Raw genomic sequence first — 72089 nt, 5'->3', positions numbered from 1 at the left:
CCCTTAACTTTATTACGAATGGAGTTTTCCTTGTATAGCCACATTGGTCATACTGTGTAAATAATTGGTTTGTGTTGAAAAATTGTTGTTTGGTTCATCAAACCATTATGCTGGGTCCAAAGATCTGTTGACCTCATTGAGCATTGATTCTCGCAAAGGACAAAAATGCTCCATCAGTGGCAAAGCATCGTCTTTAATCCCTCCACATTTACATACTACAGCTAGCAATAAAGGAGCTAGTTACAACTCCAAACAATGCTTCACTCCACCACAGCCTAATATTAGTCCTGAAAAATGTCAGTGTTGAAACCAGTAGCGAAACAGAAAAGAAAAGCAGCCAGTTCTTCCAGAGTTCAATAGACGGGGGGATGAATACTTGTGTGAACCTTATCAGTTCTTCTCTCTCCAAGTCCTGGTTGGTGGGCAATTTATGCACTAGGATTTGCCTATTACTAAAAGAACTACTGCTTCTGTTGACTGCCAGGCTGGAGAGAATTGATACTAAGCTGGCTGATCTCAGTGTGAGTGGGGTTGTTATTAAAAATAGGGGACCCATTGTAACTGGGCCACAGAGCAATGTAAATCGAGGGATGCAGACGGAATGTAGCGCATCTGCTGTTTGTGCAGTTTCACCTAATGCAGCGTTTCACTCTGGTCAGCCTACCTCTGACGTGAGAGTCCCTGTCTTGCCAAGTTCTATGGCAAGGCCGTCTGCTAATGGCGGCTTCCCACATAATGTCCCCCAGCTTGGTCATTCATCTCTACCGCACGATACCCAGCCTTTGAAAGTTGCCTAATCTCTGTCTTCCCCGTGAAGCCAGACCATATGTGTTGATGTTTGTGAAGGTCCCACATTTCTTTTCCAACTCTGTTGAGTCTGGGAAACAATGAAAGCAAAAAGCTATTCAGTGGCTCGCTAAGAATTTGAATTTCAATGTATATGACTCCAGTCAAATACTGCTCACCAGAAGAGTACACTGTGTGGGTCTTTCTAAAATTTTGGAAGGCGATTGTGTTGTGCTAAATTGACAGAAACTTAGCTTTGTGCGTAAATTGCTGACTCCATTCAAAGGTTGCCCTCTGAAGAATTCATCAATATTTGTGTTAACACTGGGATACTTTTACAGCTTTCTGCAATGCGGGTATGAAGCTTGTTTTCCAGGAGAGCTGGCCCGTCAAAATGTTTCCGTTCATGATCTTCAAAATTGATTTTCTCTTTTGATGAATCTTGAAAGCCTAGACTGAAAAACCAAGGACTAACCTCAAACTTTGTTACACACCCTGTAAGGCATTCTATCTTTGTTCCCTTTGAAGCTTCTCTACTCTTCACTATGCTCAATACTACCACAAAGCTTGAAAGTGGACCATCACGTACTTTCGATAATGTGTCGAACCTGACCTCCAAGTATCATGTGTTGGAATATATTGGGTTGAAAGGTAAATTGAATGTAGCGGACTGGTTGGCATTTATTGGGTAATTTGACTTTAATTTGTTTCAAGAAACTTGGGACGCCTCAAACGTGCTGTGCAGTGGTTTTGATTGTCATTCTCTTTTGGCTACCTCCTCCTCCTCGGGAAGGGCAATGGGTGGCATGGCTACATGGTTCAAGTTATTGCTTCAAGCATTGATTACTCTCTTAAATATGAATTGTAAGTTCAGTCAAGGGTTCTGTAAGATTTGTAATTATCAATCTTTTTTAAAATTTTATAGATGAATTTTGTAACTATAATTGCTCATATGCATTTGGCCCTTTGTCGGGACTTTAGCGCAAAGCTCCAGGCAGGGATTTGTATTTCCCATCATTCTGGTCCCACATTGTATTGATAACCTGATTTTGGATAACTATGATGAAAGAGGGTGGGAGCTCCACAATTTGGTGGGCTAGAGGCACTTTGTGAATTTTCATGACCTTAGCAGCAGCTGTACCATACCTATTGGAATATGGCTGTCACTCTGTAATCATTGACATCTTTTCTCACAGAACTTTCTTCTCGCTTTGTATCCTGTGAGACTATCGCCAAATCCCATAGGGATCACAATACTCTTGCAGCTAAGGTCCTCCCCTTGCACCCAACTCTTGGCATCTTTCGAAAGACAATTTTTCTCTCACTAGAACCCCTGACAGACAGGTTGATGTAGAACTTGAATGATCCCTGGGGATTTGCACAACCCCTCATTCGCGATCATTATTTAACATATGTTTGTCTGAACAAACTAATGTAGATCACGGACACCGGATTAGATCATTGGTAGATAGTTGCTTGAAAATGTAATTATCTTTGCTTCAGCCAGTCCATAACCGTCCCCATTCTGCAGCCAAGTGGTTTGACACTTCATCTTCTGTGGCCCGGACAGACAATTGGGGAAAGCCCAGAAATATAGACTAAGGGATACTGCAACAATAACATAATGTCACACATGTTAAAACTGCAGCTATTAAAGACAGGTAAAATGCCTTATGCAAACATAAATGGGAATCCATAATGCTTGCATGTGAGTCGAAGAATGCAAAATCATTCTGGAGCACTATAGGAGCCATCAGAGATAGCCCAGCTAATACACCTAGGATTGCACATTACTGCTGAACGGTGGGTCGCTCACTTTTCTTAGACTTAGGCGGTCATTCCAACCCTGGCGGTCCGAGACCGCCAGGGTTGGGGACCGCGGGAGCACCGCCAACAGGCTGGCGGTGCTCCCATGGGCATTCTGACCGCGGCGGTACAGCCGCGGTCAGAAACGGAAAACCGGCGGTGTACCGCCGGTTTTCCGCTGCCCTGGGGAATCCTCCAAGGCGGCGCAGCTTGCTGCGCCGCCATGGGGATTCCGACCCCCATACCGCCATCCTGTTCCTGGCGGTTTTGGCCACCAGGAACAGGATGGCGGTATGGGGTGTCGTGGGGCCCCTGGGGGCCCCTGCAGTGCCCATGCCAATGGCATGGGCACTGCAGGGGCCCCCGTAACAGGGCCCCACAAAGATTTTCAGTGTCTGCCATGCAGACACTGAAAATCACGACGGGTGCAACTGCACCCGTCGCACCCCTTCCACTCCGCCAGCTCCATTTGGAGCCGGCATCCTCATGGAAGGGTGTTTCCCGCTGGGCTGGCGGGTGGCCTTCTGGCGGTCGCCCGCCAGCCCAGCGGGAAACCCAGAATAACCGCAGCGGTCTTCTGACCGCGCAGCGGTATTCTGGCGGCTCCCGCCGGCCCTGCGGTTACCACGGCCGGCGGGAGTCAGAATGACCCCCTTATTCTGTAGAGTCCTGTCTTGGGGATATTTCATCTGTTCACGAATCCTGCTACTATTCGAAAACTGGACAAACATAGCTTAAAGACATTGCTCCTGATCAAAAGACACAAAGAAAGGGAAGATGTAGAACTGTTCAAACCCTCAGTAAGGTCTTTTATTACGATTCAGACATGCCTGGGATCTAAACCCTATCTAATGAAGGTGGCTGAGTGTTGGAATAGGACACTCCTTACACTTTTTCAAGGTGGATCATTCCTTCTCAAATGTGTTTCTCACTGGGTCCATATGATCATTCCAAAATATATGTTTTTCCCTGCGATGGGTCCTCTGTCCAGACATGTTTACACTTTGTATTCTTTTGCAAATTTTATTGTATTTATTCAAAACATTTCCTAATTTCTTAGTAGAAAACATATAATTTTTTTCAGTGTAGACCACCAATGCGCTTTTTACAGTATTAAAGGGGGATGAAGTCTGGAAATGCCGCAAGACAATGCCTTTTTAAATGTTTAGTCTTATCATGCTTTGGTCATTTTTATTTTTCGGTATTGGGCCAGAAAAGTCTCCTGCATGGGGAAAGACAAATCGCAATACCCTCATAGTGGTAGAAAGATACCTCTTTCATCAAGAGTTAAGCAGCGCGAGTGCTTTGGTGGCAGCATTCTGTGTAGTGTTCAGTAGGAATGAACAGGTCTATTTTACCCTGTGTCACTGGAGTGAGGCCTACAGACTCACTCACCTTTTTTCAAAGTTCGATGTTCTTGACCTTTTTTAAAAGCTCTGCTGCTGTGTGCTTAACTCATCCTTAGCCTACTTCAGGTAGAGTATTGCGTAGAGTAGGGTGTGACTGTAATGCATGTGTGCCTAGGAAGGGTACAGTGGAGTGATAGTGCTGTGCATGTGAAGCATGGTCAGGGTGTTTACTGAGTGTATGTATCCCTGCAAAGAATACATTATATGAGTGATGTAGTGCTATGCAGTGGCAGTGTGTGCGCAATGAAAGCGTGTGCTGGATGTATACTTGCTTGTGAGAAGTACAACACATCGAGGGTAAAATGCTGTGCAGGGCCAATAGTGAGTGTGCGTACTGGCACTGTGTATACTTGCAAATAGCATACCATGGCACAACACAGAAAGGGTACAGTACTGAGCAGGGAGCAACAGTGATTGTGTGTGCTGGATGTATGTGCGTCTGGGGTGGCACAATACATGGTGGCGACAGTATTGGACAGAAGGTGTGCTGTGTATGTACACTGACTGCAAGTGTGCCTGCAATGATACATTACATGGAGGACCCTGAGTTCCATTTTGGGAAGCCCAGGCCTACCTGATGAAGGACATGAGGAGTAGAGTAATTCCCCCAAACAGATTTGTGGATTGCTACATTCCTGTGAGCTGGGTCAGATGCACTGGATGAAAGGAGAGAGAGAATCCCCAGTACACTTCAAAAGGGTTCTCTTTTATTCAGTGACAGATCACGAGGAAAGGCCTGGACACATATCAGGAAGGAGATGGGCTAAAAAAGGAATCACAAACAGTAGTGATGGGAGACCGGAATTAACCTTTTGATGAAAATATCACTGTAGCTAATATCCAGGTGTAAACTTTAGTCACTCCTGGGGCCTTTATTGTGGGAGTATCAGCTTTGGAGTTTCTCCTGCTGTGACAGACAACATTTCAAGAGGGAGAAGAGAGAGAGAAAAGAAGCCAAACCCCAACAGAAAACTTTAAAGACCAAAACCCCAAATCATATTTGATGTCTGCAAATGCACTAGAAGAAGGGGAAATTGAGACCCCAAAATATGTCATCTTCCAGGCAGCCAGATAAGCTGTGTGAGGAGGGGAAGTTCTGTAAGACTTTTGCCTGTGACTAGGACTGGGGGTTATGGCCTGCTAGCCTCCCTGCTGGGTATGGGGATGTCATTGAAGAAAAACAAGACCACCTGCCCTGGAGCCCGAAGCACCGGAGTCTGCCTGCTTGCCAAGACCAATGTGCCCTGTGACTAAGAGGAACACACTGGAAGGAGCAAGGTCCAGTGGGAAGCCCTATCAAGATGACTCCCTGTGTGTGGTGCGTGGAGACAGCTCTGCACTGATTTGGTTGCTGCCCATGTGCAGGAGTGATTCGTTGACCCCTGTATGCCAGGAGAGGGCCGCTTTGGACTGAGCCATGCATTGAGTATCATGCAGGGAGTACCAAGCTTGTACCGCTTTGTTACGGTGACCCTGTATGCCACAGGAGGCCACAGCTGAAGTGATTGTGTTGACAAGTGCACCAAGGCTTGTGTATGCCTTAGTAGGTACCCCATATGCCAAGAGGGGTCAACGTGGTGTTGACAATTGCACAGGAAGAGTCTGCGCTTTGGCTGCAAGTACTGTGGCAACCACATATATCAGAAGGGGCTGCTGGTATTAAGTTTGGCCAAACGTTGGGGGAGTTGCCTGAGAAAGTAGATGCTGCGACCTGCGGATCGAGCTGTGCATCAAGATCTGGCCATGACTGACCCGGAGAGCTTCAGAGGACATCAAGGAGGATGTTCACCATCGCTGGGATCCAGTCGGGAACCAGAAGATCAATCCTCCCTTCCAGTGCAGGAAAAAAGGACTTACCACACCCAAAGAAGCTGGGAGCATCTCTGATCACTGAGGAAGCCGCCAGCGCCGCTCAGGGTAGAGCCTGTGACTGCTGGGTGCTGCTGCTTGTACTACAACCAGCCTGACTTTCGAACAGGACCAGAGCTTGCAAATGCCTGAAGATGGGGCACCCACTAAAACACTGAACGCTTCCGTGCTGCAAGAGTTGGAAAGCCTTGAATCAGGCCTGTTGGACCCCAGGGGACTCGCTGCTTAAGGTGCTGAAGGACCATAGACACTTTTGACCAACTTTTAAATGTTAAAGAGGCACTCTTGAGTAAGGCCTTCTAGTAAGCATTCCCTGGATACGGCCATCAATATTTGACTGGGGATTGATTTACTAACATTACTGAGTGCACTTTGAGTTATGAAGTTGTGTTCAGTAACCTGTATCTACAATCCCCCCACCACCCTGAGGGAGCCTTTGTTTACTCGCAAACAACTACCACAGAGTCAAGCACACAAAGGGTATTTGGCCCAGTTGCTCAGGGTATATAGTAGGTCGGGCCCTAGGACATCAGGAGTAAAAAGGTTTCAACCACCACGGGTGGGTCTAGAAAGCTCCTGCATGCCCCGTGGCCCACTGAAATGGGTTCTGATTTTCAGTTTAATACATATGCGTATGTATGTTTTGCCTTTATGACTATTTTTAATCAAAGTATTGTTGAATGACTGACTTCTCTACTAGATAAGGTCTATTTTAGGAAAGGTGCTTGAGAGCATCAGAGCTCACTCTTCCCTACTTCCTCTGGGTACAGACCCCATGTTGGGTCTAGGCACAGACCTATTTGAACTTCGTCTGAATATCTTAACTCTTTCCACAGGTGACCAGCAAAGAGGTGGATAATTGTTTGTCCTCTGATGAAAAACTGGCCTTGTTTAGCCCTAGGTCAAGTGTAGCATCCATCTCCGTCTCTGCCTCCACAGTTTAAAGTCTGGATGGTGAACCCATTTTTGATCCAGTCGAACTCCAGCACCAAAGTCCTGGAAGTAATTAGGTATCAAGTATGTGGCCTGGTTCACAAACTTCTGGGTAGCCCGCCTACAAGACTAGGTCCCAACAGCTACTCTTGGGGCAGAACTCTTATTGATACAGCCTCATTAATACAGAGGTGGACTAAAAACTGCTGCTTTAGGCTGGAAATGTAGCAGCATTTGTTAGCATTTCTAAAGTACTTACAGGGCACAATAGAACAAAACACGGTAACAGAACACAAAGAAAAACAACAACATAAGAAAAATATACTGCCACAACAGTCAAAACTAAACACAACATTAACACAGGTGAACATAACAGAATGCAATACTGCAGCGTGAACACACAAAACCACAAGAAAATGACAGCATGCTACACCACAATATGCAAACATAACAAACATACACAAATATTCTTGTCACACATTAACACCTTTGCAAATGTATTTTCATAATAGAAGGGTAAATGATGTTGGCACCAAGCACTATCTTTCTTAACACCTAATAGCAATAGTAAAAAGGTTTTATGATCCAATCTTTGAAGTCTGCTTCTGGTGCTCCCACACCAACTAAGTACATCATATAGGTGGTCATTACAACCCTGGCGGACAGTGTTAAAGTGGCGGTAAGACCGCCAACAGGCCGGCGGTAAAAAAAATGGAATTATGACCGTGGCGGAAACCGCCAACAAAGACAGCCACTTTAACACTCCGACTGTCATGGCGGTATAAACAAACAGCACGGCGGTCACCGCCAACAGACAGGCGGAAGACAATGTACCGCCCATAGTATCACAACCTACCAATCCGCCACCTTTTCCGGGGTGGATTCACCGCGGATAAAAACACGGCGGAAACAGCCATTTCAAAGGGAAAACGCTCACCTCTACACACTCCACGAGGAAGGAGGGCACCATGGAGCCGGAACTCCATATTCTGCCAGCGCCAGTCTTCCTGCTCCTCTACGAGGATCATCAACGCCGGCGGCAAAGACCACGGTGAGTACTGCACCTACAACATAGGGGAGGTGGGTGGCAAAAACACAGGGACACACACAACCAACATCCCAACCCCCACCCCGACCCTCACCCACTACAACACACACACTAATGCATATCTATACATTACAGTAACACCCCCCAAGCCCCCTGGAAGAATGCAAAGACAAAAGGAAATGAGTGGAACCATTGTAATATATCAAATTACAGTAAGCAAATATATACATATATATATATACACAAGAAACAAAATATACACCACGATTAGTAGTGCAGGTATTGCACCATTCATAGTCCGTGGACCACTGGGCCCAACATGCATGGGCGAGGCCCACACAAGATACCCAATCCAAACGGAGAGAACACTGCAGGGGCATCAGATCGAATTACAACAGGCACCTCAGGGGAAAGGGAAGGGGGGGCACCTCAGCTGGATGAGTGCACCACGCCAGATCCACAAGGGGGCTCCATGCCCATTGATGTATCCTGGGGAGTGCAAAGCCACAGTCTCTCAAGTCTCTACAGTGGGTGGGTTGCCCACTGCCATACCCTGGGGAGTGCAAAGACACAGTGGCCCTCATTTTGACCCTGGCGGATTGAATCCGCCAGGGCCGAGGGCAGCGAATGCACCGCCAACAGGCTGGCGGTGCATTCATGGGCATTCTGACTGCGGCGGTAACGCCGCGGTCAGAAACGGGAAACCAGCGGTCTCCCGCCGGTTTCCCGCTGCCCATGGGAATCCTCCATGGCGGCGCAGCAAGCTGCGCCGCCATGGGGATTCCGACCCCCTTCCCGCCAGCCTGGTTCTGGCGGTTTACACCGCCAGAACCTGGCTGGCGGGAACGGGTGTCGTGGGGCCCCTGGGGGCCCCTGCAGTGCCCATGCCAATGGCATGGGCACTGCAGGGGCCCCCTAACAGGGCCCCACATTGCTTTTCAGTGTCTGCTTAGCAGACACTGAAAAGCGCGACGGGTGCCACAGCACCCGTCGCACACCTTCCACTCCGCCGGCTCCATTCGGAGCCGGCATCCTCGTGGAAGGCGCTTTCCCGCTGGGCCGGCGGGCGATCTTTTGCAGATCGCCCGCCGGCCCAGCGGGAAAGTTGAAATGCCCCCCGCGGTCTTCTGACCGCGGGGCGGTGTTTGGGCGGTTTCCGCCCGGCGGGCGGCGTCCGCCGCCCGTCCGGGTCGGAATGAGGCCCAGTATCTCAAGTCTCTACAGTGGGTGGCTTGCCCACTGTGCAATCCTGGGGAGTGCAAAGCCACAGTCTCTCAAGTCTCTACAGTGGGTGGCTTGCCCACTGTGCAATCCTGGGGAGTGCAAAGCCATAGTCTCTCAAGTCTCTACAGTGGGTGGCTTGCCCACTTATCAATCCTGGGGAGTGCAAAGCCACAGTCCCTCAAGTGGATGCAGGTCTCCACTGGTTCCGGAGGGGGACTGGTGCCCAGAGTGCTTCATCCTGCCAAGGACAGACGGAGTGGATGCTGTTCTCCACTGGTTCTGGAGGGGGACTGGTGCCCAGAGTGCTTCATCCTGCCAAGGACAGACGGAGTGGATGCTGTTCTTCACTGGTTCTGGAGGGGGACTGGTGCCCAGAGTGCTTCATCCTGACAAGGACAGACGGAGTGAATGCTGTTCTCCACTGGTTCTGGAGGGGGACTGGTGCCCAGAGTGCTTCATCCTGCCAAGGACAGACGGAGTGAATGCTGTTCTCCACTGGTTCTGGAGGGGGACTGGAGCCCAAAGTGCAGCACACACCCCGTGACGGTCCCAGTTGCATCACTGCCCCTGCCGCGAATGGGCTAGCGGTGCATTCCATGGCGGTCTTTGCCCTGTTCAGCGGTCCTTGGCCTGTTCAGCGGTGCTTGAGTTGCCAGTGTCAGACCTGTTCAGCGGTGCAGTCCATGGCACTCTTTGCCCTGTTCAGCGGTCCTTGGCCTGTTCAGCGGTGCTTGAGTTGCCAGTGTCAGACCTGTTCAGCGGTGCATTCCATGGCGGTCTTTGCCCTGTTCAGCGGTCCTTGGCCTGTTCAGCGGTGCTTGAGTTGTCAGTGTCAGACCTGTTCAGTGGTGCATTCCATGGCGGTCTTTGCCCTGTTCAACGGTGCTTGAGTTGCCAGTGTCAGACCTGTTCAGCGGTGCATTGCATGGCGGTCTTTGCCCTGTTCAGCGGTCCTTAGCCTGTTCAGCGGTGCTTGAGTTGTCAGTGTCAGACCTGTTCAGCGGTGCATTCCATGGCGGTCTTTGCCCTGTTCAGCGGTGCTTGAGTTGCCAGTGTCAGACCTGTTCAGCGGTGCATTCCATGGCGGTCTTTGCCCTGTTCAGCGGTTCTTGTCCTGTTTAGCTGTGCTTGAGTTGCCAGTGTCAGACCTGTTCAGCGGTGCATTCCATGGCGGTCTTTGCCCTGTTCAGCGGTCCTTGGCCTGTTCAGCGGTGCTTGAGTTGCCAGTGTCAGACCTGTTCAGCGGTGCATTCCATGGCAGTCTTTGCCCTGTTCAGCAGTCCTTGCCAAGGCGGTCCTTCATTGCCCAGCAGGGCTGTGGCTGGCGGTCCCTCATGGGTCAGCTGGGCTGTGGCTGGCGGTGGCTTCATGGGCAGTGACTCTGGCGGTGGCCTCATGGGCAGTGACTTTGGCGGTGGCCTCCTGGCCAGTGACGATGGGGCTGACGGTGGCCTCCTGGGCAGTGACAATGGGGCTGACGGTGGCCTCCTGGCCAGTGACACTGGGGCTGGCGGTGGCCTCCTGGGCAGTGACAATGGGGCTGACGGTGGCCTCCTGGGCAGTGACTCTAGCGGTGGCCTCCTGGCCAGTGACTTTGGGGCTGGCGGTGGCCTCCTGGGCAGTGACAATGGGGCTGACGGTGGCCTCCTGGGCAGTGACTCTGGCGGTGGCCTCCTGGCCAGTGACTCTGGGGCTAGCGGTGGCCTCCTGGGTAGTGACGATGGGGCTGACGGTGGCCTCCTGGGCAGGGACGATGGGGCTGACGGTGGCCTCCTGGCCAGTGACACTGGGGCTGGCGGTGGCCTCCTGGGCAGTGACAATGGGGCTGACGGTGGCCTCCTGGGCAGTGACTCTGGCGGTGGCCTCCTGGCCAGTGACTCTGGGGCTGGCGGTGGCCTCCTGGGTAGTGACGATGGGGCTGACGGTGGCCTCCTGGGCAGTGACTCTGACGGTGGCCTCCTGGGCAGTGACGATGGGGCTGATGGTGGCCTCCTGGCCAGTGACTCTGGGGCTGGCGGTGGCCTCCTGGGGAGTGACGATGGGGCTGACGGTGGCCTCCTGGGCAGTGACTCTGGCGGTGGCCTCCTGGCCAGTGACTCTGGGGCTGGCGGTGGCCTCCTGGGCAGTGACGATGGGGCTGACGGTAGCCTCCTGGGCAGTGACTCTGGCGGTGGCCTCCTGGCCAGTGACGATGGGGCTGGCGGTGGCCTCCTGGGCAGCGGGGATGATGGCGGTCTTCTCCGCCGTGCTGCTCCTCCCAGACTTTGGAGATTTCTTCTCCCCTTCCCCACCTTGGGAGGAGTCACAGCTGAGTCGACACTCCCCCCCGGACCCCTGTGAGCGGCTTTGCTGGCTGGAGTCTTCCCCCTCCCCGCCGGGCACTGTCCAACTTCTGGTGCTTCACAGGGGGGGAACTGGCTGTGCTGTGGCTCCGTGCCACACTGGCTGGCCTGGTGGCCGGTGCACTCCACATACCTGTAACAACAGGCACCACTGGTCCAGGAGATTTTTTGGCTGAGGTGCTAGTACGGGACCTATGAGTTGGACGGGGGGTGGGGGAAGTAGGTTAAGGGTGGAGAGGAAAAGATTTTGGGAGACACTGGGATGGGTAGCTGGAGGGGGTTTGGGAGTGGAGGAAGAGGTGGTGGTTGTAGGAGGTGTAACTTTTGTGGATTTGGGTGCAGGTGCATGGGCTGGAGGCTGTCGTGAGGTGGATGGCTGTTGGGTGGGTGTGTGCCTGCGTTTGTGTATCTTCGGAGGGGGCGTCACAGACACACTGGGAGAGGACACAGGGGACGTGGAAATGGTAGTGGGGGTGGTGACTGCAAGTGAGCGGGGTGTGCTGGTGGGTGTGCTGGTGCGGGACGTAGTGGCTGTAGTGGTAGTGCATGCAGGTGTGAGTGTAGACGAGACTGGGAGGGAGGAGGGAGACGAGGAGGAGGGGGACACAGTGGAGGCAGTGGATGTTGGTGTGTCTGTATGTGTGTGATGCTTGCGTGAGTGCCTGTGGGATGTGTGGTGCTTATGTTTGCCTGAGCTTCCCTTGTGTGGTGAGGTGTGTGCAGGCTCGTCTGATGGTGTGCTTGGGATAGGCTGGGGTACAGGGGATTGGGTCTGGGTGGAGGAAGTTGGAGGGGGGAGGCTAGACACAGGGACAATGGCTGCCATCAGTGCTGAGGCCAGAGTTTGCAGGGTTCGATGAAGGGCAGCCTGACCAGAATGAATGCCCTCCAGGAATGCATTTGTGTGTTGCAACTTCCTTTGTACGCCCTGGATGACATTCAAAATGGTAGACTGCCCAACAGTGAGGGACCTGAGGAGGTCAATGGCCTCCTCACTGAGGGCAGCAGAGGTGACAGGGGCAGGGCCTGAGGTGCCTGGGGCGAAGGTGATGCCCACCCTCCTAGGTGAGCGGGCACGGGGCGAAGGCTGAGGGGCTGCTGGGAGGGCGGTGCTGGTAGGGGGGGTGGCGGCTGTACCTGTAGAAGTGGGGGGCACAGATGTTGCCGCCACCACAAGGGAGTTCCCATCGGAGGATGAGTCCGTGTCGCTGGTTGCAGATCCTGTGACCGCCGTGGTGCTCCCCTCGCCCTTCGTCCCACTGGTGTATTCTGAGTCCGTGGTGTGGCCCTCCATGGCCATGTGGGATGCAGCTCCCTCGTGCTCTGGTGCCACTGTACCTCCGCCTGATGATGCTAATGCACACAAGAACAGGGATACCACAAAAAGGGGGGGGGACGACAGAAGAAAGACAGGTTGAGTGCATGGCTTACCGCTACCGTTGGCGGACAATACAGACACAGCAGCCCCCTGCACTACGTCGCGCTGTTGGGCTCTACAGATGCAATTCCTGGGAAATGGCCTACATGGCTATGGATGACATCTGCACACATAGATGACACAGGGGCATGAATACCTGTACTTGGCACTCTACAGAGGTGGGGTGGGGTGCCACTGCCTGCATTACGGAGGGGCCTAGCCTACGGAACTCGCCCTGGCCTAGGGAAACCCACAGCCCTCGTCCCCCACCCAGACACCTTCACTGCGCGCAAAGTCCGCTGAATGATAGTGTACTCACCCCCTTGTTTCTGCTGTGATGCCCTCAAGCGCCCATCCTACTCAGGGTAGGCCACCGCCAGGATCCGGATCATCAGGGGGGTCATGGTTCGACGGGCACCCCTCCCACGTTGGGAGGCCATTCCCAGCTGAGCCTCCGCCGTCTTCTTGCTCCAGCAGCGAATGTCCTCCCATCTCTTCCGGCAGTGGGTGCTCCGTCTGTGGTGGACCCCCAGGGTCCGGACGTCCTTGGCGATGGCACGCCAAATATCCTTCTTCTGGTGGGCGCTGACCTACATGACATGTACAGGGGAAGAAGAGAAGTCATTACCAACTGCACTGTCAAAGTGAGTGGCCCTCATCCCTACCCTTGCCACGTGGCACATGCATTCACAGTCCTTCATGCACGCAGAACTGTGCCCCCTTCCTTCTTACAACCAGCCCTCTCCACACAGGCATAGCCCATACAACATGCTCCCTGTGTACTTACCTGTTGGTCTGGAGGACCGTAGAGTAGCGTGTACTGGGGGAGGACCCCGTCGACGAGCTTCTCCAACTCCTCTGCCCTTTCCCCAGACGCACGAGCCATTGTCTCTTCCAGACCGAGGTCACAGCAGCACTTGCAGTGTAGGTCCTCTCCTGTCGAAGATCAGGTATCAAGTGATTGAACAGATAGAAAATGGCGGTCACGTTCGCGGTGGTGAAGTCCCAATTTAGAGGTTAAGCAGCCGCCATTTCAGGGGCCCACATGGCCTATTTACCAACTGCGTCACACATACCTAGGCCTTGTCTCACAACACAAATACAGGCCACATTTTGTGTATGAATTGTGTTCTGTGTAGACTGTGGGTACATACCTCTGACTTGTTAGACTGTCTGGTCGCTGTTGTCCTTCATAGGCACCATCCGCTGGGACATGTGAGGAGATGGCGGAATCCTCCGGTGTACCGACCGCTGGTGGACCTGTCGACAATGGAGGAAAGAAGTTTGATCATCACCTACAGGTTTGACCGTGCCACAATCCAGGTACTCTGTACCCAGTTGGAGCCTGACCTGATGTCAGCAATCCGCCATCCCACAGGAATCCCCCCTCAAGTGCAGGTGCTATCAGTGCTCCATTTCCTGGCAAGTGGGTCATTTCAAACAACAGTGGCCATGGCATCAGGGATGTCCCAGCCTATGTTTTCCAACGTGTTGTCCAGAGTGTTGTCTGCCCTTCTGAAACACATGCGGAGCTATATCGTTTTCCCTCAGGTGGAGGACTTGCCTACAGTGAAAGGTGACTTCTATGCCCTTGGACATATACCCAACATCATAGGTGCCATTGATGGGACCCACGTAGCTCTGGTTCCCCCCCCCACAGGAGTGAACAGGTGTACAGGAACCGGAAGAGTTATCATTCCATGAATGTACAGATGGTATGTTTGGCAGACCAGTACATCTCCCAGGTAAATGCTATGTTCCCTGGCTCTGTGCATGACACCTACATCCTGTGGAATAGCAGCATCCCTTATGTGATGGGTCAACTCCAGAGGCACCGGGTGTGGCTACTAGGGGACTCTGGTTACCCCAACCTTTCATGGCTACTGACCCCAGTGAGGAATCCCAGGACCAGGGCAGAGGAACGCTACAATGAGGCCCATGGGCGGACTAGGAGGGTGATCGAACGCACCTTCGGCCTCCTGAAGGCCAGTTTCAGCTGCCTCCATATGACAGGTGGTTCCCTATTCTACTCACCAAAGAAGGTGTGCCAGATCATCGTGGCCTGCTGTATGCTTCACAACTTGGCTTTGCAACGACAGGTGCCTTTTCTGCAGGAGGATGGTCCAGATGGCGGTGTTGTGGCAGCTGTGGAGCCTGTGGACAGTGATGAGGAGGAAGCAGAGGAAGAAGACATTGACAACAGGGACTCAGTCATCCAGCAATATTTCCAGTGACACACAGGTGAGAAAACATTCCTGCCTACTACAAGTACTTTAACACTTCTACCTCTATCCTGTCTGTCGATTTCAACCAGTATATGGTCACTGAGTTGTACATTTCCCTTACGGTTTCACAGGTGTGGTTTCCAACATGTGTGATCTGCTTAGATTCTTCATGGACTTGAGATGTGTGACATAGGTATGTTGACATTAAATTTGAAAAAGCATTTTGTCACTGTCATTGCTAATACACATTTTCGAAATCACAGACTGACTCCAGATTGTTTTGTGCTTCAAGGGTGTTCATTGAAGTGCTCAATATTGGAGGGGGTTGTAAAATGGTGAGGGGTGATGGTGGAGGAATGTCCATGGCAGAGTCCAGTCTATTAGTCTCACAGGTGCATTGCCCATATGGGAATAGGAAGTGGAGCTGGGGCAGTTCCAATATGGACAGGGTTACAAAGTGGGACAGTGGTTTGACAATCAGAGTGGTCTAATTTCTTGGTGGGGGTCTTGGCATCGTGCTCTGTCTTGTTCCTGAATCTCAGGGACCGCTTGCGGGGTGGTTCTCCGTCTGCAGGGGGTGGGGTGCTGGTGTGGTTGTCCTGTGGCAGTGATTCCTGTCCACTAGCGCCGGCAGAGGTGGTGGCAGTTAATCGTCCAGGCTAGTGTCAGGGGCCCCTTGTAGTGCCACAGTGTCCCTCCTGGTGTTAAGTATTTCCTTCAGCACCGCTACGATGGTGCCCAGGGCGGAGCTGATGGTTCTGAGTTCCTCCCTGAACCCCAAATACTGTTCCTCCTGCATGCGCTGGGTCTCCTGAAACTTGGCCAGGACCGTTGCCATCGTCTCCTGGGAGTGGTGGTATGCTCCCATGATGGAGGAGAGGACCTTGTGGAGAGTGGGTTCCCTTGGCCTGTCCGCCCCCTGTCGCATGGCAGCCCTCCCAGTTCCCCTGTGTTCCTGGGCCTCCGTCCCCTGGACCGTGTGCCCACTGCCCCCAGGTCCCTATTGTTGTTGGGGTGGTGGGTTATCCTAGGTTCCCTGTAGTGGTGGACACACAGCTGATTGACGTGTCCTGGGGACGGAGGTATGGGCCCGCTGGGTGGGTGCTGTGCTGGTGTTACCAGAGGGTGGAAGGTCTGTGGTGGGCTGTGCCTGTGTGAGGGGAACCGACTGTCCCGAGGCCCACGATGGTCCGGGCTGGTCATCTGGATCCAGTTGGACAGAGCTGCTGTCATCACTGTGGGTGGGGTGGAGATGTCTGGACCCTCCTGTCTGGTGACGTTGGGTAGTGGTCCTGCAGGGGTGTAAAAGCATGATTATTGCATCTGTGTGTCATGGTGTGCAATGGGTGGGTGACCGTGTACCCCAGTGCTAGCATTCCTGTGTGGGGGCTTGTGTGATGATGGTTGAGGGGGGTGTTATGGGTATGTGCAGTGGGCATGCTTTAGTGATGGGTGTCCATGCTTTGTTGTGTCATGCAGGGCTTGGTGTTGGGATGTGTGGTTTGTGTTATTAGTATATTTGTGAGGAGTTGGAGTGATAGGGGAGGGGGCAAGGGTGGGGTCTGTGATAGCATGCAGGTGGGGTGGGGGATATGGTAGTTAAAGCTTTGACTTACCAGAGTCCATTCCTCCACCGACTCCTGCGAGGCCCTCAGGATGCAGAATCGCCAAGACCTGCTCCTCCCATGTTGTTAGTTGTGGGGGAGGAGGTGGGGGTCCGCCGCCAGTACGCTGTACCGCCAGGTGGAGTCTTGAGACCACGGAACGTACCTTCCCCCGTAGGTCATTCCACCTCTTCCTGATGTCGTCCCTATTTCTTGGGTGCTGTCCCACTGCGTTGACCCTGTCGACTATTCTTTGCCATAGCTCCATCTTCTTAGCTATGGAGGTGTGCTGCACCTGTGCTCCAAATAGCTGTGGCTCTACCCGGACGATTTCCTCCACCATGACCCTGAGCTCCTCCTCCGAGAACCTGGGGTGTCTTTGCCGTGCCATGGGGTGGTGTGGGTGATGTGTGGGGTGGTGTGTGTGGTGATAAGTGTGGTGATATGTAGTGGTGTGTGGTGTTTTGTGCGTGGAAGTTGTGTGGGTGATGGTGTTGAGTGCCTGTGGCTGCTAGTTTGTGGATGGTGGTGTCTCTCTCTGGCCTTCTTTCGGAAATTTTTGGTAGTAGGTGTTTGTGGGTGATGTAGGTGTGTGTTTTAGATTGTATTGAGTGTGTGGGAGTGGTGTGTGTATGTGTATCAGGTGTGTGTATCTGGAATTGTCCAATGTGGCAGTGTTTTGTATGTGTGTGTGTATTTTGAGCGTGGCGGTGTGTACCGCCAATGGAATACCGTGGTTGAAAGACCGCTGCGTGGATTCATGGGTCGTGATAGTGTGGGCGTATTTCTGTTGGCGTGACGGTGGAGGTTTTGTTTTCGCCAGTTCATCACTGACCTTTGGTGTGGCGGACTTGTGTGGGTGTCTGGATTTTGTCAGATTCCGAGATGTGGGTCATAATAGCTGTGGTGGAATTCCGCGGCCACGGCAGAGTGTTGGCGGTCTTCTGCACGGCGGTAAGCGGGTTTTACCGCCAATGTTGTAATGACCACCATAGTGTGCATAACAGCAAAAAGTGTCTACACGTTGTTGAGACTGCCTCAAGTGGTATAAGGTACCTTCCAGGAATATAGGGCCTCAATTCACAAAGTATTTTCTGCATGGAAGTTAAATTTAAATAAGTAGAATATCTACTAGGAAATTGTCATTACTCAGAATTTAGAATCTGCAAACTTTTATCTGTAGAGATGACCTTTGTGGATGTGGAATTTCCTCAGGTAGATGGAATTCCACTGTAATAACTGACCTAGTGTTTGCAGGAAGGTGTCTGGGGTGTGGATGCAAATGTACTGAATACCCCTAAAGTGTCAACTTTCTGATCATTCACATACATTTTCAGTGCCTCTCCCATACTTATCTGCTTTTGTAAACTGAAACCTAATTTAAAACCAGGAGTAGTAAGTTTTGTAACGTGTACTAAAGTTCTCTGACATTTTCACATGTAAATGTGGGGTAAGGCAAGATGTTTCATGTGAAATACTTTTATAGGAAAAGGAAAAATGAATAAAAAAATATATTTTCTGGAGTTATATAGTTCCTACTAAAATAATAGGACTGCGTATTAAGATGACAGAACTTCAGAATGTGCGAGACGTGAGACCACCCACAACATCAGAAACCGCTAGCCCAACTCCTGGCTAGCTCACAGTGCCTCACCTACATCCCTAACCCTGCCATGATGAAAGATGAAGGTGGCAACCTAAACATGACAGTTCTCACCCTTTTGTTGTATTACTCATGCATGCTCATGCAAAACACAAGAGCGATACAAGATAGGTTTTCAATAACATATATTGAAACAATCGTAATCTTGCATAAAGAGAATGAGCAGCGATAATTAGGCAGATGAAACAGAGCAAGGTACCCAACATTACAAACATGGTAAAGAGGATGAATAAACCAACCATGATAAATTATTTCTAGATGTTCCTACATAACCGTGAGACTATACTGAGAGCACAACAGGTATAGCCTTTACCTTTGCCTGTTCTAAGGGATGAACCTTAGCTGCATACCTGAAAAACTGCATCTGGAGGCAATCATCATGGGAAGCTGGCAGATTAGTGCCAGCAGAGCTGCATGTTGAATACAGCATTCGTCCCAGGACGTTTACGGCCCGGGGGGCCCCTCTGTCCCTTATGGGTCAGTGCACCACTGAATAAAAAAAAAACGCCATTGTGACAGAAGTAGCTCTGATGCAAAGCTATGTCTAGATATTAGAAGCTGTCTCCTGAGCAGGCAACGTAAGCATTAGGATATTGTGTACTGTGTTCCAAGCCTTGAAAAGAATGTACTGATTATATGTTGAGAAAAGGCTAACTAAATCAACCAACTTGTGCAATATATTCCTAGAATAACATCATGCAAGCAAAGTGTGTAAAATGTCACTGTTAAAAAGCCACGCTCAAAACAATGCAGCTAAAATGTGTAAAATATAAAAGGTAAGACAAAGCTAAAATAGGGAACCAACTTGGGTCCAAGAAGGCCTCATCACACTTGAGGGGCACATCTTTCGCAAATGGTGCAAACTGCTAAATTCCACCGTTTGCGAATGCAAAAGTGCCTTTCCAAATGTATGAAAGGCATTGGCAGTACCATTTTAGGGAATCACAATTTTTTGTAACTCCCTAAAATTGCGACTCCAAAAAGGACATCGCATTTAGCGATTCCCTAAATAGGAAATCCCAAATAGGGATTTCCTATTTGCAATTCCCTAAGCACATGTAACAAACATTTCCTAAATGCAAAATGGAAAGACCACCCCAATGCCCAGCATAGGGGACAAATGTCCCCTGGGCATGGCCATTGCACCCAGTGCCATGAAGGGGTCCCCAAGTTAGGGCCCGATGGCAAAAAAATAAATAAAAAATACTTTACATTTTTACCTGGGATGGGGTCCCCCATCCTCCGGTGTTCCTCTGGTGGAAGTGTTACTGGGGCTTGGGATGGGCACCTGTGGACCCATTCCATTTGGTTTAGCCATGGAAATGGGTCCACAGGTTCCCTAATGCCTGGTCTGACCCAGGCATTAAATAATGATGCAAAGCAAGCTTTGCACCATTATTTAGCCTTTCCTCCCACCCGTGCTTCATTTTAGCACGGGGGATCAATATGGGGCTATGGGGATAGCACGATTTTTTAGATGGGAACGCCTACCTTGCATCTCATTGATGCAAGGTAGGTGCACGCATCCCAAAAATTGTGTAAACTCCAATATTTTGATGCTAGACATGTCTAGCATCAAAATATAAATATGAAGTTAAGTTTGCGCCAAATTTGGGTAAAAAAAATGACACAAATTCGGCGAAAGAGTAGAAATATGCCCCTCAATAATATCATGAGCAGGACTTTGACTAATCAGGGTGTTTTAAAGGGCAACGTTTTGGGTGAATGAATCTGGGTGGTTTCATGAACTAAGCTCTGTGTTCGTTTTGGTTATAATCGAGAACATATTCTAACAGATTCTGGGTTTTATAAATAACTCCGAGTGACTCCAGATTGTTTCAAAAGAAAGTGTTACTTAGGATACAGCTGTGAGGGACCCCAATGCTTTCAAGCCATCATGCGTGTTATCTTGACCAGATTGGGTAGTGACATTGCTTTCATATGATATGCTTACCACATAGAGAAGAGACATTTTAAGCTTACATCGCTAAACAAACCGGCAGAATCTAAACAAAAACTAACATCTTCACAGAATGCCAGATATAATTATTATTCTAAATTTGTGTTAGTAGCACAATCGACCTGTTCATAATTATGCTGCAAAAAGAGTACTATGAAAGTGTCCTAATTTGAGTATAATTAGAACAAATGATTGTACCTCACAGTTTTCACTTCCGAATTCTATGACCTAGTCGTCCATGAGCATGAAATAGGTCCATTATTTTGAGTGGCGCTGGTCTACACTACAGTACTTCGAGGGATCATCTTGCAATACCATGTACAAACAAAGAGAATTATTCCTACTTGAATAGCACTTTTTGCTTCTGCCCAGTGTTCCTTTTCATGTTTTTAAATCATTAAACTTCTAGGCTGATGGTATTATTTCTCACGATATTATATTTAGGGGGAGCATTTGCTTAACTGTGACTTAATGTTTCAGACTGACATAGTATGGTAGCCCAAATACATATTTCTGTAGCACATGCATGGTTCTGACTGGAACATGTGTTATGTTATTGCCATATAACTGCATTTTCAGCTGCAGACAACTAGTACATTGAGCATCTCTGAAAGTTTTGAATTATTTGGTGGATTCACAAAGTTACTGTCAGACCATGGTAAGTTGTGAATAACAATCAAGACACTGCTCTTATATAAGTAAGGCCCTGGTGGACCTCCAGGGATGTTTCTATTGACTTTTTTTAATGAGATGGTGGCACTGCCCAGCACCAATGTGAGCACTGACACGTCAACAACAGACATATCCCAACGTAGGTAGAAACCACTCAGAACGTTAGCCAAAATATATGACATCAACATGTACACAAAATCATATCAAAGTTATGTATCCTGTTAATAATTTTAACTGGTCTGCCACCCTAAAACAAGCAAAAGACAATTATGCAAGCTAGTACGTAGATCCAAAGTAACAGCAAATCTTTTGGCATCCACTAACACATATATAGCAGATATATCACAGGGTCTTGCCCACCACTGTCTGATACAAACCACTAGCAAACAACACCATACACTATGGTGGTCACTATGAACATGGTGGTAAACACTGCCGTCCACTGTGCTGACAGCCAACAAAAGACCACCAGTGGTGATGGAATGCACACTGCCGAATAATGAAGCCAAAAAGACAAACCTCCAAAACTTTGGCAACATCCACCTCCGCCAAGACCAACGACGGTGGGATCGCAGTACACCTCACCCCGCCACTGCCATGCAGACAAACCCCCCGCCCACCAAATAATGACGCACGAATCAGCTCCGCGGACAGTGAATGTTGAACGACCATTGGCAGTGACGACTGCCACGGCCAGCAATGGGAACCGCCAACAACAAATGCACACATGGGTACATTTGAAAAGCACACACCTGACACACAGCCACACCACTATAAAACACACACATACACACGCCACAATCCTTTGCAACGCCAATAGCACAACAAATATTGACACCACAACACACATGCACTGAACTAACAGTCACACACACAAAACCACCACCAAAACATATACATTACACACCCACCATCACAAGCCACACACCCAACCACAACAGCATCCTCACCAACACACCTACAACACATCACCCACAACACACACCTTGGCACCCCCGCTTCACCGACAGGGAGCTAAGGACCATGGTGGGCAAAATACTCAGCGTCGAGCCACAGCTATTCGGGGCACAGGTGCAACAGACACCCTTGGCGAGGAAGATGGAGCTATGGCAGGGGATAGTCACCAAGGTCAATGCTGAGGGAAACCATCCACGCACAAGGGATGACATCAGGAAGAGATGGAACGACCCGCGGGGAAGGTGCATTCCATGGCATCACAACCCAGCACAACATCACCATAAAGAAGACTGGCGGTGGTCCCCCACTTCCTCCCCCTGAGTACACCGACTGGGAGGAAAAGGTCTTGGCTATCCTGCACCCGGAGGGCTTCACTGGACTCACTGGAGGACTGGACTCGGGTAAGTCCACTAAAATACCCTAACAGTCACCACACCTGTAATGCATGTATCACCCCATCCCTCTCACTACCATCATGCCCCATCCCCTACCCAGCCCACAACTCCCACACACTCATATCCATGATACCTGCATGCCTACAACACCCCATACAAATCACCATCCAGCCCCCTGTGCACAGTCACCAACCCATGCGTGTAATGTCAGGAGCACTACAACACCCACAATGCACCCCCCTCAATAAATGCTTCCAAAAGAACACAAATGGACCCTGCATGCCACTACATGGGAATGTAACCACCAATTACTGCTGACCAGTGCTGCAATTGACAAGAAAGTGTAGGACATCCACATCTCTATTCTCTCACACACAGGCACCACTACCCATGCCACCCGGACGGAGGCGTCGAGGAGTGCCAGTCCTCCACCTGAAGATGAAGGCCCCACTCAGGAAAGTGCAAAGGGATGTCTGGACATAGAGGAAATCCCTGGGCCATCCCACAATCTTGGACAGTCACACTCCAGAAGCCCCCACCCAGGACAATGCTGTCACCCCTACCACTCAGCCATCACCATCAGCTCTGGCCCAATTTCCTCACATCAGTGTCTGCAGGCCATGGACTGGCTGCCCAAATGTACAGAGGCCCGAGGCTCGACCCACCACCAGGCAGGATGATGAAGGGCCTAGTGCAAGTGGGACTGCCACAGGGGGCAAGGGCCAGTGGGGGGGTGTCAATGGCCTAGAAGGGTGGCCCAAGGAGGGATGCTGCTGCCCAGGAGGTCATTGCTGAGGGCCTGGGAGCATACCACCATTCCCATGACAGGATGGGTAAGATCATGGCCACGTTAGAGGAGAATCGTAGGCTGCAGGTAGCACACCACCAGGAGGCCATGGAGCAATGGTAAAAGCTCAATGCTACCATGGCCTCCACTGCAGGGGTGCTGCAGCGTCAGGCCAACATCCAGCCTGAGCCCTCCACCCACCTGCAGGCCCCTAACACTAGCCAGGACATTGCCCTGCCATCTACATCTGCAGCAGCTACTGGACTGGTGGCACTACCAGAGGACTCACAGGACACCAGCACTACTTCCCCTGCAGCCCAGTTTCCCCTCGCAAACGTGGCCTCAGATCCAGACATCCCATTGAAACACCAGCCAAGACCAAGCCAGGACATGACTCTGCTTTAACTGTCTCCCTTGTGTGCCACTGAGCTACCTTGTTGACATGCCACTGCCATTTCACCATCTTTCAATGGCCCCATGGACTATGCCACTGTGCCACCAACAGCTGTGCAAATGTGCCTAAGTAGAATGTTCACCATGTGCCCACTCCCTTCCACTGTCCTATTACTCATGTATGTATTATCTACAAATAAATACACTTGTACACACAAAATATCTGTCCTTATTCAATATGAGCAATCAAATGTTAATGTGTATGCATTAGCTAGTTACCATCACAATGCAGCTTTCATTGCAGGAGGGGGTCTAACAGATTGTAGTGTCTGAAGTATGTCACACTGTACATTCCATTGCTTTAACACACATCTGTTTCCTCAGTCATAAAGTTGCCACATCACTGGTAAGGGACATCACAGCACTTAATACATAAGTCACCCTGAAACAATGCAGTAAAGCCATTAGCATTATAGAAAATCTACCAGAGAGTCACTGGAAGTATACTCAGATTAGCTGGGTTCTGGAGTTGATGTCTTACCCCTCTTCTTCTCCATCACTCTCATCCATCCTCTGAGGTGGCAGGGGTGGTTGGTCAGCATACTCCTCTTCCAGAAGTGCGATAGCTTTCCTCACAGCCAAGTTGTGCAGCATGCAGCAGGCCACCACTATCTGACACACCTTGTCAGGGACATAGAACAGGAATCCTCCAGAGAGATGCAGGCAACAAAATCTTCGGGAGTCCTATGGTCCACTCTATCACCCTCCTAGTGCCACCATGTGCCTCATTATAATGCTTTTCTGCATCTGTCCTGGGATTTCTCACAGGTGTCAGGAGCCATTGCATCTTTGGGTAGCTAGAATCCCCTGTAAAAGTGGGTTAAAGAGGGTTAAAGCACACACTTTGTACTTGCATACTACCTGCCTGGCAGGTATGTCACTAATACAGTGTCATACACACTCACCTATGAGCCAAGCTCTGTCCTCCCATAGCTGTCCCATCAAGTGTGGCACACTGCTGTTTCTCGGGACAAAGGAATCATGGACTGATCCTGGGAACCTTGCATGTACATGAGAAATGTACTGATCAGCAGTACACACCAATTGAACATTCATGGAGTGAAAGTTTTTACGATTCCTGAACACCTGTTCACTTACTCTTGGGGGTATGAGGGCTATGTGGGTACCATAAATGGCACCTATCACATGGGGGATATTTGCAAAAGCATAGAATCCTGATTTGATGGTGGTGAGATCAGCCCTTTGGGGGAACTGGACATAACTTTGCAGGTGTTGCACAAATGCATTCAAAAACTTTGGACAGGATGTGACTGAACATTGGCTGAGAAACACCAGCTGCCATTCCCACTGTCACTTGGAATGAGCCTGTGGTTAAAAAAACGTAGCACAGATAGTACCTGCACAGTTGTGGGTATGGCATGGGTATTCCTATTAGCTGGCATCAGAACAGGCTACATTTGTGCACAGAGTTGCAGGATTGTGGCTCGATTCAGGCGGTAATTGATGATGCTGTGACGTTCCTCCATGGTGGCCAGATCTACCAGGGGTCTGTAAACAGATGGGGCCCTCCCTCGCCACATGGGTCTGTACCTTTGGGGAAGGAAGAGAGACACTGAGTTGTGACATACACTTGCATAACATGGTAACACTATTCATGTTTTACATGCAACACAATTGTACCTCACATAGACACAAAGAACAAGGTAATCCTTTTAGGCTAATCTGTGGTGAGGTGTGTTAGTTTTTATAGCATCACAGTGTAGACACACTTCCCACCATGATTCCATGAGAAGGACCAGTAATCATAACAGTACTCGACGAAGGGGAGAGGGAATGGAGCCATGGACTAGGCCCCCGGCCAGATTATGAAGGCGTGGTGGATGCAAAATGGTAGCCCCCTGCCCTACAGGTAGTGTAGTGTAGGAAGTGACTTCATTCCGCTGGCGTTAGTCGTCACGGCGGTAGGCAGTGTTCACCGCTGTGCACCTGTTTATTAGATAACATTGTTGTCAATGGGGAGGTAGGGTCAATCATGATCACCGCCGGCAGTGACGGTGCACACCGCTGCGGTATCTACCGCCATTTTGCAATGCTCTTGCCACTTGCCTCCTGCACCTCGAGTAGGGAAGGACTCCATTGCGTGTGCTGCTGTGTCCTGAATCTGGTTCCTGAAATGGCTCATGCTACAGGGGAACAGGCCCCGGCCTTTGTCGCGGAGGAGCTGGAGAAGCTGGTGGACGGTGTCCTACCCCTGTATGCAAAGCGGTATAGGCAACCAGAGGAGAGGGTGAGTTGCTATTTGTCCTCCTTAAATGTGTGTGAATGTGGCGGATGCCTGTAGGTGTTTTTGTTGGCTGTGTGAATGCTCACCCGTAGTGTGTATGGCAGTTTTTGGCTTGGCTATTGTCTATATGTATGTCTCCATGGGCTATGTGAGGTTGAACTGGCATGGCATTTGTGTATGGGGTACCCACACTGACATCTGTTTCTTTACTCTGTGTGTCCCATGCAGGTCAGTGCCCATGAGAAGAGAGGAATGTGGCGAGCCATCGCCAAGAAAGTGCGGACCCTGGGGGTCTACAACCAGCAGAGCACCCACTGCAGGAAGCGGTGGGAGGACCTGAGGCCCTGGGCCAAGAAGACCAGAGAGTCCCAGCTGGGGAAGGCCTCCCAACGAGGGAGGGGTGCCTGTCGGACCCTGCCCCTCCTAATGGCCCACATTCTGGCGGTGGCCTATCCGGATTTGGATGGGTGCTTGAAGGCAGCACAGCAGCCACAAGGGGATGAGTACCAACACTGTTGTGATGCTACTAAGATGAGTGTCATTAGATGCTAAGGGGTGCATGCTTAGTAGTGCCAGGCCCATAGACAGGTGTGTCCCTGCAGTCCTGCTTCCCTCTACGTCCATGGGATAGTGTCCTAGGTAGTTATGGCAGGGTTGGAAGGCCTGTGAGGGGTCCCCAGAGGTTTGAGCCATTGGTTTTAATGTAGCCTCATGGATTTGCAGATATGTTGTATTGGCATCGTCTCTCATTGTTTAACATTGTAAAGTGTATCAGAGTAGAGGGCCAGGATGGGAATGCAGTGTACTGTGGGATCATGCCTACCAGTCAGGGGCACATTCATATCATATATTGTGTATACTGAGGGTTAGTGCCTGAGATGGGTGGGAGTGTATGTGTCCCAACATTTATATTTTTCCTGGAATTGACATACTACTTTCTTGTTTTGTACCCCGTGCTCTTGTATCCTTGTGTACTTTAGCATCATCTGGCAAGGGAGATGAGGCACAGTGAATGGGGATGCTGCAGCCCATGGGACCCATGAGGCAGAGTCCAGCAACACCAAGGGGACCAGTGGGTTGGACCACGGGGGAGGCAACTACCACTGGAGGTAGTGACTCCGATACCTCCTCGGATGGCAGCTCCCTGGTGGTGACGGACCCTTCTGGGACCACCCATTCTTTGGCATCTTCAACCACCCCCATACCATCCCCGCCCACCCAGTAGATCCCCACCGAATTGCACGTGCCCGCTCACACAGGAGGGTGGATGTCTCCTTTGCCCCGGCAACTCATCTCCTGCCCCAGTCAGCTCTGCTGCCCTCACTGAGGAGGCTACTGACCTCCTGAGAACCATCTTTGTAAGGCAGACAACCATTGTGAATGCCATCAAGGGAATGGCATCCCAAATGCAGCAATGCATACCTGGAAGGAATTCACAGTGCCATGACTGGCCTACATAGATCTTTACAGGCTCTGACCTCCTCTTTGACAGCAGCCAGTGTCCCTGGTCTTTCCGTCCCCCCTCCCACCACCTCTACCCCTTCCAGCACCCCACTCCCTTCACCCATCCCAAGCACACATACAGACAGCCATGCACCCAAATCAACACACAAGAAACACACAGAGAAACACACGCACCGCATGCCCCACCACAAGCAGGCACACGCCCAACATGCCAAAGCAGACACACTAACATCCACCTCCCACACTGTGTGGCCCTCCCCCTCCTCCCTGTCTGTCTGTCTCCTCACCATGCACACCCACATACACTGCAACCTCAGTCACTGCTGCTGGCCCCATTCTTGCAGTCACCACAACAGCTGACATCAAGTCATGCACCCCATACACCACACCTGCACTCACCACAACTACAATCACAGACACTTGCAGCACACTCACCAGACCTGCAGACACCCACACAACATCCATATAGACTGGCAGCCTGTCTTCTCCTACTGTGTCCAACCCCTCCTTCCAAAACACACAAACGCTTACACTCATCCACTCCACACATAAGCAGACTAAACAGGCACCTGCATCCACATCCAGCACACCTACACCTCGTGCCACCACTCCCTCAACCTCCACTCCCTAACCTGTATCCAAATCCCCTCTAACTGCCCCTAAAAAACATTTCCTCTCCCGTGTTGACCTGTTTTAACCCACTGGTCCACCCTTTCTTGGCCCTAAACGTTCCCTTGGCCTCAACAAATCCACTCCTTCCTCTTCAAAGTCCTTCCCAGCCACCCTTCCCATTCCTGTGCCAATTCCCCTGGGAGGAAGAAGGGCCATGTTGCCCCTGGTCCCTTGCCACCCCCGGTCCAGGCCCAATCCTCCTCCTTCCAACGGCAAGCCCAAACCCTCACCTCCTCCAAGCGCCCCAATTACAAACCTAAGTCCCCACCCCACCACCCCCTGCCCTGTTCCCTGAGGTGCCTGGCTGCCCCATTGATGCCCCTTCTCAGTGGAGTATTTTATTTCATCGTGGGAGTCAAGTGTGGGCTATATTTGCCCTTCCGGGACTTGAATATGAACTGGCCTAGGGCCTGGTTTGGACATTTATTATTTATTGAAAATAAATTTCAGTGCCCAGCAGACCTGTTGGTACAATATTGTCCCGCTGTGCAGCGTTTCACTGTGGGGAACTGGTGTACACAGGTGTGTGCACTTGTTCTGGCACATGTTTTCATGTGTCTGGTAGGTACATTTTGGTAAGGTATGTATGGTTTAGGGCAGTGGGAGGGGGAGTGCTTTGCGGTGTGGGTGGGGTGGTTGGGTGTGTAATTGTGCCCTTTCCTCCCATGTGTGCTCGGCTGCGGTACTCGCCGTCTTCGTCAGCAGTCACGGTCCTGGAGAAATATGGCAAGGAGAAGCACTGGCATTATTTCCAACTCTCGCTCCATGATCCTTAAAATCAACTGGCGGTTTTAAAACTCCATTTATAATCTTATATTAATAACTGAATTTATTGTTTTGCCATCACTCTTTTTTTAAATATGCAAGACTGGTATATGGTGCCCCAGTTGTAAATATAAACTGTTAATTGGGGTTTAGATAGTAGAAAATGAAGATTCCAAGACGTTTATTCCAACACAGCGAATGTTTTTATGAGTTTTCCCATGGCTATGTCAATCTCGTACAACAGTGCTCTGCAGGCGGCAGGGACACGCTCTGTAACTTTCTTCTTGTCAAGTGCAAGAGCTTGCTTTGGAATTTTAGTCAAAAGGTGCAATACCGGAGTCACTGTCCCTTCTTCACTTACATGGATTTTTCAAACAATTATTCATTCACTTCCAGGTCATTGTGGATTGGTTACAACCATGTGCTCTGCACAGGATCCTTTTGGTTGCCTGATAAGATCATGATGCCGTTTCATGAAAAGACGAAACGGTTTTTTTTGCGATTTATAGGGATGTCAGAGAATGCAGAGACAGCACGAAAGAAAAACAGGACTTTTTTCCTCTCTGCCATTCTGGATACAAACTTCCTTAGCTCGGAAGAGCACGCCGATCCCATGAGACCGTTCGGATCTGTAACAACAAAGGAAACACTGTCATTTCGCAGGTTAAGGAGGAGCACAAAATCAAGCTTAAAAAGCAGTCTGCCGCAATTCCCCGCTAGCCTGTCCGTAAACGAGGTGTGGTTGTCGTTTCTTTCCGCTGATGCCCAGGAGTACTCTGTGAATTCAGTGCCTGTGAGTTCTTAGAAACAGACAGCTGTATTTCCAACAGTTCATGTTCAGCCTTCGGATCTGTTGCATTTCGAGAGGTTTTAACCGGAGCCATCGGATGGTGTGTGACGCGTGAATCCCCGGCTGCGGAACTTTTCTACTAGCAGATGGATTTCATCCACCAAGAACCGTATTTCATCCTCATATTGGCACAACATACCAGTGCCCATTTCTGAAGCGAAAATATCGTTGTGAAAAGGCAGTGGCGGCCTGTCCTTTAGGGCAGAGGGGCCACGCCCCCGACCTTTTGCACAAAGGCCAACCTGACACACTCTTAATTTTCACCTCAGACAGCCAGGAGTGAGCCATGTGTGCTTTGTGCAGACTCCTGGCTGACTGAGCTGAACTTTGCTGGGCTGAAGAGGTCACAGCTCCTATGGGCGTGACCTCTTCGGCTCAGCAAAGGTGCCTCAAGGCCCTCCCCTGGGTGACGTGGACAGGCGTCACTCATGGATACTCCCCCGGGGCGCTTCAGGTCACTTTGTCACAGAGTGGGGTGGGTCAGCAGTTTCACTGACCCCATCCCACTCTGTGACGAGGATGGGACTGCTGCCTTCCCTCGTCAGCCAATGAAGGAAGACAGCAGTCCCAACCCTCCTGAGACCTGGAGACTGAAGATAAGTGTGTGTGTGATGTTTTAAATTGAATGGTGCGCATGTGCATGTTTGAATGTTGAGTTTTGTTAATGGATGTGCGTGATTGCGTGTGTGTGAAATAATGAGTGTGAGTGTGATCTTTTAAAATGAATGTTTGGTGCATGCGTGCATGTTTGAATGTTATGAGTGTTAGTGGATGTGCGTGCGTGAAAGAATGAGTGTGTGTGATGTTTTAAAATGAATGTTTGGTGCGTGCGTGCATGTTTGAATGGTATAAGTGTGGTTAATGGATGTGCGTGCGTGTCTGTGTGTGAAAGAATGAGTGTGTGTGTGTGTGTGTGTGTGTGCTTCCCACCCGCTCCCATCACTCCTCAAGCTGCTGGCCACCACTGTAAAAAGGCAGTGGGCATGTCATACCTTATATTTTTTTTGATAATTTATCTTATAAGGGGACACCTAAGGGCAACCAACCATCTACCCTAATGAGATCGAATGAACCTTTGGACTCAGGTGTGAGTGTTTGGCTCTGAACAAAACAAAGTCAACAATAAACAAAATCAAACAATACCATCATTAATCAACATTAGAGTCAGTAATTTAAACACACAATGACCTATTTGGCTATGAATCACCACACCAGTTTAGTAAAGTTAAAACATTTATTGTCCTTTAGATTAACAATGCTAAGATCAAGTAAATCAAACGCAAAGTCAAGTTATAAAGATACATGAATACCACAGGTTGACCAAACCTTCTAAAGAATCTCAGCTTTGACGGAATATGAATCATTGGGCACTTAAGAATCACCATACAGAATAATAGCAGTATCAGATGCACAGTTGAGATTGAATATATTGAGTTAACACAGATGTATTATTCACAAACAGTTATTTTGTGCAGCCAAATTCAGAATGTGAAATTCTAACTATTACCCTAACTAGTTTCAACATGTTGGACTTCATGCAAAAAAAAAAAAAACTAATTTGGAAAACATCTATCCATGACGCTAGTAAAAATAGCAGTTGGGTTTCTAGAAGAGAAAAACATGAAAATCTGCAAGAAAGGCAAATGCACAATTTGGGTTATACCTCTCCTTAATGGGTTCAGCAGGCAGCGAAGTCTTCTTCAGTGGAGCATCTTCTGGTCATCTTCAGTGGACAGTGTGAGTCTAGCATGGTTACCCCCATTTTTGGCCTGTTTGTCAGTGTGTTTTTAATGTCTCACTGGGATCCTGCTAGCCAGGACCCCAGTTTTCATAGTTGTGAGAAAGTAGCCTCTTTCTAGCCTTGTTACCCCCACTTTTGGCCTGTTTGTGAGTGTATGTCAGGGTGTTTTCACTGTCTCACTGGGATCCTGCTAGCCAGGGCCCAGTGCTCATAGTGAAAACCCCATGTTTTCAGTATGTTTGTTATGTGTCACTGGGACCCTGCTAGTCAGGACCCCAGTGCTCATAAGTTTGTGGCCCATATGTATGTGTTCCCTGTGTGGTGCCTAACTGTCTCACTGAGGCTCTGCTAACCAGAACCTCAGTGGTTATGGTCTCTCATTTATTTCAAATTGTCACTGACAGGCTAGTGACCAATTTTACCAATTTACATTGGCTTACTGGAACACCCTTATAATTCCCTAGTATATGGTACTGAGGTACCCAGGGTATTGGGGTTCCAGGAGATCCCTATGGGCTGCAGCATTTCTTTTGCCACCCATAGGGAGCTCTGACAATTCTTACACAGGCCTGCCACTGCAGCCTGAGTGAAATAACGTCCACGTTATTTCACAGCCATTTTACACTGCACTTAAGTAACTTATAAGTCACCTATATGTCTAACCTTTACCTGGTAAAGGTTAGGTGCAAAGTTACTTAGTGTGAGGGCACCCTGGCACTAGCCAAGGTGCCCCCACATTGTTCAGAGCCAATTCCCTGAACTTTGTGAGTGCGGGGACTCCATTACACGCGTGCACTACATATAGGTCACTACCTATATGTAGCTTCACAATGGTAACTCCGAATATGGCCATGTAACATGTCTATGATCATGGAATTGCCCCCTCTATGCCATCCTGGCATAGTTGGCACAATCCCATGATCCCAGTGGTCTGTAGCACAGACCCTGGTACTGCCAAACTGCCCTTCCTGGGGTTTCACTGCAGCTGCTGCTGCTGCCAACCCCTCAGACAGGCATCTGCCCTCCTGGGGTCCAGCCAGGCCTGGCCCAGGATGGCAGAACAAAGAACTTCCTCTGAGAGAGGGTGTGACACCCTCTCCCTTTGGAAAATGGTGTGAAGGCAGGGGAGGAGTAGCCTCCCCCAGCCTCTGGAAATGCTTTGTTGGGCACAGATGTGCCCAATTCTGCATAAGCCAGTCTACACCGGCTCAGGGGACCCCTTAGCCCTGCTCTGGCGTGAAACTGGACAAAGGAAAGGGGAGTGACCACTCCCCTGACCTGCACCTCCCCCGGGAGGTGTCCAGAGCTCCTCCAGTGTGCTCCAGACCTCTGCCATCTTGGAAACAGAGGTGCTGCTGGCACACTGGACTGCTCTGAGTGGCCAGTGCCACCAGGTGACGTCAGAGACTCCTTCTGATAGGCTCCTTCAGGTGTTAGTAGCCTATCCTCTCTCCTAAGTAGCCAAACCCTCTTTTCTGGCTATTTAGGGTCTCTGTCTCTGGGGAAACTTTAGATAACGAATGCAAGAGCTCATCCGAGTTCCTCTGCATCTCTCTCTTCACCTTCTGATAAGGAATCGACTGCTGACCGCGCTGGAAGCCTGCAAACCTGCAACATAGTAGCAAAGACGACTACTGCAACTCTGTAACGCTGATCCTGCCGCCTTCTCGACTGTTTTCCTGCTTGTGCATGCTGTGGGGGTAGCCTGCCTCCTCTCTGCACCATAAGCTCCGAAGAAATCTCCCGTGGGTCGACGGAATCTTCCCCCTGCAACCGCAGGCACCAAAAAGCTGCATTACCGGTCCCTTGGGTCTCCTCTCAGCACGACGAGCGAGGTCCCTCGAATCCAGCGACTCTGTCCAAGTGACCCCCACAGTCCAGTGACTCTTCAGTCCAAGTTTGGTGGAGGTAAGTCCTTGCCTCACCTCGCTGGGCTGCATTGCTGGGAACCGCGACTTTGCAGCTACTCCGGCCCCTGTGCACTTCCGGCGGAAATCCTTTGTGCACAGCCAAGCCTGGGTCCACGGCACTCTAACCTGCATTGCACGACTTTCTAAGTTGGTCTCCGGCGACGTGGGACTCCTTTGTGCAACTTCAGCGAGCACCGTTTCACGCATCCTTGTAGTGCCTGTTTCTGGCACTTCTCTGGGTGCTACCTGCTTTAGAGAGGGCTCCTTGTCTTGCTCGACGTCCCCTCTCTCTGCTGGTCCAATTTGCGACCTCCTGGTCCCTCCTGGGCCTCAGCAGCGTCCAAAAACGCTAACCGCACAATTTGCAGCTAGCAAGGCTTGTTGGCGTCCTTTCGGCGGGAAAGTACTTCTGCACGACTCTCCAAGGCGAGAGAGATCCGTCCACCAAAGGGGAAGTCTCTAGCCCTTTTCATTCTTGCAGAAACCTCAGCTTCTTCTGTCCAGTAGAAGCTTCTTTACACCCGCAGCTGGCATTTCCTGGGCATCTGCCCATCTCCGACTTGCTTGTGACTTTTGGACTTGGTCCCCTTGTTCCACAGGTACCCTAGATTGGAAATCCACAGTTGTTGCATTGCTGGTTTGTGTCTTTCCTGCATTATTCCTCTAACACGACTTCTTTGTCCTTAGGGGAACTTTAGTGCACTTTGCACTCACTTTTCAGGGTCTTGGGGAGGGTTATTTTTCTAACTCTCACTATTTTCTAATAGTCCCAGCGACCCTCTACAAGGTCACATAGGTTTGGGGTCCATTCGTGGTTCGCATTCCACTTTTGGAGTATATGGTTTGTGTTGCCCCTATCCCTATGTTTCCCCATTGCATCCTATTGTAACTATACATTGTTTGCACTGTTTTCTAAGACTATACTGCATATTTTTGCTATTGTGTATATATATCTTGTGTATATTTCCTATCCTCTCACTGAGGGTACATTCTAAGATACTTTGGCATATTGTCATAAAAATAAAGTACCTTTATTTTTAGTATAACTGTGTATTGTGTTTTCTTATGATATTGTGCATATGACACTAAGTGGTACTGTAGTAGCTTCACACGTCTCCTAGTTCAGCCTAAGCTGCTCTGCTAAGCTACCATTATCTATCAGCCTAAGCTGCTAGACACCCTATACACTAATAAGGGATAACTGGGCCTGGTGCAAGGTGCAAGTACCCGTTGGTACTCACTACAAGCCAGTCAAGCCTCCTACATTGGTTGTGCAGTGGTGGGATAAGTGCTTTGAGACTACTTACCACTCTTGTCATTGTACTTTTCATAAGAGAAAAATATACAAAACAAGGTCAGTGTATATACACATAGCCAAAAAGTTTTGCATTTCCTCTTTTCACTCTTTTCTAAGTGCTGAAAAGTACTTCTAACTTTCAAAAAAGTTCTAAAAAGTTTTAAAAGTTTTTTTCTCTGTCTTTCTAAAAGCTCTGACAAACTTTTTTTTCTTTTACTATCACTTTAACTCTCTCTAAAAATGTCTGGCACAGGCCAAAATGTTGATCTGTCCAAACTTGCATATGATCACCTTAGCTGGAAAGGAGCAAGGAATCTCTGCATAGAGAGAGGTTTGAGGGTAGGGAAGAATCCTTCCTTAGAACTGTTAATTAACATGCTTAGAGTACAGGATAAGGCCATAAGTGCCCAATCTGTTGAAAAAGTAGCTAATGGTTCTCAATCTGATCCAGGGACTCCCCCAGGAAAAGATTCAGGAAAGAAACTTCCTAGCCTGCCCATTACTAGACAGTCTAGCATAGTTGGTAATGATGATGAGCCACACCATATAAATAGTGTTGTCTCACATCATAGCAAAAGCATTCATTCTCACCATACTGGTAGTGATGTTTCTGTTAGCCAAGCTGTTAGGGTGGCTTCTGTAAGGGACAGGTCTCCTTCTGTTCATTCCCATCATACCTCTGTATCTAGAAATGTCCCTCCCACCCACCCTGATGACAGATTGTTAGAAAGGGAGCTCAATAGATTGAGAGTGGAACAAACCAGACTGAAGCTTAAAAAGCAACAGCTGGATTTGGATAGACAGTCTTTAGAATTAGAGAAGGAAAGACAGAAGTTGGGTTTAGAAACCCATGGTGGCAGCAGCAGTATTCCCCATAGTCATCCTGCAAAAGAGCATGATTCCAGGAATCTGCACAAGGTAGTTCCCCCTTACAAGGAGGGGGATGACATTAACAAGTGGTTTGCTGCACTTGAGAGGGCCTGTGTTGTACAGGATGTCCCTCAAAGGCAGTGGGCTGCTATCCTATGGCTATCATTTAGTGGAAAAGGTAGGGATAGGCTCCTTACTGTGAAAGAAAATGATGCTAATAATTTCCAAGTTCTTAAGAATGCACTCCTGGATGGTTATGGCTTAACCACTGAACAGTACAGGATAAAGTTCAGAGAGACCAAAAAGGAGTCTTCACAAGACTGGGTTGATTTCATTGACCATTCAGTGAAGGCCTTGGAGGGGTGGTTACATGGCAGTAAGGTTACTGACTTTGAAAGCCTGTATAACTTGATCCTGAGAGAGCATATTCTTAATAATTGTGTGTCTGATTTGTTGCACCAGTACCTGGTAGACTCTGATCTGACCTCTCCCCAAGAATTGGGAAAGAAGGCAGACAAATGGGTCAGAACAAGGGTGAACAGAAAAGTTCATACAGGGGGTGACAAAGATGGCAATAAGAAGAAAGATGGTGAAAAATCTCAAGATAAGCATGGGGATAAGGGTAAAACCAAAGATCCCACTTCAAATCTTAAACACTCTTCAGAGGGTGGGGATAAAACTAATTCTTCCTCTTCTTCTCAACCCACACACATTAAAAAGCCTTGGTGCTTTGTGTGTAAAAACAGAGGCCATAGGCCAGGGGATACGTCCTGTCCAGGTAAACCCCCTGAGCCTACCACCACTAATACATCAAGCTCTAGTGCCCCTAGCAGTAGTGGTACTAGTGGTGGGACTGCTGGCAACAGTCAAGTTAAGGGTGTAGTTGGGTTCACTTTTGTGTCCATAGTAGAAACTGGGGTAGTCAGTCCCAAGACAGTTTCTGTCACACCTAGTGGCATTGGCCTTGCCACACTGGCTGCTTGTCCCCTTACAATGGATAAGTACAGGCAGACAGTTTCAATAAATGGCGTTGAGGCCTTGGCCTACAGGGACACAGGTGCCATTATCACTTTGGTGACTGAAAACCTAGTGCACCCTGATCAACACATCATTGGACAATGGATTATTGATGTCCATAACTCCACTAAGTTTCTTCCCTTAGCTATAATTCAGTTTAGTTGGGGTGGAGTTACTGGCCCTAAGCAGGTGGTGGTATCACCTAGCTTACCTGTAGACTGTCTCTTAGGTAATGACCTAGAGGCCTCAGGTTGGGCTGATGTAGAGTTTTATGCCCATGCAGCCATGCTGGGCATCCCTGAGGAATTGTTCCCTCTCATTTCTACTGAAATGAAAAAGCAAAGGAGAGAAGGCCTGAAAACTCAGGATCCCTCTCCATCAACAGGTAAAAAGGGTATCACAGTATCCCCTAACCACCCTACCATTCAGGATACCATTCCTGTGGTGGGAGAAACCTCTCCTGGGGTGGCACCTGTTCCAAGGGAAACATCAGCTGGCAAAGCTGTACTCCCTGAGGTAGAAGTACCTCTCTGTGGGATAACTAACATTGGTGAGAAAAAGAGCACCATTTTAGTTAACATGGAGCATCCCTCCAACCCTCCCAGAGAAACTTTAGTGCAGAAACTCTGCACTACCTCACAACACTTAGGACAGCATCCCTGCCCTAGTGTGGAGCTCATAGGACAGCATCCCTGCCCTGCTCCAACTCAAGAGAAACAGCATCCCTGTTCTCTCTTCCAGCCATATGGACAAAGTTTTTGTCCAGCTATGGCTTTATTGAGACAGCATCCCTGTCTGGCATTTCCATCATTACAAATAGGTTCAGTGGACAATTCCCACTGCTCTAAACTAAAACTTACTGATAGAAATTCTGAAAATACATCTTCACATTGTTGCTTAGCTAAAAAAATTCAAACAGGGTGGTTCACATCCCCACAGGGAAGTAACCATATAGTGGATGATAAAGGGAGTAACCAGTCTATTGCAGAGCTACTCTCTACTTATCACCACTTAGACAATAAAGTCTCAACTGGCCAAGGTTAGCCTTATTGTCCTTCGTTTGGGGGGGGGTTGTGTGAGAAAGTAGCCTCTTTCTAGCCTTGTTACCCCCACTTTTGGCCTGTTTGTGAGTGTATGTCAGGGTGTTTTCACTGTCTCACTGGGATCCTGCTAGCCAGGGCCCAGTGCTCATAGTGAAAACCCCATGTTTTCAGTATGTTTGTTATGTGTCACTGGGACCCTGCTAGTCAGGACCCCAGTGCTCATAAGTTTGTGGCCTATATGTATGTGTTCCCTGTGTGGTGCCTAACTGTCTCACTGAGGCTCTGCTAACCAGAACCTCAGTGGTTATGCTCTCTCATTTATTTAAAATTGTCACTGACAGGCTAGTGACCAATTTTACCAATTTACATTGGCTTACTGGAACACCCTTATAATTCCCTAGTATATGGTACTGAGGTACCCAGGGTATTGGGGTTCCAGGAGATCCCTATGGGCTGCAGCATTTCTTTTGCCACCCATAGGGAGCTCTGACAATTCTTACACAGGCCTGCCACTGCAGCCTGAGTGAAATAACGTCCACGTTATTTCACAGCCATTTTACACTGCACTTAAGTAACTTATAAGTCACCTATATGTCTAACCTTTACCTGGTAAAGGTTAGGTGCAAAGTTACTTAGTGTGAGGGCACCCTGGCACTAGCCAAGGTGCCCCCACATTGTTCAGAGCCAATTCCCTGAACTTTGTGAGTGCGGGGACACCATTACACGCGTGCACTACATATAGGTCACTACCTATATGTAGCTTCACAATGGTAACTCCGAATATGGCCATGTAACATGTCTATGATCATGGAATTGCCCCCTCTATGCCATCCTGGCATAGTTGGCACAATCCCATGATCCCAGTGGTCTGTAGCACAGACCCTGGTACTGCCAAACTGCCCTTCCTGGGGTTTCACTGCAGCTGCTGCTGCTGCCAACCCCTCAGACAGGCATCTGCCCTCCTGGGGTCCAGCCAGGCCTGGCCCAGGATGGCAGAACAAAGAACTTCCTCTGAGAGAGGGTGTGACACCCTCTCCCTTTGGAAAATGGTGTGAAGGCAGGGGAGGAGTAGCCTCCCCCAGCCTCTGGAAATGCTTTGTTGGGCACAGATGTGCCCAATTCTGCATAAGCCAGTCTACACCGGCTCAGGGGACCCCTTAGCCCTGCTCTGGCGTGAAACTGGACAAAGGAAAGGGGAGTGACCACTCCCCTGACCTGCACCTCCCCCGGGAGGTGTCCAGAGCTCCTCCAGTGTGCTCCAGACCTCTGCCATCTTGGAAACAGAGGTGCTGCTGGCACACTGGACTGCTCTGAGTGGCCAGTGCCACCAGGTGACGTCAGAGACTCCTTCTGATAGGCTCCTTCAGGTGTTAGTAGCCTATCCTCTCTCCTAAGTAGCCAAACCCTCTTTTCTGGCTATTTAGGGTCTCTGTCTCTGGGGAAACTTTAGATAACGAATGCAAGAGCTCATCCGAGTTCCTCTGCATCTCTCTCTTCACCTTCTGATAAGGAATCGACTGCTGACCGCGCTGGAAGCCTGCAAACCTGCAACATAGTAGCAAAGACAACTACTGCAACTCTGTAACGCTGATCCTGCCGCCTTCTCGACTGTTTTCCTGCTTGTGCATGCTGTGGGGGTAGCCTGCCTCCTCTCTGCACCAGAAGCTCCGAAGAAATCTCCCGTGGGTCGACGGAATCTTCCCCCTGCAACTGCAGGCACCAAAAAGCTGCATTACCAGTCCCTTGGGTCTCCTCTCAGCACGACGAGCGAGGTCCCTCGAATCCAGCGACTCTGTCCAAGTGACCCCCACAGTCCAGTGACTCTTCAGTCCAAGTTTGGTGGAGGTAAGTCCTTGCCTCACCTCGCTGGGCTGCATTGCTGGGAACCGCGACTTTGCAGCTACTCCGGCCCCTGTGCACTTCCGGCGGAAATCCTTTGTGCACAGCCAAGCCTGGGTCCACGGCACTCTAACCTGCATTGCACGACTTTCTAAGTTGGTCTCCGGCGACGTGGGACTCCTTTGTGCAACTTCGGCAAGCACCGTTTCACGCATCCTTGTAGTGCCTGTTTCTGGCATTTCTCCGGGTGCTACCTGCTTCAGAGAGGGCTCCTTGTCTTGCTCGATGTCCCCTCTCTCTGCTGGTCCAATTTGCGACCTCCTGGTCCCTCCTGGGCCTCAGCAGCGTCCAAAAACACTAACCGCACGATTTGCAGCTAGCAAGGCTTGTTGGCGTCCTTTCGGCGGGAAAACACTTTTGCACAACTCTCCAAGGCGAGAGGGATTTGTCCACTAAAGGGGAAGTCTCTAGCCCTTTTCGTTCCTGCAGAAACCTCAGCTTCTTCTGTCCAGTAGAAGCTTCTTTGCATCCACAGCTGGCATTTCCTGGGCATATGCCCATCTCCGACTTGCTTGTGACTTTTGGACTTGGTCCCCTTGTTCCACAGGTACCCTAGATTGGAAATCCACAGTTGTTGCAGTGTTGGTTTGTGTCTTTCCTGCATTATTCCTCTAACACGACTTCTTTGTCCTTAGGGGAACTTTAGTGCACTTTGCACTCACTTTTCAGGGTCTTGGGGAGGGTTATTTTTCTAACTCTCACTATTTTCTAATAGTCCCAGCGACCCTCTACAAGGTCACATAGGTTTGGGGTCCATTCGTGGTTCGCATTCCACTTTTGGAGTATATGGTTTGTGTTGCCCCTATCCCTATGTTTCCCCATTGCATCCTATTGTAACTATACATTGTTTGCACTGTTTTCTAAGACTATACTGCATATTTTTGCTATTGTGTATATATATCTTGTGTATATTTCCTATCCTCTCACTGAGGGTACACTCTAAGATACTTTGGCATATTGTCATAAAAATAAAGTACCTTTATTTTTAGTATAACTGTGTATTGTGTTTTCTTATGATATTGTGCATATGACACTAAGTGGTACTGTAGTAGCTTCACACGTCTCCTAGTTCAGCCTAAGCTGCTCTGCTAAGCTACCATTATCTATCAGCCTAAGCTGCTAGACACCCTATACACTAATAAGGGATAACTGGGCCTGGTGCAAGGTGCAAGTACCCCTTGGAACTCACTACAAGCCAGTCCAGCCTCCTACAATAGTTAAAACCCTATTTGTCAGTGTGATTTGCCTGTCTCAATGGGATCCTGCTAGCCCGGATCCCAGTGCGCATAGCCTGTGGCCTGTGTGTGTGTTGTCAGAATGCTTAACTGTGTCACTGAAGTTCTGCTAACCAGAGCTCCGGTGCTTATGCTGTCTCTACTTACCAAATTTGTCACTATAGTTTAGTGACTCAAAATTCCAATTCTAATTGGCACACTGGACCCCCCTTACAAGTCCCTAGTATATAGTACCGACGTACCCAGGGCATTGGGGTTCCAGGAGATCCTTATGGGCTGCAGCATTTCTTTTACCACCATAAGGAGCTCAGACAAACCTTTCTTCAGAACTGCCACTACAGCCTGAGTGAAATAGTGCCCACACTATTTCACAGCCATTTTCACTGCACTTAAGTAACTTATAAGTCAACTATATGTCTAACCTTCATTTACTGAAGGCTAGGTGCAAAGTTACTATGTGTGAGGGCACCCTTGCTCTAGCAAAGGTGACCCACATTGTCCAGGGCCAATTCCTCTAACTTCGTGAGTGCGGGGATACCATTACATGCATGCACTTCATATATGTCAATACATATATGTAGCCTCACAATGGTAGCTCTGAATATGGCCATGCGAGGTGTCTAAGATCATGGAATTGTCCCCCCATTCCGAATTTGGTATTGAGTGGCCAATCCCATGCACCCTGGGGGCTACACCATGGACCCCCAGCACTGCCAAACCAGCTCTCTGAGGTTTCCACTGCAGCCCCAGCTGCTGCCACCTCACAGACAGGTTTCTGCCCTCCTGGGGACTGAGCAGCTCAATCCCAGAAAGACAGAACAACGCATTTCCTTTGGATGGAACACCCTCTCCCTTTGGAAATAGGTGTTCCAGGGTTGGGAAGGTTAGCCTCCCAGAGCCTCTGGAAATGCTTTGAAGGGCACAGATGGTGCCCTCCTTGCATAAGCCAGTCTACACCGGTTCAGGGACCCCCAGTCCCTGCTCTGGATCGAAACTGGATAAAGGAAAGGGGAGTGCCCACTCCCCTGTCCATAACCACCCCAGGTGTGGTGCCCAGAGCGCCTCCAGTATGTCCCTGGCATTGGACATCTTGGATTCCAAGGTGTGGGACACTCTGGAGGCCTCTGAGTGGCCATTGCCAGCAGGTGATGTCAGAGAACCCTCCTGATAGGTGCATAACTTGGTAGGTAGCCAACCCCCTCTCACGGCTATTTAGGGTCTCTCCTCTAGGTGTTTCCTCAGATTCAGCTTGCAAGACTCCTCCAGGAATCCTCTGCATCCTCTGCTTCAGCCTCTGACCGACGGATCAACCGCAGACTGCTCCAGGAACCACTGTTACTGCAACAAAGTATCCAGGACAACTCATGTGACCTGCAACTTCAGCTCCAGCCAGCATTTGCAAGGTGTGCACGCTCTGAGAACTGCCTGTTTTCATCCTGCACCAGAAGAAAAAAAGGAATCTCCTGTGGAGTGACGGAGTCACTTCCCTCATTCTGCAGGCACCCTTCTGTGACGACAATACTCTGGGACTCCTCTCCTGACGACGAGCTTGCTCCCTGGAACACTGGTGGTGGACCGACGCAACCCAGACTTTCCTAAGGTCCAGCTGTCCAAATTTGGTGGATGTAAGAGCTTGCCTCCCCGTGCTGTGGCAGTACACCTGTGCACTGCGTCTTCTCCAGCTCCTTGGGCTTCTGTGCATGTCTTCCAAGAATCTTTCATGCACAGTGTAGCCCAGGTTCTCAGCACTCCATCCTGCGACGCACAGCTCGCTGAATTGTTCTCCTCCGGCATGGGACCTTCCTTTGTAGTGCTGCGATGACCGCACTTTGCATCTTCTTTGTCCCCGTGTCCTGGGACTCCTGTGGGGCTGCCTAGTCTTCTGTGGGCTCTCTGAAGTGCTGAGAGCCCCCTATGTCTCCTCAGTCTGAGTTGAGACCCCCAGGTCCCACCCGGGTCCAGGCAGCTCCATTTTGATGCAAACCGCGTACTTGCGTGAACCAAGGCTTGTTGGCAGAATCCAGCGACACAAACAGCCTGTATCCAACAAATCGATGTGTGACATCACCTGCACCAAGCAGGAACCCACAGTCATCTTCTTTGGTGCTCTTCTGTACTCTTCTTCTTACCGGAGAATTCACTTTTGCACCATCTTCTAGGTTGGCAGGGGCTCCTGTCCTTCCTTGACTCTTCTTTGACTTCTGGACTTGGTCTCATCTCTCCACAGTTCTTCAGGTCCAGGAATCCATTGTTTGTTGATTCCAGTCTTGCTTGGTTCTCCCAAAATCTTTTATCATGACTTGTAGTGTGCCATGAGGAAACTTGCTGTACTTTACTCCTCCTTTCCTGGGCTCTGGGGTGGGGTATTTTACTTACCTTTGGTGTTTTATTACACTCCTAGTGCCCCTCTACACACTACACTTGCCTAAGGGGAAGTTCATGATTCACATTCCACTATTTTAGTATATGGTTTGTGTTGCCCCTATGCCCATTGCAATCTATTGTATTTTCTACTGTTTGCACTATACTATGACTATTTACTTACCTGATGTTGGTTACTGTATTGTGTATAATACTTACCTCCAGAAGGAGTATTGTCTCTAAGATATTTTGGCCTTGTGTCACTACAATAAAGTACCTTTTTTGGTAACAATGAGTATTGTCTTTTATTGTGTCTAAGTACTGTGCAACTATAGTGGTATTGCAGGAGCTTTGCATGTCTCCCAGTTCAGGCTAAGCTGCTATGCTACAGCTACCTCTAGACAGCCTAAGCTGCTAGAACACTGGCTACATTTTACTACTAAGGGATAACTGGACCTGGTATAAGGTGTAAGTACCTTAGATAGCCACTACAAACCAGGCCAGCCTCCTCCAGACAGTGACATATATGGGAACAGTTCAGTAATGTTTGGCCTTAATGCATCTGAACTGTGAGTGGCACATAGCACATTATTTCACTAGGAGAAATAAAGGCACATCTGAACACAGCCAGGAACAGGGAAGAACTACACTCTAAACAGCAGGGAAGAATTCTGCATAAGATTGATCACAGCAAAATCGCCCAAGTCTGAGCTTACATCACAATATTAAAGTCCCAAAAAGTAACTAGATGCTCTGCCTTTGGTTAGACTATAGGGTGGTTTTGGACAGAACCAATTAAAACTGAAGCATGTTTCTTCATGTTGCTCTCCTTGTGTTCTTTTCTCCCTTATTGGTTCACCTCCTTTCACCGCCATCACCAGTTTCCGTCGCAGAAATAAAATGTTTCAAACTACATAAAACTACGGAAAGCCATTGTTTTCTGTGGAACACTATCTGCAGGAACTAAATAAATGTTTCAATATTAGTACATTTCCCTCCATGTCAACAGGATGCTTCAGGAAGGACAGAACAGTGGCAGTGACTTTCCATTTACATCAGCAATTTCTAAGCATTACATTATTTCATTCTGAATTTGCTTAGCATAGGCCAGTTTACAAATGCCTAAAATGTGCAGTGTACAACCTTTCATAAAACTCAAACTATTTATTTTCTGACCATGTAATTATTTTTCTTTTCATTACTCTCAGTTAGTAAAACATAAAATACATTTAATTAGACTGATTTATTTTCATTTTAGAAATATCTGTGTCAATTATCAGTGTAAGCCTCATTTTCATTTCAGCCTTGCACTTTTAAATGCACGTTTTTCTTTTAGTTAATCACGCAATTTTACTAGTAATTTTCACACTCTAACGATCCCTCCTCTGATGACTATATATGTCAGCACAAAACTATATTAATTAATTTATTAATTCATTTATGTTAGCCTAAAACTTAATCTCTATAATACATCTGTTCTTTCTTGTATTTCTCTAATTTTCAGTTTGTCTTAAATCATAAAATTGTTTGCTTCTCAGTTTCTCAAGTCTCAATTCTTCCCTCCTCAGAAAATTTTCTTTTGTTTTCTCTTAATCAGTTTATACAGTTGTAAAATTCGATAGTACATATGACACAAGTAATTACGATCAATAATGGTCTTAGAATGTTTCCCACAATCCCTTTACCAAGATTCCCCAGCCAATTTCTCACATCTGTCACACTTTTGCCAACATTTTCCCATAACCCTGGCTCTTTTCAGATCTTTTCAGTCTGAATTTGAATATGTCAGGTTTTCTTAATAACATTTCTAATTCCTTTACTATTGTCAGGAATGTATGCACAACATTGTTTCAATTTGAGCATCCGGCAGACTCTGCCTTCTTTTGCTAAAATGATGTCTAACGCAAGATGAAGCTGAAGAAAAATTGAACGGACCGCAGCCAGTTTAGTATCCATCAACATTACAGCTCCAGAAAAATCAGTTAGCATGTTATCGACAATGGTAGACAACTTTCTAATTTTCAGAGCATTCAGGAAAACTCCTACAGAAGGCATAATTGCTCTAAATATATCCCCAATTATTCCAGAATGTGTTTCTCATTTTGGTCTTGGTCTTTGCCATTCATTTCAATTATGTGTGTCATCTATGTTGTCAATTTAGTACATTTTCGGTAATACAACTCCCAAATAGCAAGTCCCATTCCATGCCCTTGGGAGACGATAATAAGCATTCTTTCCACAGATGTAATAAACTCCGAGAATAACAGGGTCCTGGCCACTTAACATAAAGTCCCATGTATTCTTGAAAAGAAATACATGTCTGTATTCACTCGTTCCAACAAAGTTAGTGTCAAATCTAAATGGTGGTCTATAAATGCAAAACATTTCTACATGTTGCGCATATAAAGCTAACTTCCCTTGGGTTTTAGTTTCACTAAATGCGTAGTCATTTCTAAATGTCCTCTTCACTAACCTTTTCTCTATTTTCTCCTTCCAATCCTTTCTCCTGTCATCAGTTTGATCTAAAAAGGACTTTTCTACTGGTGATCGCAAGCATGCAAGGTTGTTGTGATGTGCGTAGGCAGTCCCAAATGTTAGTGTAGGCTCAAAGAAACCTCCCACAATGTCAATGTTTCTTTTTTTGGCAATGTTACTCAAATGCTGATTAATTGGAACAAAATAAATCACTAAGGGGGTCATGATGACCCCGGCGGTCGGTGATAATGTGGCAGTGGTACCGCAACAGGCTGGCGGTATTATATATCGTCACATTATGACCTTGGCGGGTTGGCTGCAGCCAACCCACCAATATACCACTCTGGCCGCTGCTGGGCCGTAGATAACAATCTTCAGCCCGGTGGCAGCTATTGTACAGCGGTGGCATTTTGACATAACTCCACAAAAACCATAGATGTAGGCCCTACCAGTGACAGGAAATTCTTTCCCTGTCACTGGTAGGTGACTCACCCACCCTCCCAAACACTCCCCAGACGCCCCCCAAACCCCAATCCATCCACGCTCCACGCCCTTCGGATCCCCCACCCCTCCATTCACGCACACTGGTAGACATGCACCAGGCATACATACACTCACTCACAGAGGCATATACGCATTCATTTATGCATACATCCATTCATTCTCACACACATCCGTACACACATTCACACTGACACGCATTCACATTTCCTTTCATACATGCATTCTCACACATGCATACACACATGCAAACAACACTACAGACACATTTGTATTCATGCACACACTCACACATTAATGCACACCCCCCCACACATACACAACACCCCCACCCCCTCCCCTGTCGGAAACCCAACTTACCTGCATCTAGGGGGTCTTCCGGCAGGGGACAGGACCCTGCTACCGCATACAGCGCCCGCTAGCCCGTATTATTTGTCATAATATGGCTGGTGGCGGTCTACTGGTGTGGCGCTGCTGGTGGTAGCAGCGCCACCTTAACACAATCCGCCAGTATGGCCACAACTGGATTTCCATTCTTCTTGTGGCGGAAATCCGGTGGTCATAATTTGGCAGATGATTGTTAGCCGCGGCGACAGTCGTTTGGCGGCCGTCGCCACGGCGGTAGGTGGCATTTACCGCCATTGTCTTAATGAGGGCCTAAGTCTAGCTTAGAGTAGAAATACTGAATATATTCCTGGTTATAAAGCCTTGTTAGTAGAAGACTACAACTAATTCCATATGTTAGTGGCAAACTATGGTATGTTACTCCTTCTTGCACTGATGAAGGAATTTGCGTACAAACATAACACTCTCTCACATTCATCATCTCAACATATTCATACAACAAGCAATAGAAAGCATTAGACAAAAGAACTCCTTGTGAGTGGTCTAAATGTAAGTATTTCTCATTTCTATTAAACTTTTCTAACTTTGAAAGTACAGTAGTCTCTACAGAACTAATATAACTATTTTCAGGTGTGTAATGAATACTTATGATCACAATCAACAACAAATACAATAGCACACATACAATTCCCAAAGCAGTATACATACACTTGCAACACCAATTAGTTTTCACTCTACTGTGATTGTTATCCATCCTGTAAAGAATCAGAAAGTAGAAGGAAAAGAAAAGTACTTAACTATGCAGCCTAAAATCAAAAACAAAAACGAATCTTTTTTGCTATTATTTACATCTTTTGGACTCGTCTCCAGAACTGTTGACAAAAAATTGGTTTAGCGGCTTGTCAAAATCGGTTCAGTTTGTCAAAAATCGGTTTTAAAGTCTCTTTCAGTATATCATAGTCTGTTAAAAAAACTATTTTCATTTGCACTTGTAGCATGAATTGTTCTTCTTGTTCAGCTGGCACTTTAGTTTCAAATTTCAAATCAAATACAAATTCAAGTTCCCAAATCTTGATCTGGAAATTCAAGATCAAAACAAAAAGACAAAAATTCTGGTTGACACTCATCTGTTGCACAGATTGCCCATTCAGGACCAGAGTATCTTCAACTTGCAACTCTTTTTCTTTTCGATCTTCGATTTGCACTTATTTCTCCTTCACTCAGATCTTCATCTGTGTTTGCTCTTGTTGTTGTGTCTGGCTCCTCATTTATTGTCTGCAGTACATCTGGAACTTTTTCATATGTCTGTAATTCAAATCACTTGTCTCCTTTCACAGTTTTCTTTGACAGCGTCTTTTGCAAAGCTGGACTTATAGCTCTTCTTGTTTCAACAAGATATTCACTTTGACTTTATGTACCTGCACCATTCGCCAATTCAGAAAGAGTCAAATCTGTATGACTTTGATCTAACTCAACTTTCTCATCAGCTGCTTCTTCAAGAAACGTATTCCGTTTCAAATGATCTTCCAACTCGTCTGCTTCTGGGAGAGTTCTCCTCTGACGTAACTCTCCTGTTTCATTTGCTGATCCTTGAGTAACTTCAGGAACCTCTACTTCATCTCTAAGAGGTGTACCTGGATCTTCACCAGTTTGCACTGTCTCTGTTTCTGTTTCCACAGTCTTTCTTCTTGCTTCTTGAGACTGATCAATAGTTGTCGGTACTCTCAACAACTCATTTTCATCTTCCACTGGATAGGGCACTTTCCTTGTGTGGCTGGCATGAATCCAGTTCGGGATCCCAGCACACTTCACAGCAGTCGTACGGCTTGACACGGACCCTTCCACGTACACGTTTTTCTCAAGCACTTCTAGGCCACCACCCAGTTGCCACCCTGCAGACTGTGACACTGGTCCTGAGATGGTTGAACACTTATCGCTTCCACCTGATGAGAGAAAGGGCGAACCCGTCAGCTAGATTCTTGCAGTAATCCAGCACCATATCATCTGTTATATTCACAAGAGCATTTTCAGGAACAGTTGGCAACTTCATTGCTCTACCCATGAGGATTTCATGGGGAGACAGTCCTGTCTTCCTATCAGAAGTGTTTCTCATGCTCATCAAAACCAAAGGCAACGCATCTGGCCATTTCAGATTCGTAGATGCACACATCTTTGCAAGTCGTGCTTTCAGTGTTCGATTCAATTGCTCTACCAATCCAGAGGATTCAGGTCGAAAGCTACAGTGCGACTTCTGCTCAACGTTTAAGGCTGAACATAGTAATTTTGGGCCAGATGTATGAAGAAACCACTTTGCGAATCTCTAATAGCGATTTTTAAGAAATCGCTATTTCTGATGCGCAAAATGGTATGTATCATATTTGCGATTCGCTAATAGCGATTTCTTAAAACTCGCAAATGCTATTACCGAATCGCAAATAGCGATTCTGAGCCCATTCGCACCTATGGGCCTGTAGGCCCATATTTGCAATTTTTTTGCATTTCATAAATTGTGAATTCCTAACTGGATCTCAAACCACCACACACAGGCATCTCAATGAAATCCATTTGCATTCTGTTAAATGGCCCTCCTGCTCTTCCAATGTGACTCAAATTGACAACTGTTCTTTTTCCCACATTATTTTGTTGGCATATGATGCATCTGTGACAAATTGCTTCGGCTAGCAGTCTAAACTTCGGATTAAACCAGAACATTTTAAAAGTTTGAATCATTGCATCTCTGCCAATATGTGCTTGACCATGATAATGTCTTGCCATTTTCGTCAGTAGACAGTTCGACAAAACTACCAGTCCTTCAATTGAGACCCAAAGTTCATCTGCATCTCTTTGAACACATTTTAATTTGATCCATTCTCTCTTCTCTTCATCAGACACATTTTCTTGGAGAGATTTAATTTCATCCCACGTATCAATTGTGGTTAACAAGTAATTTGCATTTGTCTCATCATTTTCAAGTTTCTGACATTCTTCATTAATTGAAATACAATTCAAGGCTCAATATCTAGCAACCTGATCTGCATAAGCATTTCCTTTTGAAACAAAATCATTTGATTTCTGATGTGTAGTGCATTTGACCAAAGCAATCTTCTTCTCAGGTAATTGTAACAAATCATTAATTCTATCACCATTTCTAACTGGTGAACCAGAAGAGGTCATTAAACCTCTCTGTGACCACAACTGGCCAAAGTCATGGACAATTCCAAATCCATACTGGCTATCCATAAAAATTATAACTTTAAGCTGTGCACTGATACAACAGGCTCTTGTTAGGGCAACTAATTCAGCAAGTTATGCAGAAAATACTCTTTGAAGCCATGAAGCTGCGAGTAAACAAGATATTGTGCACACAGCATAGCCAGCTTAAAATGTTCCCATATTATCTCTTAAACAGGAACCATCAACAAAAATTAATTCATCATTTTCTTATAGTGGGGTATCTTTAATATCAGGTCTGGGTTTTGTACACAATTCAGTAACCTCCAGACAATCATGTTCAACTTATTTCAGATACTCAATTTCAACATTGTCAATTGGGAGTAAGGTTGCTGGATTCAGCACAGTACATCTTTTCAAGGTAATATTTGGAGAGCCCAATATTATCAGCTCATACTTAGTAAGCCTTGCATTTGTCAGATACTGGGTTTAGTCCTGGTACGAAGGAGGTCAACAGAGTGAGGGACCAAAACAGTTAAAGGATGTCCAGTCACAATTGCTTCACATTGTGATGTAGAAGTACCTACCGCTGCCACAGCTCGCAAACAGCTAGGTAAAGCTGCTGCAACTGGATCCAAAGTAGCAGAAAAATATGCTACCGGTCGATTAACACCACCATGTACCTGTGTAAGGACAGAAAGAGCACATAAATATTTCTCATGACAAAACAATGTAAATGGTTTTGTGTAGTCAGGCATTCCCAAAGCTGGTGCTCTGCACAAACTCTGTTCAACTTGGTAAAAGCTTTCATGCAATCTTCATTGAATGGTTCTGTTATGTCCTGGTGGATCAGTCTCTGTAATGGCTTTGAAATAACAGAAAAATTGGGAATCCATTGGCGACAATAACTCACCATTCCCAGAAACATCCTGACATCTCTTTGTGTGACTGAAGGATTCATCTGCAAAATAGCTGTAACCCTCTCTTTGGAAACTTTTTGCACCCTTTTCTGTTTGGTGTCCAAATATTTCACTTCTTTCTGACAGTACTGTTATTTTGCTGGGGACACTTTGGGGGTTATTCCAACTTTGGAGGAAGTGGTAATCCGTCCCAAAAGTGACGGTAAAGTGACGGATATACCACCAGCCGTATTACGAGTCCATTATATCCTATGGAACTCGTAATACGGCTGGTGGTAAATCCGTCACATTTGGGACGGATTACCACCTCCTCCAAAGTTGGGAGAACCCCCTTTGTGTCCATTCTCTCCCAAATGATTCAAAGAAGCAATTGTTTCTTGCCTGCATGCTTCTTTGGTCGTTGAAGCAACCAAAAGATCATCAATGTACTGAACTAATATTGATTAGAAAGGCATTTCCATTGTTTCCAAATTATTTTTCAACACCTGATCAAATTTTGACGGTGACTGTGAAAAACCTTGTGAAATTCTGCACCAACTGTAGACCTTTCTACAGAATTTAAAACAGAAAAGAAACTGACTATCCTCTTGAAGAGGCACAGAAAAATGCTTTTGAAAGATCCACCACTGTGAACCATTCTGCATCGCATGGAATCTGAAACAAAATCACTGCTGGATTTGGTAGCACTGGACAACATTTTACCACTATATCATTAATTTTCCTCATATCTTGGAATTCTAATTTTGCCACTTGTTTTTCGCAAACCCATAATAGGTGAATTACATGGGCTGCTCAGCACTTCTTTTAGAACTCTCTGTTTCACAAAATCTTCAATTACAGGAATTACTCCTTATATCACATCTGGTGATATGTGATATTGCAGTATCTGTGGAAAAACTACATTAGGTTTGACTCTGACTTTAACTGGTTCAACTCCTTTGATCAGACCAATATATTTTCCAGAACAGTCCCAAAGTTTTAAATTAACTGTATCCTGTAAATCAGTCGGCAAGTCTTTTACTGTGGAAGCAGGATAGAAACTAATCAGTGGAAACTCTTCATTCACTGAATCACATTCAGTTTGCATAGATGAATCATCATCATCATTATTCATCTGAATAGCAATTCAATCATTTGACCAGATAATCAAACATTTTGTTTTTCACAATATATCTCTTCCTAAGGAGGAAACTGGACTCGAGTCACAAATTGCATATTTCTGTCGTCCTTCAAAGGTTCCAATTTTAACAGGGACTGGTTCAGTAATCAGGTTTGTCACAAACTGATTTACAACTCCTACAATCTGGATTGTTTTCCCAGAAAGTGGCACATTAGAAACTTCTGCTCTTCTCACTATAGAGCGTGTAGCTCCTGTATCAACTAGGAATGAGACATCATGACCCATTACCTTTCCATTTACATAAGGACCCTTATGATCCACTTCTAATAAAGCTGCTAACATGCATTCTTCTTCATCCAAACTTTCACTCTCACCCATCATTCCATCACTCATCACTTCATCATTCGATTCATCCTCACTGTGAAGTGTGAACTGCTGAACTGTATGATTACAATGATTTAACTTTTGGTCTGTGCTCTGCTGAGGAAGCATCATCTGCTGCTGCACAATTGGAGCTTGAGGTGTTTGCATTTGTTGCTTTGGTACCATTTGTACATGAGGCTGAATTAACTGTGACTGTGGCACCTGAAAAGGTGGCATTTGTATTTGCTGCGTTGGTTGAGAACTTTGCATTTGCTGAGGAATCTGCATCTGATTATTTTGGACTTTTAAATTAGGACCCCTCATTCTCAGACCGCTCAAATTTTTTAATTGATTGTTTTCCGTCATGTGCATAACCATGCCTTCTTGTACCAACTTCGGACACTCGCGCTTCCAATGCCCCAGATAACTGCAACTGTGACAAGGTAACATCCTTTTCATTACCTGCATATCACCTGAATTGACCATCACATTCAAATCGAAGCAATTACCACCTCCATTTCCACCATGACCTCTATCTCTTGCTTTATTCTGAAACAACATGTTTCCTTGGTGCTGAGGATAGATTCCCTGCTGCTGTGGATAAGTTCCCTGCATCCCTGATTGTGCCACTTTAATCTGCACACCATTACCTTTTCTTTCAATTTCTTCTGCTTCATTTCAGTCTCATCACTACAGTATTTCACAAACTGTAACACTTCATCAACCAGTTTTGCTTGCCAACAGATCAAATGACTCTTAAGCATCTGTCCAATTTCAGGTCTCAAGCCTTCAACAAGTCTAAACTCAAAATGAAGCATATCTTTCGGCTCAATTGTTTCTGTACCACTTTAATGTTTAAATGCTTGCAGCAATCTCTCATAGTATGCATGTATTGACTCTTTTGCTTCCTGTGCTATCCTATCAATTCTCTGCCAATCAATACTTTTGGGTGAAATTCTCATTTTCAAAAATTCAATCACTTAGGCCCTCATTACAACCTTGGTGGGTGGCAGAGGCCGGCCGCCAAGGTTGAACCGCGGGGCGGTCCCCAATGCGGCTGCACTCCCGCGGGGTCTATTATGAGATCCCCGCTGGGCCGGCGGGCGGAAATCTGGTTTCCACCCACCGGCCCAGCGGGGATCTCAACCGCAACACGGGAGCTGGCTCCAAATGGAGCCGGTGGTGTTGTGGCTGTGCGACGGCTGCAGTTGCACCCGTTGCGCTTTTCACTGTCTGCACAGCAGACAGTGAAAAGCTCCATGGGGCCGTGGCAGGGGGCCCCACGACTCCCCTTTCCGCCAGCCTTTTCACGGCGGTTCTTACTGCCATGAAAAGGCTGGCGGGAGGGGGACTCGTAATCCCCTGGGCAGCGCTGCAAGCAGCGCTGCCCTGGGGGATTTAAACCGATGGGACCAATGTGGCGGGAAACCACCGGGACCAATGTGGCGGGAAACTGCTGGTCCCGACAGTGCGACCGCGGCGCGTAATTCCCCTGGAAGCACCGCCAGCAGGCCAAAACATCCCTGGCAGTCAAAGACCGCCAGGGTTGTAATGACCCCCATAGTAATAGTACTTCATTGCTGCAGGAGATGGTGCACCAGTACCTGGATCTTGTGGTGGATCTCTTGTTGACCAGTCTACACTCCTTGTATTCAATCCATAAATCATCTGGAACCACTGTTTCTAACAGAGTATTCACGTCTTCCCACAGGCATTTTGCAAGCTTCACAAATCTATCTGTTTGCTGGTATCATACCACTGGCTTTTCTCTCAATCTGGGAGTCATTTGTAAATTACAAAATATCACTTTTGCTCCAAGGGACATGTACAAAATTCCCTCCTGGACTTTCTCTCATTGGAAATACTTTTACCGTATTATCAGTCTGCCGTACGTTAGTATTCTAATTCGCAGACTCCTTTTTCTTCTGATCTTTTTACTTCACCCATCTGCCTTCTCATTTATCTAAAGCTCCCCATATTTTGAAATATATTCTGAACTAATTCTTTAATATGAATATTCATTCCTGGTATTCTCATGTTCTCAAAATCTTTTGAATCAAACTCTAATCTGTAACTTCTTCTCAGTTGCTTTTTTTCTCAAGATCGGTGCCATATTTCTTCTCTGCAAGGTCTGCTAATTTCTGGTGTAACAATTTTACATGTGAAGCATAACTCATATTCATTGTAAGAATCTATTCTATTTACATCAATTGTTCCCTCAATTATTTCATTTATTTCTAATTTAAGTATTGCCATGTTCAATGAATTTTCCCTTTCAGTATTTACCTTCGTCTTCGTTCCACTCATCTTTTCTAGCCAGTCTGTTAACTGCTGGGCTGTCAAACCTTGTAATGAAACACTATTATTATTTACATTGGGTATGTTATTATTTACATTTGGTATGCCCTGTGAAGTAATACATGGAGTCTCTGGAATCTGTGAGGTTCTGGAATAACTCAAATCAATTAGTGGACCTGTTTTGTCAAAAGTGTGGTTAATTGGAGTCAGACCTCTTGTATGAACATTTAATCCCTCCATTTCTACATTTGAATTGAAAACATTTTATACATTATTCTTTTTATTTCCCAGGGTAAACAATGTACAACAGGTCCAATAGTAACAGGTGCTGTCAATGCTTCTGGACCTGTCTGAACATTCTGATTGCTTGAGTATATTGCTCCTGAATTCTGGCCTGTCAAACTTGAGGAACTCGTCTGTGAATTTACAACAGGTGTGTACCCCTGAATATTCTGAACCTGTACTGGAGACACTAAACTAGGTGTAGACTCCATCTGGACAATCACTGGATTCTGGTAAGCCTGTGATATCTGTGATGACTGTACAATATCCCTGTTATACCTGGTGTGGAACACACAACAGGAACAGTAGGATAAACTACAGATGGGATAGTCTGAATAATAGGTGTCTGAGTAACAGTAATAGCAGTGATATTAGTTGTGACCTGTACTTGACTCTGTGTTACTACAACTGGAACTGGAGCACTTGGATCAGTACTAGTACTTGTACTTATCTCTTGTGTTGCATATGGTGGAGGACGACTCCTAAATAACTGCATTATAAATTCCTCATCATCTGATTCATCATCTTAAGTCAATGATTTTCTAGCCTCAACTGACTTTAAATCATCTTCTTCAGAAGAGTCTTTATTTTTCTTTTTAGTCTTTTGTTTGACACCACTGTCTTTCTCTTGTGTAATTGCAGGAAACATTTTAATTCCCTGTTAAATTCCAGTTCTCCAAACATTTAGCTCTTTGTCCCATCTAGCTTCTGCTAATGTCTTCTCCGCTTTTCTCATTCTTCTCTCAAATTTTCATTTCTCTTGTTGTCTGGCCATTAATTCCTAAATAGCTAAAGCTTCAAATTGTGCTGGTCTGGGAGGAGGTTTTAAATTGTACAGCACTTTTCTCAAATTTTGTAAAAGTCTTATATTAAAAGTTCCATGGCCAGGAAACGCTAAACTCCCTTCCTTCTCTGTAATTTTGTACCAATGTTTTAACAGAAGACATGCTTCTGTACCTCTCTCCTCAATTACGATGTATGCTGGAGTACCTTCTGGCGGGTACATTTCTCCTACTCTAGCTGGAATATATTTATCTCCCCATAGTGCACTGTTTAACACTTTTAAAAATGTCATTTTTAGTCAAATTTGATCCAAAACTACAATTTAAATTCAAAACAGGAAGCAACTCAATCCCAAAATCCTTTTTGCTTACCTCTCTCGACCAATAGCCCTTCACGGTTGTCCACCAATCCATTCACAAGCTTTCTTTTGCCAATTGACCTATTCCAACGCAGACCTACGCGATGTCACTCTAACGCACACAAGCTGACAAAGACTTACGACTTGTCCTCCCGAAACTCATATCTCACAAAACAAATGCAAAATATTGTGAGCACTAATAAAAAATCAACACCAACTTGTCTGCTTGCTACAGGTAAAAGACGCAAACACTTCGAAAGCATCACAGAATTTCCAATTGTGGCATTTAGCTCTAACAACTACTCATTCAACTTCAGCTTTCTCTGTCTTGCAAGTAAAATTTGACCAGAAAAGTCTGCACTTAACCAATACGAGATCCTCCCTGTGCACTCAGGAATCACCAATATTGGTCAAACTAACACTCCCCTTAAACGTGCACTCTAGGAATTTTATGAATCACACCGACGACCTACTAAAACAAACAAGTTACAACAAAAACCCAAGTATCTCATACACTTGTATCAATACTACAGATTCTTAAACCACGCAGGGTCTGTACATCAACAACCATGTGGGCAATTTGTTAGCACAAAGCGCTACACAATTGAAGTTTGATGACTTGCCTACATGCACCCTTTGGAGTACTCCCTAACAAACTACATTAGAGTACGCCAACTCCCTAATTCTCACAAACATCACAATTCACCTGCGATTTGCTTAAGCAGTGCAAGCACAAAACCCAAACTCACTCACAAATCACACTAGGAATGCTGAGAACATCTTCAAACAAGCATTTCCAAAATCAAATTCCATCCAAACAAGCACTGGCAAAACCAAATTTCAAAACCTTTTCAAACAAGCATTGGTAAAACCAAATCTCCACATTTTTTCCAAATGACATATAATCAATCGCCTCCTACTGGGACATAGCCAAACCTCTCCTTATTCAGACATAACCATCCTCTGTGGCTACCAAATTCTGTGGGCACATCCTACCTTATATATGTTTTGATAATTTATTTTATAAGGGGACACATATGGGTAACCAACCATCTACCCTCATGAATGAACCTTTCGAATGAACCTTTGGACTCAGATAGGTGTGAATGTTTGGATCTGAACAAAACAAAGTCAACAATAAACAAAACCAAACAATACCATCATTAATCAACATTAGAGTCAGTAATTTAAACACACTATGACCTATTTGGACGTGAATCACCATACCAGTTTAGTAAAGTTCAAACATGTATTGCCCTTTAGATTAACAATGCGAAGATCAGGTAAATCAAACACAAAAATTAAGGTATAAAGATACATTCATACCACAAGTTGACCAAACCTTCTAAAGAATCTCAGCTTTGACAGAATATGAATCATTAGGCACTCAAGAATCACCATACAGGATAACAGCAATATCAGATGCACTGTTAAGATTGAATGCACTGAGTCAACACAGATGTGTTATTCACAATCAGTTATTTTGTGCAGTCAAATTCAGAATGTGACTTTCTAAAAGAAAAAGAAAACAAAAACTAATTTGGAAAACATCTATCTATGGTGCTAGCAAAATAGCGGTTGTTTCTAGAAGAGAAAAACATGAAAACCTGCAAGAAAGACAAATGCGCAATTTGGGTTATACCTCTCCTTAATGGGTTCATCAGGCAGCGAAGTCTTTTTCAGTGGAGCATCTTCTGGTCATCTTCAGTAGACAGTAACATATATGGGAACAGTTCAGTAATGTTTGGCCTTAATGCATCTGAACTGTCAGTAGCACATAGCACATTATTTCACTAGCAGAAATAGAAGCACATCTGAACACAGCCAGGAACAGGGAAGAACTGTATTCTAAACAGCAGGGAAGAATTCTGCATAAGACTGGCCACAGCAAAGGACAAAGCAAAATCTCCCAAGTCTGAGCTTAATTCACTATATTAAAGTCCCACAAAGTAACTAGACACTCTGCCATTGGTTAGACTATATGGTGTTTTTGGACAGAACCAATTAAAACTGAAGCACATTTCTTCATGTTGCACTTCCCTGTGTTCTTTTCTCCCTCATTGGTACAGCTCCTTTCACTACCATCACCAGTTTTTGACGCAGAAAGAAAATGATTAAAACTACGTAAAACTACTGAAAGCCATTGTTTTCTGTGGAACAATATCTGGCACGAACTAAACAAATGTTTCAATATTAGTACATTTCCCCCAAAGTCAACAGGATGATTCAGAAAAGACAGAACAGTGTCAGTGATTTTACATTTACAACAGCAATTTCTAAGCATCACATTATTTCATTATGAATTTGCTTAACATAGGCCTGTTTAGAAACTCAATAAAATGTGCGTGTACAATATTTGATAACACTCAAACTATTTATTTTCTGAACACGTAATTATTACTTTTTCATTATTCTCAGTTAGTAAAACATAAAATACATTTAATTAGACAGTGATTTATTTTCATTTTTGAAATATCTGTGTCAATTATCAGTGTAGGCCTCATTTTCATTTCAGCCTTGCACTTTTAAACGCATGTTTTTCTTTCAATTAATAATGCAATTTTATTAGTGATTTTCACACTCTAACAAGGCACAAGTTGAACTTCAGACTTTCCTGTTGAATGGCACTGCACCACTAACAGTCATTAATAAAGACAAGGGACTATGGAGAAAAACACAGAAGGGCTATATAATAAGAAAGCAAAAGTCATAAAAGAAAGGCGACAGTAATTGAGGGTTTTCCAATTGTTTAGGACTGGGTTGACACTTCAGCTGTCGCTTAACGTAACCCCTTCGCTGCTAGGCCTCAGTCCCACCCCCTCCGTGCTGAGCCCTTTTTTGGCGATTTGGAGTAACTAGCACTCAGGTCACCATAACCTTTTGTCCACGTAAGGTATCCATGCAAAATGTGTGTACTTTTTTCCCATACTACTGGGGATTCTAAAGGTACCTAGGGTTTGTAGATTCCTCTGGAGAGGACCGAGAAATTAGCCAAATTACAGCTAAATCTCTGGTTTTTGGGAACATTTTGAAAATAATTGCTGCTGAATAAAGTGAATGTTTTTTCCATGTGAATGGCATTAACAAATGGTTTGAAGTGCTAATATCACCATCTTCCCAGCTTTCAGGAACAGGCATACTTTAATCAGAAAATATTTTTCAACTCAGTTTTGGCATTTTACTTGGAGATAGCCCATTTTTCCTATTTTTTGTGCTTTCAACTTCCGTCCAGTTAGTGGTAAAAATGGGTGTGAAACCAAGGGTGCATCCCAGAATTCTATACATTTCTGTAAAATAGACAAAATTCTGAATTCAGCAAGGGGTTATTTGTGTAGATCATTCACGGTTTTCCTATATAAAGTAACAGTTAAAATAAACAAATATTGAAATTGAGTTGAAAAAAACAGGCATTTCTGTCCACGTTTTTATCTGTAACTTCAAACTATGGCAGATTTTTTAAAGCAATATAACGTCAGATCCGCTAGACCCTTCTGGTTGTGGGGATATATAGGGTTTATAGGTTCACCTAGAACCCTAAGTATCTAGAGCCAAAAACTGAGCTGCACCTTGCAATGGTTTTTCATTGTGTACCAGGAATACAGAAATTAATTTGGCAAAAAATAAAACAAATGAAAAATAGGTATCAAGGAAACCTATGTATTTCCGAAGTGGACACAAGATATAGAGTTCAGAAGCAGTGGTTGTTTGCACATCTCTGAATTTGTTGGTACCCATACTAGCATGTGACTTAGAGGGTATTGGTCAAAATGACTTCCGTCTTACACTGTCTTACATTTGGAAGGCGCAAATGCAGAGAAAGAGAATTAGTAATAACACTTGTTCGGCTATTCTGTATTTCCCCAAGTCTCCCAATAAAAATGGTGCCTCACTTGTGTGGGTAGGCAATCTTCAAAAATTGTCTAAAAACACATTTACCTCAAGTTTCTGTGATGAAACGTTCTGGAATCGGAGGGGAGCAACAAACTTCCTTTCACCCAGTATTCCTGCAAGTCTCATGATAAAAATGGTATCTCACTTCTGTGGGTAGGCCTAACGCCCGCAACAGGAAACAGCCTAAAATGCAATGTTGACACATAACATTTTTCCATCCAAAACTGACCCTTTTTTGCAACGTGGCTAACTGTGGATTTTGTGCGCTAGCTCAGCCGGCACCCAGGGAAACAGGTAAATTTTAGAAAACTAGACATCCTGGGGAATCTAGGATGGGGTGACACGTGTGGCTTTCACCAGGTTCTGTTACCCAGAATCCCTTGCAAAGCTCACAATTTGTCTAAAAATTACATTCACCTCATATTTCTGATATGGAAAGTTCTGGAATCTGAGGAGAGCCACAAACTTCCTTTCACCCAGCATTCCCCCAAATCTTCAGATAGGAAAACCTAACAAACCTGAACATGTTTGAAAACGTGACATCCTGGGGAATCCAGGATGGAGTGACGTGTGGCTCTCACCAGTTTCTATTACCCAGATTCCCTTGCAAACCTCAAAATTTGTATGAAAACACTTTTTTCTCACATTTCTGTGGTGTAAAGTTCTGGAATCTGAGGGGAGCCACACATTTCCTACCACCCAGCGTTCCCCAGGTCTCCCGATAAAAATGTTACCGCACTTGTATGGGTGGCCAAGTGCCAGCGACAGGGAAGGACCCAAAACATATTGTAGACACATCAGAATTATCTTTCACAAAACGACATGTTGTTGCAAGGGAGTCACCTGCGTTTTTGGTCCCAGGCTTGGCGACCATGTAGATAAAACTACCAAACCCAGATTTTTCTGAAAACTAGACACCCAGTCCATGAAGGCAGTCCATGAAGGAGTTGCTTGCATGGATCCCCCAAGGTTTTCTTATCCAGAATTCCCTGCAAACCTCAAATTTAGCTACAAAAAAACACATTTCTGTGTGGGATCACTGTGCTGGCACAAATTTCCTACCAATCAGCGTTCCCCTCAGTCTTCTGATAAAAATGATACCTCAATTGTGTAGGTGGGCCAAGTGCCTCTGACAGGGAAAGGCCAAAAATGTGTAAAACTGTGAGAGGGATCGAAAAAGGCAGTTCATTTTATACGTTTTTAGTCTGACTCTGCTTTGGGCACCCATACAGGTGCAGATTCGTTTTTAGCAGTACAGATGGGGCAATGCTGAGTGGTAGGTATTTTGTGGATTCCTGCAGATTCCGGAAGTTTCCATTACAGAAATGTAGGAAAAATTTGTGATTTCAGGCAAAGTTGGAGGTTTGCAGAGTATTGTGGGTAAGAAAATGGTGTGGGTGCGTGTGACGCATAACACCCTGGACTCCCCCAAATGTTTAGTTTTCAGAAGGGTCTGGGTCTGGTAGGTTTTTCCAGGTGGCAGCATACCCAAGACCAAAAACTGCAGCTGCTAACCATTGCAAGTGGAACAATAATGGGAGTTAGCCAGGCTCTCTTGGTCCATATGTGAAATCAGAACCCAAAAGAGTCAGATGCCATCATGCTTGCCATTGGGATGAGATGCTATAGTCCGCAGGGGGCAGAAAGACATTTGCCACCTTCAGTTGAGATGGAGACATAACCGTGCCCATGGTGTTGGGCAGCCACCACCCCTCATTTTTTGTTTAATTCCCTGCTTTCTAGTGGGCTATCTGTCCCCCCGGGTGCAAATGAGAGGTAATTACCTCTATCTGGCCCCCGTGGGGGCAGAAAGACTGTGTCCCCATTTATTTGAGTTAGAGGCATGGCCATACCCATTGTAGACATCACCCCCTTTAAAAAAAATATATATTCTCTGACATCTAGTGGGGTGGGCAAATAGGGGGTAGTTACTCAAGAGGCCCCCCATGGCGTCAAAATGATTTTGGTCCGGATTTATGTGGGTTAGGGACATGGCCATAACCATGGTGGGCAGCCCTCACTCTTTCTTTATAAAATTAAAACACCCCTGGTGTCTAGTGGGCTTTCTGCCTCCCCTGGGGGGCAGATTGGGGTAATAATCCCCATTTACCCCAAGGGAGGCAGAAAGACCGTGCCTATTTTGGGGTGGGAGGCACTGCCATGCCCTCTCTGGGCAGACCCCACCCCTAGACTTTTCTATCCCAGGTGTCTAGTGGACCTTCTGGGAGGGCAGATCAGGGGTAATTACTCTATCACCATTTGGGGGGGCAGAGAGACTTTGATCCCCATTTATATGAGGTGGGGCATGGCCATGCCCATGGTGGGCATCCCCCACCTCTCTTTTATAAAGAAAAATATCCCTAGTGTCTAGTGGGCTTTCTGCCCCCCCCCCCACGAGGAAAATCAGGGGTAATAATCCCTATCTGGCCCCCCATGGGGGGGCAGAAAGACTGTTTTTATTTTTTGGGGGGCAAGGGAGGGCATTGCATGCCTACTTTGGGCTGCCCCAACCCCTATGTATAAAAAAAAAATCCCTGATTCTAGGGGGGTTTCTCCCCCCATCTTGGCAGATAGGGGGCTACAACCCCCATCTGTCCCCCGGGGGGGGGGCAGAAAGACTGATTATGCCACAAAATTAAGGGTGGGCACAAAATCCCTTGCTCAAGGGGCCGCTTCCTCCTCCCTGGTGTCTACTGGATGCATTCCTGCTTGACGCCCTCCCTCAGCGACCCATAAGCAGGGGTCTACAAGGGAGGGTACCATTGAAAAGCGGAGATTCTTTACTATCCAATGATACATCTCCTGTCTGCCTCGGTGCTCAGGGAGTTGAGAAAGCCCCATGAGAACTGAGGCAGTGAAAGTGAAAAGAGCCGATTGGCTCATTTCACTTTTGTTTTCAGTGAAATGACGTCAGCATGCAGTGTGCACTGATAGTGATTTCACTGAAAATCCAAAATAGCCTCAGGGACTGGGGAAGCTATTCCCCTGTTTCCGGGGCTGTTTTGAAAAAAGGAAATCCCCCTTGAGAGGGATTTCCAGTGCCATGTGCGTAGCTGACCGGGAGCCGTCTGATGTACACGACCATCGATGTGTCGGACGGCTCCCTGCTGTCCGACGCATCTAAGGGGTTAAGGGACTAACAGAATAAGAAGTTTAAAACACATTACCGAAAGAAGGGCCATGGTTCCACCCCGTTGATGTTTCTGAATACAGGATTTGATTGGGCACTAAGGTGCTCATTATGACCCTTGTGGTCTTCTGACCGCCAGGGTTAACGTGGCGGTATCACGCCAACATGCTGGCGGTGATGAATGCCAAATTATGACCATGGCGGTGATCCCTCCCATAGACAGCCAATGTACCACGCCAACCGCCAGTGCAGTACAAACACTAAACACAGCGGTAGCCACCTACAGGCAAGCAGAAGACCAGGATCCGCCAACCATATTAAGACACAGCACACCGCCAAGATTTCCGTGGCGGTAGCAACAACAGCAAAAGCCTGGTGGAAACACATCACTGAAAAGAAGACACTCAACTCCAGGGACACACAGAAGTCCCCATCCGCCGTGGAACCTGAATTGCAAGTATTCCCGATGCTGTACTACGCCATGGCCGCCCTGGAGCACCAACGCCGACAATGGTGAGAACAGCCACCTAGCACACAAGGGTGCGGGGGGAGAGTGACACATACACACACAACACACACCATACACACACCACACACACAGTAACACATGCACAGGAATAAAGAGCAACAGAACCCCAGAGTAAATAAAAGCAGGACATATACACAGTTCCCACCACTGTATTCCTTTTGTATGAGTATGAAAAATGCAAAAACATGCACAACTGCAGAAATAAATAAATGTAGGCCGAAAGGCCAGTCCAAAATCACTGATGCCCACAGGGCAAAGTCCAAGCCCCAACTTGACTCCTGACAACATCGGAACTCCACTGTTCAGGGGCATCATGGTGGAAATGGTCAAGCACCTCTGAGGGTGGGGGTGGAGTAGATGGGGATTACAACTCATTGTGAGAGGGCTCCTAGCCCACTAGTTTGGAGGGGTCTTCCTGCCCACAGGATGAGGAGGGGGCTGGCTGCCCACCGGTTCTGGAGGGGACTTCCTGCCCACAGGGTGTGGAGGGGGCTGGCTGCCCACTGGTTCTGGAGGGGGCTTCCTGCCCACAGGATGAGGAGGGGGCTTCCTGCCCACAGGATGTGGAGTGGGCTGGCTGCCCCCTCGGTCTGGAGGGGGCTTCCTGCCCACAGGATGAGGAGGGGACTGGCTGCCCAGTGGTTCTGAAGGGGGCTTCCTGCCCAGAACTGAGGCAATGAAAGTAAAATGAGCCGATTGGCTCATTTCACTTTTGTTTTCAGTGAAACTACGTCAGCACGCAGTGTGCACTGATAGTTATTTCACTGAAAACCCAAAATAGCCTCAGGGGCTGGGGAAGCTATTCCCTTGTTTCCGAGGCTGTTTTGAAAAAAGGAAATCCCCCTGATGAGGAATTTCCAGTGCCATGTGCGTGGCCGGCCGGGAGTCGTCCGATGTACACGACCATCGATGTATTGGACGGCTCCCTGTTGTCTGACGCATCTAAGGGGTTAAGGGACTAACAGAATAAGAAGTTTAAAACACACTACCGAAAGAAGGGCCATTGTTCCACCCCGTTGATGTTTCTGAATACAGGATTTGATTGGGCACTAAGGTGCTCATTATGACCCTTGTGGTCTTCTGACCGCCAGAGTTAACGTGGCGGTATCACGCCAACATGCTGGCGGTAATGGATGCCAAATTATGACCATGGCGGTGATACCTCCCATAGACAGCCAATGTACCACACCAACCGCCAGCGCAGTACAAACACCAAACACGGCGGTAGCCACCTACAGGCAGGCAGAAGACCAGGATCCACCCACCATATTATGACACAGCACACCGCCAAGATTTCCGTGGCGGTAGCAACGACAGCAAAAGCCTGGTGGAAACACATCACTGAAAAGAAGACACTCACCTCCAGGGACACACAGGAGTCCCCATTCGCTGTGGAACCTGAACTGCAAGTATTCCCGATGCTGTACTATGCCATGGCCGTCCTGGAGCACCAACGCCGACGATGGTGAGTACAGCCAACTAGCACACAAGGGTGGGAGAGAGGGGGGGAGAGTGACACATACACGCACAACACACACCATACACACCACACACACAGTAACACATACACAGGAATAAACAGCAACAGAACCCCAGAGTAAATAAAAGCAGGATATATACACAGTTCCCACCACTGCATTCCTTTTGTATGAGTATGAAAAATGCAAAAACATGCACAACTCCATAAATAAATAAATGTAGGCCCAAAGGCCAGTCCAAAGTCACTGATGCCCACAGGGCAAAGTCCAAGCCCCAACTTGACTCCTGACAACATCGGAACTCCACTGTTCAGGGGCATCATGTTGGAAATGGGCAAGCACCTCTGAGGGTGGGGGTGGAGTGGATGGGGATTACAACTCATTGTGAGAGGGCTCCTAGCCCACTAGTTTGGAGGGGTCTTCCTGCCCACAGGATGAGGAGGGGGCTGGCTGCCCACCGGTTCTGGAGGAGACTTCCTGCCCACAGGGTGTGGAGGGGGCTGGCTGCCCACTGGTTCTGGAGGGGGCTTCCTGCCCACAGGATGAGGAGGGGGCTTCCTGCCCACAGGATGTGGAGGGGGCTGGCTGCCCCCTGGGTCTGGAGGGGGCTTCCTGCCCACAGGATGAGGAGGGGACTGGCTGCCCACAGGATGAGGAGGGGGCTGGCTGCCCACTGGTTCTGGAGGGGGCTTCCTGACGACAGGATGGGGAGGGGGCTGGCTGCCTGCTGGTTCTGGAGGGGGCTTCCTGCCCACAGGATAAGGAGGGGGCTTCATGCCCACAGGATGTGGAGGGGGCTAGCTGCCCCCTGGGTCTGGAGGGGGCTTCCTGCCCACAGGATGAGGAGGGGACTGGCTGCCCAGTGGTTCTGAAGGGGGCTTCCTGCCCAGAACTGAGGCAGTGAAGGTAAAATGAGCCGATTGGCTCATTTCACTTTTGTTTTCAGTGAAATGACGTCAGCATGCAGTGTGCACTGATAATGATTTCACTGAAAACCCCAAATAGCCTCAGGGACTGGGGAAGCTATTCCCTTGTTTCCGAGGCTGTTTTGAAAGAGGAAATCCCCCTGGTGAGGGATTTCCAGTGCCATGTGCGTGGCCGGCCGGGAGTCGTCCGATGTACACGACCATCGATGTGTCGGACGGCTCCCTGCTGTCCGACGCATCTAAGGGGTTAAGGGACTAACAGAATAAGAAGTTTAAAACACACTACCGAAAGAAGGGCCATGGTTCCAACCCTGTTCATGTTTCTGAATACAGGATTTGATTGGGCACTAAGGTGCTCATTATGACCCTTGTGGTCTTCTGACCGCCAGGGTTAACGTGGCGGTATCAAGCCAACATGCTGGTGGTAATGAATGCCAAATTATGACCATGGCAGTGATCCCTCCCATAGACAGCCAATGTACCACACCAACCGCCAGCGCAGTACAAACACCAAACACAGCGGTAGCCACCTACAGGCAAGCAGAAGACCAGGATCCGCCCACCATATTATGACACTGCACACCACCAAGTTTCCGTGGCGGTAGCAACGACAGCAAAAGCCTGGTGGAAACACATCACTGAAAAGAAGACATTCACCTCCAGGGACACACAGGAGTCCCCATCCGCCATGGAACCTGAACTGCAAGTATTCCTGATGCTGTACTACGCCATGGCCGCCCTGGAGCACCAACGCCGACAATGGTGGGTACAGCCACCTAGCACACAAGGATGGGAGGGGGGGAGAGTAAACATACACGCACAACACACACAATACACACACCACACACACAGTAACAAATGCACAGGAATAAACAGCAACAGAACCCCAGAGTAAATAAAAGCAGGATATATACACAGTTCCCACCACTGCATTCCTTTTGTATGAGTATGAAAAATGCAAAAACATGCACAACTGCAGAAATAAATAAATGTAGGCCCAAAGGCCAGTCCAAAGTCACTGATGCTCACAGGGCAAAGTCCAAGCCCCAACTTGACACCTGACAACATCGGAACTCCACTGTTCAGGGGCATCATGTTGGAAATGGGCAAGCACCTCTGAGGGTGGGGGTGGAGTGGATGGGGATTACAACTCATTGTGAGAGGGCTCCTAGCCCACTAGTTTGGAGGGGTCTTCCTGCCCACATGATGAGGAGGGGGCTGGCTGCCCACCGGTTCTGGAGGAGACTTCCTGCCCACAGGGTGTGGAGGGGGCTGGCTGCCCACTGGTTCTGGAGGGGGCTTCCTGCCCACAGGATGAGGAGGGGGCTTCCTGCCCACAGGATGTGGAGGGGGCTGGCTGCCCCCTGGGTCTGGAGGGGTCTTCCTGCCCACAGGATGAGGAGGGGGCTGGCTGCCCACCGGTTCTGGAGGAGACTTCCTGCCCACAGGGTGTGGAGGGGTCTGGCTGCCCACTGGTTCTGGAGGGGGCTTCCTGCCCACAGGATGAGGAGGGGGCTTCCTGCCCACAGGATGTGGAGGGGGCTGTCTGCCCCCTGGGTCTGGAGGGGGCTTCCTACCCACAGGATGAGGAGGGGACTGGCTGCCCACAGGATGAGGAGGGGGCTGGCTGCCCACTGGTTCTGTAGGGGGCTTCCTGACGACAGGATGGGGAGGGGGCTGGCTGCCTGCTGGTTCTGGAGGGGGTTCCTGCCCACAGGATGAGGAGGGGGCTGGCTGCCCACTGGTTCTGGAGGGAGCTGGTTCCCCACTGGTACTGGAAGGGGCTTCCTGCCCACAGGATGAGTAGGGGGCTTCCTGCTCACAGGATGAGGAGAGGGCTGGCTGCCCACTGGTTACTGATGGTGCCCCTTGGCCACTGGTTCTGGGCGCTGCTTCATGTCTGTATTGTGGTCCTCTTAGTACAGGGATATCTGAGGGTCCTCTTTGTCCAGGGATTCATTGGGCTCCTCCTTGTGCAGTGATTCCTGGGGCTCCTCCTTGGCCTTGGATGTATGTGGAACCTCCTTGGCCTTTGATTTCTTGGGCCTCACCTTGGCCTTGGATGTCTGAGGAGCCTCCTTGGCCTTTGTTTCTTGGGCTCGGCCTTGGATGTCTGGGGGGCCTCCTTGGCCTTTGATTTCTTGGGCTCCTCCTTGGCCTTTGCTTTCTGGGGGCCTCCTTTGCCTTGGATGTCTGGGGCTCCTCCTTGCCCTTTTATTTCTGGGGGGCCTCCTTGGCCTTGGATGTCTGGGGCTCCTCCTTGTTCTTTGATTTCTGGGGGCCTCCTTAGGCAGGGACTTTGTTGGGGCCTCCTTAGCTCTAGGTTTTGTAGGTAATCCCATGGTCTTGCCAGTCTGTTTGGGAAGCGGCAGCACCTTAGCCTTCCGTTTGGGGAGCGGGGGAGTGTTCATGTTGCGTGGGTCTGGCCTAACACTCAGACCCCATACTGCCAGCTGGAGACTTTGGAGGTGGAGCTGTGTCAGACTGTGTGCATGAGGTACTGGCCTGGGATGGTTGGACCTTCCCTATACAGGCAGGATGGGGGAGGGGAAGGGAGGAGGTCAAGGCAGGAAAGGAAAAGCTTCTTAGGGCCAATGAAACGGGACGTGAGAGGAGGGATGGGAGAGGTTGGAGGAGGAGGAGGTGTGCTGGACTTGGGTGCAGGTGCATGGACAGTGTGCATGTGTGAGGTCAATGGCTGTTGGGGTCTGAGTGCGAGCGTGTGTGTGTTACTGGAGGGGGCAGACAGGGTGGGAGAGGACAAACATGATGTGTGGATGGATGTTGTGGTGGTGTCTGCAAGTGAGGTGGGTGTGCTGCATGTGGTATTGGTGGCGGTGGTGACTGCGCATGTGATGTGTTGGGTGCATGTCTGCGGGTCTGCTGTTGTGGTGACTGTGGACAAGGCTGTGCAGGTGGCAGGATTTGGGAATGTTGATGCAGTGCATGCAGGTGTGAGTGCTGATGTGACTGTGAGGGAGGAGGAGGAGGGGAGACAGTGGATGATGTTGTGTGTGCATCTGGGTGTTGGCTGTGTGAGTGCTTGTGGACTGAAGTGTGCTGCCTGTGTTTGTCTGTGCGAGTCTTGTGTGTTGTTTTGGGTGCATGACTGTCAGAATGTGTGCATGATTTGGGGTAAGGAGACTGGGACTGGGTAGTGGCAGTAGGAAGGGGGATGGATGAAACAGGGACACTGGCTGCTATATGTAGCACCACAGAAATCCCCCCTCTTGGGCAGGTACTCTCAGTGCTCCCTTTCCTGGCAACAGGCTCCTTCCAGGTGACAGTGGGCTTGGCTGCAGGGATGTCACAGCCAATGTTCTCTATTGTGCTTGCAAGGGTTTTGTCTGCCTTGCTCAAACATGTGGAGCTACATCGCATTCCCCCAGGTAGATGACTTACCTACTGTGAAGGCTGGATTCTATGCAATGGGACATATACCACATGTAATTGGGGCCATCGACGGGACCCATTTTGCCTTAGTCCCCCCCAGGGCCAATGAACAAGTGTACAGGAATCGGAAGAGTTTCCACTCACTCAATGTCCAGGTGGTGTGCCTGGCTGACCAGTACATCTCCCACGTCACTTCCAAATATCCAGGGTAGGTGCATGATGCCTTTGTCCTGAGCAATAGCAGTGTCCCCCAGCTGATGGCACAACTACAGAGGCACAAAGTGTGGCTTATAGGTGAGCCTGAATCCCCACCCAATGTATGTCAGTGTATGCCTTCAGTAGTCCTACCTACTCCCAATGTACAAGGCCAATGTGTGTCCCTCACTTCTTACAGGTGATTCCAGCTACCCAAACCTGCCCTGGCTCATGACCCCTGTTAGGAATCCGAGATCAGGGTTAAAAATAGGTAAAATTATGCCCATGGGCGTATCAGGAGGATTGTCGAAAGGACCTTCGGTCTCCTGAAGGCTAGGTTCAGGTGCCTCCATCTGACAGGTGGATCCCTATGCTACTCCCCTGAGAAGGTCTGCAAAATCATTATTGTGTGCTGCATGTTGCACAATTTGGCCCTCAGACGGCATGTATCCTATCTGCAGGAGGAGGGGGTGACAATGCAGCTGTCGCAGCAGTTGGCACTGAGGACAGTGAGGAGGAGGAAGAGGAGGAGGATGTGGACAACAGGTCACATTTGATCCAGCAGTACTTCCAATGACACTCAGGTAAGACTGTTGCACTAAGCAAGACTACATTTTAGTGTTGCACTCTGTGACTGCATCGTGATGCCAGTCATTTCCTTTGCATTCCACCAGACTTTCACCTATATCTTCCCTTATTGCAGATGTCGGTGTTGTTCCAACAATGTACTGCTGTGATGTGTACAGACTGCTGAGACACATTTATTGGATAGGTCAATATGTTACTGGACTTTTACACAGGATCATGCAGTTCATTACAGTTTGTTACATTGTACGTTACTTGGAGATAAAGCACTATTACACAAGTTGTGTCCAAGGGTGTTTTATTGAAAATAGTTCTTCAATGGGAAGTGTAATAGAGTGGGGTGATTGTTGGGAATAGTCCAGGGAATTGGTCCAGTCTGTTTGTAGCACAGGTCTAGTGTCCAAGGGGCCATAGGAAGGGGAGCAATGGCAGTTCAAAGTGGACAAGGTGACTCAGTGGAACACAAGGGGACATTCAGGAGGATCTTCTTTCCTGATGGTGCACTCGGTCTTGGCAAGTGTCTCTGGTGTCTGTCTGGGTCGCAGGGAACATTTTCAGGGTGGTTCACCTTCTGCAGGGGAAGGGGTGCTGGTGGCCTGTGGGTCCTGTGGCAGGGCCTCCTGTCCACTAGCTGCCGCAGATGTGGAGGGCTGGTCAGTTGGCTGGCTAGTGGAAGGGGCCCGCTGGTGTGATGTGTATTTCCTCATCATGTTGGCCATATCAGCCAGCACCCCTGCTATGGAGACCATGGTGGTGTTGAAGGCCTGCAATTCTTTCCTGATTTCCTGGTGGTGTTCCTCCTGCAGCCGCTGGTTCTCCTGCATGATGTCTATCACCTGACCCATTGTCGCGTAGATTCTCATTAGTCTAATGAAACTACAGGATTTGAGTGGCAGAATCACCTGCGGCGTGGGGGACTGAGTCTAACCCACTACAGGAGACACCTGTCGGCCTAATCTGGGGTTTTGCTCCGGATAGCTAGTAGTGCCTCATCTCCACCTAAGAGCAGGGATGATTGGACAGCCGAGCGCATGACACAATTGACTCCTCAGGGAAATCGTGGTCACTCAGATCGCATCCATTTCTCTCAGTTAAATTAGTCTCACATATACAAGGAGAAGCAGAGGCAGTATATGTTTCAATAAGGTTTTAATGAAGCAACTGCATCTTAGATAATAAAGCATGTACTGCAATAACCAGGACGATGAAGCATGACAGGGTTAAAATTGTGACAAGGAGAGTGAAGCATAAAACTAATGCTACCATATTGTCATTAGAGTCATTAAAAGAATTCCTACTTAGGCTACATTAGAGCACAGCATGTTAAGCTCTAGTTCTGCCCTTCAGGTTCCCCTGCGAAGACATCATCCCTCATACCTGAGCAAGAGGCCTAAAGTCTGCATACGCAGCTGTAGCGATGCGTCCAGCAATCAGAATACAGTCGTGGTCATCTGGCTGGAATCTCTCTAACGTGTATGGGACGGAGAAGTGTTTTTATAATAAAACAGCTGATGTTCTGAGAAAATGTCCTTATGTAAAAATGTATATGTTCCTATGAATACCAGAGACAAAGCATTAGCACGTTTACCAGCAACCTATCTTACTGCAGCCTCGAGGAAGCACAGAGTGAAATAAATGTCTTGTTTAAAAATGCAGTACTGGCCTAGGCAAAGATCAGCTAGATAGAGAGAAATAAAGCAAGACCGCAAATGTGGCTATTGTTAAAATAATAAGCAAAGCTGAATAAAATATATCTAGCTTAAAGTGCACTGCTGCAGGCCTAGTGTGCTAAAATAATATATATGGAGCTATACCTAAAATAGCTACACAACACCATCTTGTCCTGGGATTGTTGGTAAGCCCCCAGGACATTAGTGAGTGCCTCCTGGACAGTCGGTTCCCTGGGTCTGTCCTTTCTGTGTCCCCTGAACGGTGTGCCCACTGCTACTGACTCCAGGACCCTTATTGTCTTGGCTGTGAGGTGTGGACTGGGGTCCCTGTACAGGGGGGCACACTGTTGATTTACATGTCTTTGGGACAGAGGTCTTTCAGACGTTGTCTAGCTGCTGTGGTGTTGGATACTGAGGGGGGAGGCTCTGTGGTGGAGTGGGTGTGGGCTGGGGTATCCGACTGACCAGTGGTCACTGATGAGCCAGGGTGTTCATCCAGATTCAGAACTCCAGAGTTGCTATCATCACTGGGGGCATCTTCTGGTGGGGGACTGGGTAGCCGTGGCACCTCGTCGCCTCTGGCAGTGACTGAGGTACCTGTGGGGTTGTAAGTGGTGTATTATGCTTCATGTCTGTGACATATTCAGCACCCCTAGCTTCCCCTATATTATTGCTGTAGCCCTCCCACCTTTGTTTGTGGATGGTGATGTATTGTGGGATTGTTACTTCTGCATGCTGTGCATGCATTGGTGGTGGG

Source organism: Pleurodeles waltl, chromosome 1_2, assembly GCF_031143425.1.
Source record: "Pleurodeles waltl isolate 20211129_DDA chromosome 1_2, aPleWal1.hap1.20221129, whole genome shotgun sequence".
Classification (NCBI taxonomy): Eukaryota; Metazoa; Chordata; class Amphibia; order Caudata; family Salamandridae; genus Pleurodeles; species Pleurodeles waltl.
The sequence above is the reverse complement of the archived record's forward strand: the minus strand, read 5'-3'. Positions refer to the sequence as shown.